The 58,451-nt window shown below is 64.0% G+C and overlaps 2 protein-coding genes across 2 annotated transcripts; one reads left to right on the top strand and one right to left on the bottom strand.

Annotated features, from left to right (window-relative positions):
• Nucleotides 1-17,786: 17,786 nt before the first annotated feature.
• TTYH3 (tweety family member 3) lies at nucleotides 17,787-42,457 on the top strand. Its single transcript, XM_068967960.1, has 14 exons — nucleotides 17,787-17,909; nucleotides 31,592-31,761; nucleotides 31,911-32,022; nucleotides 32,168-32,388; nucleotides 32,671-32,766; nucleotides 32,930-33,002; nucleotides 33,287-33,362; nucleotides 34,340-34,395; nucleotides 35,037-35,129; nucleotides 35,702-35,794; nucleotides 36,336-36,472; nucleotides 36,873-37,046; nucleotides 37,451-37,526; nucleotides 39,694-42,457. Exons 1-14 carry the CDS (start codon nucleotides 17,787-17,789, stop codon nucleotides 39,766-39,768), a joined length of 1,575 nt encoding a protein of 524 aa, XP_068824061.1. The 3' UTR covers nucleotides 39,769-42,457.
• Nucleotides 42,458-48,610: 6,153 nt separating this feature from the next.
• LFNG (LFNG O-fucosylpeptide 3-beta-N-acetylglucosaminyltransferase) lies at nucleotides 48,611-56,707 on the bottom strand. The gene is made up of 8 exons (XM_068968602.1): nucleotides 56,273-56,707; nucleotides 51,856-51,904; nucleotides 51,257-51,356; nucleotides 50,998-51,151; nucleotides 50,808-50,893; nucleotides 50,255-50,420; nucleotides 49,588-49,673; nucleotides 48,611-49,451 (listed from the first exon to the last, which is right to left on the bottom strand). Exons 1-8 carry the CDS (start codon nucleotides 56,705-56,707, stop codon nucleotides 49,385-49,387), a joined length of 1,143 nt encoding a protein of 380 aa, XP_068824703.1. The 3' UTR covers nucleotides 48,611-49,384.
• Between the last annotated feature and the right edge of the window lie 1,744 nt (nucleotides 56,708-58,451).

Genomic DNA, 58,451 nt, shown 5'->3' with positions numbered 1-58,451 from the left:
TCACTGGGTGGATTAAGCATTAAGAAAAGTCCCAATTACAGTCACAGAAGCAGCGTCGAGGCCGCTTCTGCAGCACACGGCTGGCGCAGGGGGGCTGCTGTTCCCACGCGCGGCGGCAGGTGCTGCGGACTCCATGGGACCGCCCCGCGCCCCCACCGCATGCAGACCCCAGCTCCGAGGGGCCACAGCCCGGGCCGGGAGCGGACATAAGGGCCTTTCAGGAGCTCGGGTCTGCTTCCTGTCTGGGAGATCACCCCTGGCTGACGGGGGGAGCCTGAGGCGTCCGGGCCCCCCACTCAGGGCTGCTGCCCAGCCATCCCCGCACGTCCACGCCACCTCTCCTGGGGCGGGCCGCGCAGCTCAGGGAGGGCTGACGGCAAAAAGCCGGCTCTCAGCTGAGCCCAGGGGCCTGCCCACGCCCTGGGGGTCTTGTCCCCGCCAACCCCCAGCCTGGCCCCCAGCCCCCCCACCAACAGCTCCTGGTGTTGAACCTCAGGGGCTCCAGCTCAGATGTGTCCTCCTCTCAGGAATCTCCTGGGCCCTCCTCACAGTGGTCAGAAGCGTCTGGCTCCAGCACTGACGAGGTGTGTGGCCCAAGGAACTCTGTGTGGTTCTGGCTCATGTGCGGGGCAACCTCCAAACCCAGCCCCTTCCACCCCAAGTCACTCGGGGGACCCCCGGCCCCTTTTACCACTTAGGTGCTATTCATACAGTAGCTTGAAAAAATGCCAGCTGGGGACCAGGCTTGAGTTATTTTTTTCTTTATTTGGCCTGGAGCTGCCAAATCCACTGTTTTCCGCCTGTTTCTCTCACTGGACTGATGGCTCACGCGGCTGGATCCCGGCTGACCTCTGCCCGGTTTCGTCCCCTGGGTCTGCTCCTCCTCTGGGTGCCAGCTCAGCTGAGGCCCGTAGGAGGCACCCAGAGGTGGTGGGAGCAGTGCCCGTGGGCCTGCACGTTCCCAGGGGTCCTGCTCCCCAGTGCCCACTCAAAACCGGGCGTTTCAGCTTCAATCCTTACTCTCAGGAGCCCAAGGCTCTGGGCCCTGCAGCAGAGAGACCACCTTCAGGACACCACCCGTCCCCCAGCCAGGGCTTGGAGACCAGGCCGTGTGCAGTGGGCTAGCCATCAGCAGAGCTGGGCGAAGTCAGCCCCCGAACCTGAGTTTCCCGAGAAAATGCCCCTGAGGACTATAAACGTAGATCTGTCTGCCTGTGCTCCTTGAGTCCAGCAACGTTGATGTAGGAAAAGTAGCCACCTCAGTGAATGGCTGACCACAAGGCTGTGACCCTCTGACACCGCACGGCTCCGTCCCCTGGGGACTGCCAGGTGCCCGGCGGGCTTGTAGGGCCCGGGGCTCGGGCTGGGGTTCTAGGGCCTGAGGAGAGCAGCACGGGAGCAGGGCCTGGGCTAGAGGGCCGCCTCCTGCGGTGCCCGCCTCCTGCGGTGCCCCACCAGGGCGCCCCGCAGACAGACCAGAGCGCTGGTCCCAGCAGAAGGACCAAGTGCCCTGGGAAAGGGACCGCCACCAGCCAGGCGGACCAGGGCCAGCGCTGCAGAGCTCCGCTTCATTCTTGAGAAGCAAATACCCTCTGGGAAAGCCACATTCACCTCAAGGTCTGAATATTTAAATTGCGCGAGAACCCACCTAAGCCAGTTCAATCCCGGCTGTGGTTTGGGAAGCAGTGTTCACTCTCAGAAGTTCTGAGGACTGGAGGGTGGGCGTACACACCCACCTGGGTCGGCTGGCTGCTGCCCCAGGACTCGGGCGGGGTGGGGGCCGGGCGGGGGGCCTTCCCGAGCTCCCTGGGGTCTGTCAGCAGCTAATAGAGCCAGGCAAGCCTCCTTCAGGGCCAGAGGTCTCACTCGTCAGGGAGTCTCAGGGAGACGCCAGCAGGCAGCCTCCGTGGGAGGGGTGCCTCTCTTGTCCCTGATGACGGCCGCGTGTGGGAGTTTCCCGACCTTACGTGTAACTTACCGTGAGCCCTTTGGAAGGGATCGGGTTTCCCTCTGGTTTTGTAAATAAACGTTGCTTGGCGGGTCTCTGTCTGGACTGCCCCGCAGACCTGTGGCTTTTCATGCACGACCCTCGGGGGTGCAGTCGCCGAGGCTCCTGGGCTTCTGGGCACACCGCAGGCTTGGGGCTGGGGGCCCCGCAGTCAGTTTCCTGCCGTGCAGGCTCTTCTCTCGGGCACCCGTCCTCAGATTTCTCATCCTCGTTCGTGAGCGAGGGCATGAGCATGACAACGTGAAAATGAGGGGGTTTTCTCCCCCTCAGTCTGTTTAATTTTGTTTTAGGAGCAGAGGAGGAATAACTTAGGAATCACACAGATGCCAAGGACCCCTCAAAAAGTTGACTTCTAGAAATGTAACTGGTTTCCAACATTTCGCGGGGGCTCGCAGCACGACGTGCACCTGTGTGTCTCGGCTTGCTCGCGGGGGCTGGCCGGGCCCTTGAACTTCTCTGAAGCCCTTCCAGGGCTGGCTGCATGGCTCCAGCGCCAGCCCAAGCCAGTCGCCCTGTGCCCTGTGCCCTGTGGGCAAGCGGTTCATTTGGGAGACTTGGCGCCGTCAGAGGAGCGGGCTGGGCCTCAGGAGGCTTCAGCAGAGGAGAGAAGGGCTCGCCAGACCTCAGCCCGGCCACGAGCCTGCTGCACCCACTCTTGTGTGAGGCTAGGGTCCAGCAGCAGAGAGGCAGCCTCGAGGGGAGCTGGTGGGAGGGGAATGGAGTATGCACCCCCCCAATAGGAAGAAAGGTGGCACGCGGGCATGAACCCGTGGACACGCACGTGTGCACACACACACAGGACCCTCTCCTGACGCCTGCCAGCTCTTCCCTTTCAAGGTGGTCCCAGCCTGGTCTGCCAAGGAGCACCTGAGCCTCACTGGAGGCTGTGGGCTGACTGTAACCTGCCAGCCCTGCCAGGATGATTTTAAATACGAGGTTCCTCAGAACAGAGAGGGGAAATGCCGGAACGCAAACCCCTGGTTCCTTTCAGCTGCCGTTGGGTCCAGAATGTGAGCACTGGGGTGAGGAACGGGCCCTTGTTCTCTGCTCGGTCGCCAGCTCGTGGCCTCTGGCCAGTGCCGCCCATCCTGCCAGGAGCCCCATTAGACGGTCCTGCCTGGGGCCCTGGAGGACGTTTCCATGGTGCCATGTCCTGTCTGAATAGGGAAACGGGGTGCCCCTGAGCTATTCGTTAATGAAGCCCAGAACAGCCCGGGTTCAAAGCAGCGGGGCCAGCATGTGCCAGGCTGCCACGCAGGCCGCCTCCCGGCCCCCCCTTCCAGCCGGGCTTGCAGGGGTGAGAGCTGGCTGCCTGGGGATGGGGGGCCGTGGGCGCAGCGCCTGGAAATGGCAGGAGGCTGCTGTCCCTGCTCACAGCAGCCTCGTCCGCTGTCGTCCGCTGCCCAGCATGGGGACGGCCCCTCTCTCTGCAGCTGGGGACCCAGGGGCCCCTCCCCAGGCACCCTGGCCTGTACCGACCCTTCCTCCACTTGTCGGTCAGACATGGGTGTCCCCGGGACTCTGACCCCAACACCCAGGACCCTCAGTGTGGACGTGCATGGTTGCACACAAGCCTCTAACTTGGCTTAGCCCAGCGCTGACTTACCTTTGCCCCTAACCTGCCCCCCGCCAGCGGCCCCACCTCAGGGAATCACCGCTGCTCGGTTCTTGGCGCCAGAACCAGGCGTCCCCGCCGCGTCCCCCAGCCTCCTCACGCTCCGCAGTCGCCAGACCCCAGCGGCAGCTCCTCTGGGGCCCCAGCACCTGCTGTGCAGCCTGGGGAGCCCCCAGCGGCCCCTCGGACGCCAGGGCACCGCCCAGCCCCTGACGATGCCGTGCCCCCCCACACCACCACAACCACACAGGCAGTGTGAACACACACACTCGAAACTGAAGCCTCTGGGAGCGATACGTGTGAAGCGCCGCCATTTCTCCTGAGGCGCCCACGAAACAAACAACCCGAAAGTTGGGATGCTTTCTATGGAGGTGAATTACACTGGGAAAAGCCAGCCTGCCCCTGATTCGTTAATCTGGCAACACATATTTGAAATCATATAAAACAACACAAACTTTGGTTTCGTGAACGCAGGGTGACGCCACCCCCAGCCTCGGTCATTCCTTCCACGCGGACGGCCACAGGTGTCTCCCTCGGCCGGGCCGTCCTCCCCACGCCTCGCTTTCCAGCCGCCGCCTTAGCGTCTCTCTTCCGACGTCTGGACGTCTTCTCCGAAAGGACACTGACAGGCCTCACACCCATTAGCATGGCTACTATCAAATCAAAAATAAAACTCACAGGTGTTGGTGAGGAGATGGGGAGATGGGAATGCTGTGCCCCGACGGTGAGAATATATGACAGCAACCGTTGAGGACAGTTGTATGGTGATTCCTCAAAAAATCGAATACAGCCTCCATGCCTGCACGCTCAGTGGCTTCAGTCGTGTCCGAGTCTTTGTGACCCCAGGGACTGTAGCCCGCCAGGCTCCTCTGTCCGTGGGATTCTCGAGGCAGGGATACTGGAGTGGGCTGCCACACCCTCCTCCAAGGGATCTACCTGACCCAGGGATAGCCCCTGCACTGGCTGAGTTTCCTGCATTGGCAGGCAGATTCTTCACAAGGAAAGTCCATCAGTTCAGTTCAGTTGCTTAGTCATGTCTGACTCTTTGTGACCCCGTGAATCGCGGGCCTCCTTGTCCATCACCATCTCCCAGAGTTCACTCAGACTCACATCCATCGAGTCCGTGATGCCATCCAGCCATCTCATCCTCTGTCGTCCCCTTCTCCTCCTGCCCCCAATCCCTCCCAGCATCAGAGTCTTTTCCAATGAGTCAACTCTTCGCATCAGGTGTCCAAAGTACTGGAGCTTCAGCTTTAGCATCATTCCTTCCAAAGAAATCCCAGGGTTGATCTCCATCAGAATGGACTGGTTGGATCTCCTTGCAGTCCAAGGGACTCTCAAGAGTCTTCTCCAACACCACAGTTCAAAAGCATCAATTCTTCGGCACTCAGCCTTCTTCACAGTCCAACTCTCACATCCATACATGACCACTGGAAAAAACATAGCCTTGAGTAGACGGACATTAGTCAGCAAAGTAATGTCTCTGCTTTTGAATATACTATCTAGGTTGGTCATAACTTTTCTTCCAAGGATTAAGCGTCTTATAATTTCATGGCTGCAGTCACCATCTGCAGTGATTTTGGAGCCCCCAATAATAAAGTCTGACACTGTTTCCACTGTTTCCCCATCTATTTCCCATGAAGTGATGGGACCAGATGCCATGATCTTCGTTTTCTGAATGTTGAGCTTTAAGCCAACCTTTTCACTCTCCTCTTTCACTTTCATCAAGAGGCTTTTTAGCTCCTCTTCACTTTCTGCCATAAGGGTGGTGTCATCTGCATATCTGAGGTTATTGATATTTCTCCTGGCAATCTTGATTCCAGCTTGTGTTTCTTCCAGTCCAGTGTTTCTCATGATGTCCTCTGCATATAAGTTAAATAAGCAGGGTGACAATATACAGCCTTGATGTACTCCTTCTCCTATTTGGAACCAGTCTGTTGTTCAATATCCAGTTCTAACTGTTGCTTCCTGACCTGCATACAGATTTCTCCAGAGGCAGGTCAGGTGGTCTGGTATTCCCATCTGTTGAAGAATTTTCCACAGTTTATTGTGATCCACACAGTCAAAGGCTTTGGCATAGTCAATAAAGCAGAAATACATGGTTTTCTGGAACTCTCTTGCTTTTTCCATGATCCAGTGGATGTTGGCAATTTGATCTCTGGTTCCTCTGCCTTTTCTAAAACCAGCTTGAACATCAGGGAGTCCACGGTTCACGTATTGCTGAAGTCTGGCTTGGAGAATTTTGAGCATTACTTTACTAGCATGTGAGATGAGTGCAACTGTGCGGTAGTTTGAGCATTCTTTGGCATTGCCTTTCTTTGGGATTGGAATGAAAACTGACCTTTTCCAGTCCTGTGGCCACTGCTGAGTTTTCCAAACTTGCTGGCATATTGAGTGCAGCACTTTCACAGCATCATCTTTCAGGATTTGAAACAGCTCAACTGGAATTCCATCACCTCCACTAGCTTTGTTTGTAGTGATGCTTTCTAAGGCCCACTTGACTTCACTTTCCAAGATGTCTGGCTCTAGATGAGTGATCACATCATCATGATTATCTGGGTCGTGAAGATCTTTTTTGTACAGTTCTTCCGTGTATTCTTGCCACCTCTTCTTAATGTCTTCTGCTTCTGTTAGGTCCAGACCATTTCTGTCCTTTATCGAGCCCATCTTTGCATGAAATGTTCCCTTGGTATCTCTAATTTTCTTGAAGAGATCTCTAGTCTTTCCCATTCTGTTGTTTTCCTCTATTTCTTTGCATTGATCTCTGAAGAAGGCTTTCTTATCTCTTCTTGCTATTCTTTGGAACTCTGCATTCAGATGCTTATATCTTTCCTTTTCTCCTTTGCATTTCGCTTCCCTTCTTTTCACAGCTATTTGTAAGGCCTCCCCAGACAGCCATTTTGCTTTTTTGCATTTCTTTTCCATGGGGATGGTCTTGATCCCTGTCTCCTGTACAATGTCACGAACCTCATTCCATAGTTCATCAGGCACTCTATCTATCAGATCCAGGCCCTTAAATCTATTTCTCACTTTCACTGTATAATCATAAGGGATTTGATTTACGTCATACCTGAATGGTCTAGCGGTTTTCCCTACTTTCTTCAATTTAAGTCTGAATTTGGTAATAAGGAGTTCATGATCTGAGCCACAGTCAGCTCCTGGTCTTGTTTTTGCTGACTGTATAGAGCTTCTCCATCTTTGGCTGCAAAGAATATAATCAATCTGATTTTGGTGTTGACCATCTGGTGATGTCCATGTGTAGAGTCTTGTGTTGTTGGAAGAGGGTGTTTGCTATGACCAGTGCATTTTCTTGGCAAAACTCTATTAGCCTTTGCCCTGCTTCATTCCACATTCCAAGGCCAAATTTGCCTGTTACTCCAGGTGTTTCTTGACTTCCTACTTTTGCATTGCAGTCCCCTATAATGAAAAGGACATCGTTTTTGGGTGTTAGCTCTAAAAGATCTTGTAGGTCTTCATAAAACCGTTCAACTTCAGCTTCTTCAGCATTACTGGTCAGGGCATAGACTTGGATTACTGTGATATTGAATGGTTTGCCTTGGAGACGAACAGAGATCATTCTGTTGTTTTTGAGATTGCATCCAAGTACTGAATTTCGGACTCTTTTGTTGACCATGATGGCTACTCCGTTTCTTCTGAGGGATTCCTGCCCACAGTAGTAGATGCAATGGTCACCTGAGTGAGAGTCACCCGAAGCCCACTGACTCACCATAAAGCTAAAAGTTAGTTTCTCAGTTGTGTCTGACCCTTTGCGACCCCACAGACTGTAGCCCGCCAGGCTCCTCTGTCCATGGGATTCTCCGGGCAGGAATACTGGAGTGGGCTGCCATGCCCTCCTCCAGGGGATCTTCCCGGCCCAGGGACAGAACCTGATTCTGTCTCCTGCACTGGCAGGCGGGTTCTCACGGGGGAATTCCGTAGACTCACCATGTGGTCCAGCAATCCCACTTCTCCACCTACACCCCAAAGAGTTGACAGCATGGACTCAAACAGATATTTGCACACCGGTATTTACAACATTATTCACTAAAGCCCAAAGGTGGAAGCAAGCCAGGTCTGTCGATGAGTGAACAGTCTTAACAGGGTTCATCCATTCAGTGGAATATGTTTCCGCCTTTAAAATGAAGGAAGGTCCTTCCCTGGTGGTCCAGCGGCTAAGACTCCATGCTCCCAATGCCGGGGGCCCAGGTTCGATCCCTGTCAGGGAACTAGATCCCACGTGCCTCAACTAAGGGGTCACAGGCCGAAATGAAGACCCAGCACAGCCAAATAAATAGATAAATATAAATTGGTTATACCCCAAAACAAAAAGTTTAAAGTTTGGGGAAAAAATAAAGTAAAAATGCTTTGCCAAAATCCTCTGAGGAGCTGGAGGCTTCCCAGAGAATGAGCTACCTTGTCTGCCAGCGTGGGCTTGCAATAAACCTTTCTTCAGTAAAGAGATATTTTTATTTTCTCAGCATTTGTTTATTTGACTGCACCGTGTCTTACTTTTGGCACATGGGATCTTTAGTTGAGGCATGAAAACTCTTAATCGTAGCAAGTGGGATCTACTTCCCTGTCCAGGGATCAAGCCCAGGCTCCCTGCACTGAGAGCGCAGTCTCAGCCACTGGACCACCAGGCAAGTCCCTAAATAAGGATTTTTTAAAAAAGGAAAGAAATCCTGATACTTGGTACAATATTGGATGGACCTGAAGGACACGATGCTCGGCGGAATAAGCCGGACACCATGCTTGGCGGAATAAGCCGGTCAGAAAAGGACAAATACTGTGTGATTCCACTTCTCTTATGTTGCCTCCCCCTTCTGAATTCAAAGCTTCACAGCGCACAGTGGCCGCTTGAGCTCCAGCCACAACAGATGCGTTTCAGCCAGCAGGAAGGTAAAAGGGGGCGTCCTCTCGCTTGAGCACACCTCCACTTACATCCCGTTGGCCAGAACAGTTGCACATCCAGCTACAAGGGAGCCTGGAAATACTGTCCTTGGTTCTAGGTGCCAATACACTGAACACAAGCGAGAGTGTTACTAAGGAGAAGGCTGGGCGCAGCGGGGTGGCCAGCCCTCCCCTCCCTGTTCCTCCAGCACCAGGCCCTTTGGCCCTCCTCCCCACACTGCCTCTGTGGTCCTCGGTGTAAAACCCAGTGTAAACACACGCCTTCTCCCCCACCTCAACAGACTCAAGTTGCATGTTCCACGTGGCACCCCGGATCCCCTCCACGCCCCAGCTCAGCCCACCACTCCCCGCCCTTTCCAGAAACATGAGGCCCATCCCCGCCTCCAGCTGGCCCCTCACATGGGCTGTTTCCCAGCCAGGAATGTCCTCTCCACCAAGCCAGCCCGCACTGCTGAGAAGCTCTCAGGAATCAGCCCCTCCCTCCTTTGTGCTCTCACAAAACGAGTTCATTCCCTTCATTCCCGTGAGTTAAGATTTCCTGCACGTCTACGGCGTGCCGGGCGCTGGGGGAGGAAGGTGCTTTGTGCTCGGCATCAAGGTGGATTTCATCTGCAGGCGAGTCTGCCTCTCACCCGGGCTGAGCTCTGGGGGGGTTGGGATACCCCCCTTCCCCGCCCAATGCCCACCTGCCCAGGTGCCAGGCTCCAGGTCGGCAGGACTCTGGCTGTGCACTACTCAGCAGGGCGGCGGGGGCCCTGGCAGGAGAGACCTGGGGGCACAGCGTGGAAGGGGCAGTGGCCAGGGGGTCAGTAACATGCTGTACACCCCCCAACACACAACACACACCCGGAAGAGGAAGCGAGGGGCTGAGGCTGAGCAGGTGGGGAGGGCGTCTTCCTGCTGAGGGAACAATCAGCCCGCGCCCACCCCCCACCCCGGAGACAGAACTGGCAGGGGGCAGCCGGAGCAGCGGGGGCCACGCAGAGGCCGAGATGGCGGGGTGGAGGGGGGCGGCTGGCACACTTGCTGGAGTTCAGCCTTCTCCCTGGGAGCTGGGAGCCGTGGGAACGGGGAAGGGCTGTTGGCAGAACAACGGGGCTGGCTTTGCATTTCAGAAGGTGGAAGGAAGGCTGGCTGCTGGGAGGGCACACGATGGCCCCGAGGGCTGGTGAGGAACCTGTGAATGCTGCCCGCTCCCAGCCGTGGCCACCGCGCCCAGCGAAGCTGTCCCCTCCACTGCTCCCGCAGGGAGGAGAGTGCTCAGGGCACCCCAGGGCCCCAGGGCAGGGGATGGCCTCGGATGGGGCCCTTGGGGAGCAGGAGGGTGGGGGCGTCTGCGAGCGGAGTGAGCCCAGAGGGCAGGGGGAGGCCCTGGGCAGCAGGCAGCCAGCCTGCTGGGACCCCCGGCTCTGCCCGTCCCCCGTCCACACCGCAGAACCAGCTGGGGTGTCTGGGGAGAAAGAGGCCGCTGAGCCCACAGGCAGAAGGCCCCCAGCCGAGGGTCCTGGCCATCCTGCCCAGTGACCTAGCGGGGCCCAGCTACCCCATCCGTAAGAAGGGGTTCTCCTGGGGTTCTCAAGGCAAGAATACCAGAGTGCTTTGCCATTCCCTGCTCCAGTGGACTGCGTTTTGTCAGGCCCCGACTAGCAAGGGCATGTCCTCCGGCTGCCCCACGTGGCATGCCTGGCGCCCTGGGCATCCTGGTGCTGGTCCTCATTGAGTCAGGGAAACTTCACCAGCCGCCCCAGAGGTCGGGGCATAGGCGCTGCTGGGGTCGCTGTGCCTCTGGGTGGCCGTCAGCCTGGCCTGCACGGGCCTGTGCCAGCCAGCGTTGCTCTCTGAGGCCGTGATGGTGTCGATTCTGGACACACGCATGGAGCACCTATCCCAGACACGTCGCCATCCCACTGTGTGTGGCTGTCCTGTGATAGGGCGTCATCGTGGAAGCTGTGGCCTTGCTCCTTGCCTGGCGCCGCCCACCAGGCCCTCCAGGAGGGATGGGGCAGGCGGGGCAGGCGGGGCAGGTGTGGGTGACTTTGGTTCTGAGGCTCCAGGAGCCAGGGAGGGCCCACGAGAGGCAGGCACGGCCCCGCCCTCCACAGGGACCCGGCGGCGGGGGACGCTCCCGGCACATGGATGAGCACCCCTCCTGTCCGAGCTCTTGGTGGCTGGAAAGGTGGGGGGGCCCTCCTCCCCTGAGCCCAGGCTGGAGTTACATGTCCCTGGGGAGCGGGCGGCCTCCAGGGCTCCCCAGGAGAGGCACTCGTCCTGGGGACGTGGGATCACCGTGAGTCCCCAGGCCCCACCCTGGCAGAGAAACAGGCCTCCCCATGTGTGTGGCAAAAAGCTCTGTCCAGCCCAGCTTTGAATCTGGGGACCCCGGTCCCCCCCCCCCCCCGGCCCCGCGCCACATGGAAGCCAGTGGCCTCCGTCTACCAGGCAAGGCAGAGACCTCCCAGCCGTGGGGCAGCCCTCCCTCCACCAGTGACTTGAGCTGGTCCCTGGAGGCGTTGGCGGGGGGGACCCAGGTTACAGGGAGGGGAGGAGACTGGGCCAAGCTCTGAACAGCCCCTTCCAGCAGGCCCCTGGGACCCCCGGAGAGGGACAGCCTTCTGCAGCCTCGGGCAGGCGCAGTCCGTTTCCCGTTGGATCCCAGCCCATGAGGTGGGGGTGGGGTGGCAGAGAGCCCCCCTGCTCCTGGAGAGGGAGGGAAGTGTGGGAGGCTGCCAGGAGCAGCCCATGTGCACCGCAGCCTCCAGACCCCCCTCTCCCAGCCGCTCCCCGAGGCCCCCAGCGGGGAGAGGAACATACCAGCTGACCGAGGACCATCCCGCTGAGCAGCGGGACTTGGCAAAGTCCTTCCCCATTTTGGAAAGTCCACCGAATCCAGACCGTCCTATCTGTGGCCCTGCACCCACACCCCGATCTGTCCTGATCATCCTGTCCTACCCGCCCCTCGGCACTGGGACTGGCTTTGGGCAACGGAGCATCATGAGGGCGGACACAAGCAGACCAGGCCTTGGGCCTCTGGCTTGCACCCTCTGGCCTCCCTGAGACTCCAGGTGAGGGTGCCCGAGGTCGCCAGCCGGAGCTGCGGGAACCGCTGAGTCAGCACCACCTCCCGCCCCTCCGGCTGAGCACGCAGCCCAGGAGCACCTGGGGCGCTGGGGGACGCAGCCTCCCAGCCGGGGCCAAGCTGCCGCCCCGGCACTGAGAACAAATGCAGGGCTGGTTGTCTGAGCAGCAGGTGACCCACATGTGTGCGTGCTCGGCTGCTCAGGCGTGTCCGACTCTGCGACCCCGTGGACTGTAGCCCGCCAGGCTCCTCTGTCCATGGGATTCTCCAGGCAAGAGTACTGGCGTGGGCTGCCATTTCCTCCTCCAGGGGAGCTTCCTGACCCAGGGATCGAACCCACCTCTCTTGCATTGGCAGGCAGATGCTTTACCACTGAGCCACCTGGGAAGCCCCCTAAGGTAACCAGTACCTCTGCCTTTTAGAGATACATCTCTCAGTGGGTTGCACTGGAGAGAATTAAACCAGAAATAAGCAAGGACAGAGGGTTCCATCTTGTCTCTGCACCACGTCTCTATTTCCCTCTCTTTAAACAGAGAGGGTGGCCATCTGCCTCCTGCAAGGATTCAGTGAGACTCTGAAGGTGTTTGTACAAATGCGTGTGTGCGCGCACAGTCAGCCTCTCCTTCAAGTAAGGAGGCCTCCTGAACACAGCTCCTGCATTCTTCCTGGGTCAAGGTTGTGGCTTGGAGCCTGAGCCTCGCAGCGGCAAGAAGGGGAAGCTGGGCTTGCTGAGCTCTGAGCCCCTGAAGGCGACAGGGCTTCCCCAAGGCCTCAGAGTGGGTGGGCAGAGCCTGGAACGAGCCCAGACCCGTGACTCTGCGGGGCGGGAGGGTGGGGATGAGAGGCCCACTCTGGGGAGGGGCCTCTGCGCGTCCTTTTCACCCAGCGCCAGTCTCTTCATGTGGCTCCGGGGCTACCTCTCCCCCAGGAGTGGCTTCCGGTCTGCCTTGGGCTTGGGCCGCAGAGACCAGCCTTGTGAGTACTGTGTGTGAAGTGAGAGCAAATAGGCGCTGAGCAAGAGACCGTGGTGGGGCCGTGCCGGGCCTTGCACAGCATCCCTGGCCCCTCTGAGGCCACCCCTGCTGATTTCCTGGCTCCCAGAGGCCCTCTGGATAAGCAAGGCGGCTGGCTGGGGGTGCTGGGCAAATCTGAGGTGTGCACCTGTCGTTCTGGCTGGGCCTGGCTGGCGGGCTGGCTCCGTGGCATCCTTCCCAGCCTCCAGAGCCACAGGGCACCTCCGCCGCAGCCAGCTTGACAGCAGCACTCCTGCGGCTCTGCAGCGGACTGTGGGGACCAGGCGCTGGGCTGGCCGAGCGTCCGGGGGCTGGGGAAACCCGGCCTTGCACTCTCTCCTCTCCCCGCCTGCTCGCATGGAAAATATGGACTGTGCTGGACGGGCTCCAAACGCGGGGGATTCCATTGTTCTGGCTTCCGCCCCTGTGTCTGGGGACCCAGCCCCTGCCTGGCCTTTCTCCCGGCGCCTCCAGGTCTTGGGACAAACCGTTCAAGAGCCTCAACCCTGCCACCTTCCTGGCCTGGGATACAGACCCTGGGGAGCTTCTGGCCGGGACAGCCTCCTCCTCAGCTCCAGATGCTCCTTCCGAGCAGCTCAGCCCTCAGGGTGCTCTCTGCAGACTTTCTCCTCACCGGCTTCCCGCACAAGCTCTACTTCCCAGGGAGGGAGGGGGAGGGAGGGAGGGAGGGGGAGGGGAGGGAGGGAGGGGAGGGGAGGGAGGGAGGGGGAGGGGAGGGAGGGAGGGAGGGGGAGGGGAGGGAGGGAGGGGGAGGGGAGGGAGGGAGGGGGAGGGGAGGGAGGGAGGGGGAGGGGAGGGGAGGGAGGGAGGGAGGGGGAGGGAGGGAGGGAGGGAGGGAGGGGAGGGGAGGGGAGGGAGGGAGGGGGAGGGGAGGGGAGGGGAGGGGGGCCGAGGAAAGGAGAGACCTGGTCAGGGGCCACTGAGTGAGGCCCCTTCTCATGTAACCGTCTGTGCTGTGGCAGAGTACACAGAACCATTCCAACCGTATTTTAGTGTCAATTCAGTATCACTGAGTTTGTGCCATGTTATGCAACCATCACTATGTATTTCCAAAACTTTCTGTCACCCCGAAAAGAAACCCCTGGCCTTCCCCACTCCTTCCCCGCCAGCCCCCGGCAACAGCTCCTCCTCCTCCCGTCTCTATGACCCGCCTCTCCTGGATCTCGCGATTGAGTGGAATCCTGCAGCTCCAGGATTCCCACGTTTTGGTCTGGTTTCTCTCACTGGCCATGCTGTTTGCAGTGTGGTACCAGCTACCAGTGCTTCGAGCCTGCCTCTGGTGCGTCACATTCCACCCCGTGGCGGTGCTTTCTGCTGATCCCTTCACCAGCTGCCGGCATCTGGGTTGCTCTCGTCTTTCAGCTGTGGCGAATAGGGCTGGGCTGCGGTGTCACGTCAACGCTGCATATATGCCTCACGTCGCCGTGAGCTAAGCAGGACTCTCTACCCACTTCAGCCATGAAAAGGCTGGGGCTCAGAGGACCTCAGGGCTTCCCTAGTAGCTCAGTTGGTGAAGAATCTGCCTGCAACGCAGGAGACCCTGGATCCGGAAGATCCACTGGAGAAGGGAAGAGCTATCCACTCCAGTATTCAGACTGAGTGGCTTTCACTTTCAGAGGACCTGTGACTTAGAATAGGAGGTAGTTAATTTTAAAAGAAAAGAAAGGAGACGACTTGGACTTTGGAGCCGAGAAGACCTGACTGAGAGCAAGAACAGAGCAGCATCCGAAGATGGAGCCTCCGGGGAGCTGGGCGCGCAGCCTGGACGGCACGGCCTCCCCAGGAAGCAGGACTACTTTTAGGCTTATTTCAAATAAAGGAAACTGAGGCCCATCTGTCTGCCACTTGAATGTGTCCACTCGGGGCAAGTGTCTTCATTTCTGAGCCTTGAAAACCCCCTCACCACCTGCTCCGTGATGTGAGAACCTGGCTGGGGGCCAGAGGAGGTCGTGGGTGCAGGCGCTCAGCGTGGCTCAGCTGGTCCTTCCTGCTGGAGCAGGCCTGGCCCTGCTGAGTTCTCCGGGCTCCCCAGCTCCGGGTCCCCATGGTGGAGTGGCTTGGAGACCGTGGCTCCTTATTGCAGCCTGGACTGCTTCCGTAGCCAGGGAAAGACCAGTGGTTTCCCCATCAGCTGCCTCCTCCTGAGTCACACTGCAAGGTCACTGAAGGCCAGCACTGCACACCAGGTCCTCTCTGACTTCTCAGGCCACTGGAGCCCTATTTCAGGTCATCTAGTCTGTGGCCGACAGCATGAGGCTGAACCCTGGTTCCTTGACTGGGTGGTGATTCTTGTACTTTTTTCCGAGCAACGGTGGGGCCCGGGTCTCAGTTGCCCCATCTGTAGAGTGGGGTTAAAGTCAGTCTCCAGTTGCAGGGGTCCCAGGACAGGCAGAAAAACCACAGCAGCTCCAGCCAGTGAGCACCAGGCAAAGGGAGGGTGGGGAGTCTCCCCTGTGGCCTCCCCCTGCCCCCTGGCATTCTCTAGCCCTCGCCCTGCTGGGTGCCTGTTTTGCAGATTAAGGATGGGAGTAAAGATGCTGGGATCCCATAGCTGCAAGCGCCAGACCCCAGAGCCCCTGGAGCCTGCGTAGCCCCCAGGAAAGCACAGGTTCAGCGCCACGGGGACTTTCTCGGCAACATCGGGCCTCCTGTTGTGAGGAGGTCTGAACCTGAGCCCCAGGTTCAGGCTCCACTAGGAGAGGCCTTGGCAGCGCTTTCCCAGAACTGTTGTGGGTCCCTCCTCCTCTCTACTCTGGACCTCCTTTATCACTCCTCCTCCATGGATCCCCTTGGGGAAAGGGTTCATGCACCAAGTCCATTGCCAGTATTAATCAGTGACAAGCCCCTCTGCCATTCTGTGCAACCAGAGACCTGGAGTGCCTGCCCACCTGAAGCTCTGAACAGCCTGGTGTATGCGTTTGCTGTAGCTGCTGTAACAGGACCACACGCCGGGCGGCTTAATCCACAGAAAGGTCTTGTCTCTCAGTTCTGGAGGCTGAAGTCTGAGCTCACAGTGTCACAGTTCTTTGTGACACTGAAGGCTTGGTTCCTTCTGAGGCTGTGAGAGCGATCTGCCCCACCCTCTCTCCCAGCTTCCGGTGGCACCAGCAGTCCTTGGGGTCCCTTGGCTTGTGAACTCATCACCCCGTCTCTGCCTCCATCTTCACACGGTGCTCTCTCTGCATCTCTGTGTCTCTGAAGTGTGTTCAGTTTCCCTCCAATAAGGACACTGTCACTGGAGGAGGGCCCTCCATAATCTCATCCAACTTCATCTTATCTCAACCACACCTGCTATGACCCCACTTCCAGCTAAGATCGAAGTCACAGACACCAAGAGTTGGGACTTAGAGGTATCTTTTGTGGGGACAGAATTCAACCCCACACACCCAAGTTATCATTTATACAATGTTTGGGTCTGGTTTTCTGACCCTACCAGAGAAAAATGCATAATTTTGTGATGTTTCTTAGAAGGCAGAAAAGAACTCAGTGTGTGTGTGATGGGGTACTTCCTCGTGGTCCAGTGGCTAAGACTCCATGCTCCCAATGAAGGGGCCTGGGTTCCACTCCTGGTCAGAGAACTAGATCCCACGCATGCAACTAAAACCTGGTGCAACCAAATAAATAAAGATATATTTTAAAAAATAAAGGAACTCAGGGACCCATGCCTTCACATGGGGACCCTGGTAGGCCTGCTAGGCTGGTCTGGGGGCTTGGGAATCACAGTGGAGGCAGGGTTCTGTGACCATGTGACCAGCTGCTAATAACGGGAACTAGAATCAGACCTTTTAAGGATGGAGAATGTGACCTTCTTTCTGACCAGCTGTTATTCCCCAATTGGGTGGCGTCCGTGAATTACCCAGGCGAGGTCAAGCCATACCATTGCGGGAGGCCCACAGGGGCTCCCCAGACTTATCACAGGAAAGTGGGCAAGTCAGGGCGGTCAGGTGAGCAGACAGACAGGCCCCTTGGGAAGCCACCGCCCAGAACTGTCCTTGCCTGCAACAACCCAGCCCAGCTGCAGAGTCGGCTGAGCCCAAGCAGGGCAGATAGCAGAGTCCCGGGTGTGGAAACCTGTTTCTCAGAACGCAGCAGGCCCAGAAGTGGTGCCCCAAGGTGGTGACAAGCCAGAGCCAAGAGGAAGCACCTGTTGCCCCCGGGGTACACAGAGAGGGGTGTGCAGGGCCTGGGACTGCCACTTCCAGCCCCCCTGTCTGTTAGGAGGTCCCTGTCTCAGTAACAGGCATGACGGCGTCCTCTGGGAAGTGTGGCCGTGTGTGTGGCTTCAAAGTCCATGCTCAGCCCTCCCTGGCAGCTGTCTGAATATCCAGCCTCAAGGATACCAGGATAGGGCGGTGTATTTCTTCTAACTCTTGACAAAAGACCCAACTGTCCCCAAAGGCAGGCCCAGTAGGGACTGAATTTACCCGCTCACCTCACGCGGCCACTTACTCTGACTGGATCACATTCTGATGCTCTGAGCCTTCTACAGTTATCGGATTCCCTATTTACAGACACTGTTGGACAAAGAGGTTAAGTGACTTGCCCAAGATCACACGGCTGCAGGTCACCAAACCACGCAGACAGGCCCCCGGGCCCCCTGCCCGGCGTCGCAGCCGGCGTATGAACGTGCACTGGTCCCACCAACGGGCGCGCGCCCGGGCGAGGTGCCGCTCCACGTGCGACAGACGGAGGGACCGCGGGCGGGATTGCTTGTCCAGACCGCCTTCCCCGTCCGGGGCCCCGCGGCGGGTGGGGAGGGAGTACCGAGTGGGCGGGGCCTCGCCCAAACGGCCAATGGCAGCCCGGGGGCGGGGCGCGCAGCGGGGCTAGCGGGAGGCGTGGCCGGCGGGCGACGGGCCAATGGCGGTGCGGGGGCGGGCCCGGGCGGGCGGTGGGCGGGGGCGCGCGGAGGCGGCGGCGGCGGCGGCCGCGGCGGCGAACAAAGAGGCGGCGGGCGCGGGCGGCCGAGCGGAGCCGAGCGCAGCCGAGCCGGGCCGAGCCGGGCCGAGCCGGGCCGGGCCGGGCCCAGGAGCGCGCGGGCGATGCGGGCGGCCAGGCCGGGGTCGGCGGGCCCCTGATCGCCGTTCCCCACGCCAGCCAGGAAGCCCCGCGACGGCCGCGCGCCCCCGCGGCCGGCCCGCCATGGCCGGGGTCAGCTACGCGGCGCCCTGGTGGGTGAGCCTCCTGCACCGGCTGCCCCACTTCGACCTGCACTGGGAGGCCACCAGCAGCCAGTTCCGGCCCGAGGACACCGACTACCAGCAGGTGACGCGGGCTCCCTGGGTCGCGGGGTCCGGTCCCGGGTCACGGCCCCTCAATTCCGAGGGTCCCGGCCCCCCTCCCCGCGGGTCACGATCCCCCTTCCCAGGGTCTCGGCCCTCGCCTTCTGCAAGGTCTAAAGGCTTCCTGTCACCTACCGGCGGTCACGGCCCCTTCCTCCTCCGCGGACCCTGGGCCCCCTTCCCCCTCGAGGGTCATGGTCCCCACCTCCTTTAGGGTCTAAAGGCTCCCCCCGACCCTGCATCCAGGATTATGGCCCACACCTCCTTGTGGGGCACAGCACCCCGTTCTTCTAGAGAGTCTCCTCCTGGTCACGGAGTTCCCCTGCTGGAGAATCTAAGGGGACCACCCACCAGCCCACATGGAGGGTCCACAGCCCTCCTGCCGATTCTAGCCTTCTCGTTTGGAGTCGCTAAGACCCTCCCTCCTTGCTGGGGTAGGAGGAGCTGACTCCCTCCCCTCCATGGAGATCCCTCTGCCTGCTGTCAGTGTGTGCCCAGGCCCCTGAGCAGGGGCAGTTGGTGGGTGTTGCCCGCAGAGCCCCCGACCCAGAGGACCCAGGGCTCCGAGGCCACATCCATGCCCGAGAGCAGTGGTGCAGCCGGGAGGGGAGTCCGGCCCCCTCAGCCCCAGCCGGGAAAGGCCACTCACTGCCAAGATTTCGGTGGGTGAGTGGTCTGCGTGGATGCCAGTCCTCCCTGGCTGGTAACGACCCCCTGCCTGGACCAAGCTATGGAGTGTACACACAGTGCCATCCCGGAGATCCGACTGCCTGTAGCCCTGAGGGAGGGATGGGGGGAGGCCTGGCCACAGGGACAAAAGATGGGCCTCAGTGTGGGAGGCTGGAAAGGGGCTGAGTCTGGGCAGACCTTGTGGGGTGGGGGTGGGCACGGACCCTTTTCAGCCCTCTCCCTGAGGAACCAGGCTCTACCAGTGGAGCCCTAAGTCTGGGGTCGTGCCAAGCCCCACTGCCACCCCCACCACTATGCCACTGCCATTGAGTGCGGGCCAGGGCACCAGGCTGTGGACACTTCCTTCCTGCCTGGGGATCCGGATTCCACAGGCCCAGTGACTGGGTGCCTGGTCGCCCAGAGCATGTCTGAGTTCCTCTTTGGTGATGAATGCAGAGCCCTAGGGTGAGTGGGGGGGGAGCGGCTTTGCTCGCAAGACAGCCCGGGCGTCCAGCTCTGTCCTCACAGCCTCCCTTGCCCTGAGGAGGAGAATCAGAAGCACCCCAGCTCTGCAGGGGGCCTGCCGCCCCACACGCAGCGCTTACCTGGGGCTTGGCTCCCCAGCCCTGCCGATCTGTTTCTAAGCAGATTAGAAAGGGGGCGAGGGATTGGCCTAGGCATGTCCAAGGCAGCAGGATTCTTACAAAACTGGACGCCCATGTTGTAGAAGGCCAGCCCGGGGGGGCTGACCAGGGTGGGGGTGACGCCACTCCTGCACACCCCCGGAGCTTCCCCTGGAGTGACTGCCACACCTGTCCCTGAGGCTCTGCTGCCGCCAAGCAGGACAGCGTACCTTACTTTAGGAAGTTCTCGGCCGTTTGCCAGTCCTGAAGCTCCAGGGGCACCTGGGGTGTCTGTGACCCACACAGCTTTCCCGCTGGCCCGTGGGCTGCTGCCTGCACATGCTGCCAACCCTGGCTGACCTGGCTGCCATCCCTCCTAGGAGTGCCCCCTGAGTTGCCTGGACCTGCAATGGGAAGTGAGCGAGAGGCCGATGCCTCTGGCCAGTGGAGGCGTCCACTTGGTGGCCGGGCCCCCCCGACCCCCACTGAGCCTGACCTCCTGCAGGACCCTTTGCCCCTGAGAGGATCACGGCTGGTGCCCCGGCCTCCTCAGAAAGCGCTGTTCCTGCCCCGCTGTGGGAGGGCTCTGACTCACTCTCTCTCCCGCCTCCTCTGCGAGGAGCAGAATTAACCACTGAATAATTCACGGTGTGGAAACCAGCCTGTCTCCATCCCCCGCCACCTCCACCACCGGCTCGGGGCTGTGGAGTGAGCTGGGCCTGGGCGTGCGGCCTGCCCCTGCCCTCCCATGCCATCCTGAGATCCGGGCGGGGGCGCCTCCTTTGCAGGGTTGGGAGGGATGCGAGGGCCCCACGCTCCCGCTCTGTGCCAGCTGTGCCACCCACGGAGCTCCCCTCCTGGGCAGGCGGGTGATGGTCTGGCGAGGGCCACCGCCTGGGGCCTCCCCGGCCTCCCCTGGTGGAGCACCCCTAGCTGTGTGGGGACAGCTGCCCTCGTCCCACTGGTGGACGGGGCACCCTCATCCTCCTGACTTGGGGCACCCCACTCAGCCTGGGGGCCCGTCTGTGCCTGGCGCCCACCTGGGCTGCAGGGGCCTGGCGTCCTCTTCCCGCTGTGCAGAGAGGGGGCCTCTGCTGCTGAGGCCATCCAGGGGAAGGTGGGGCCTGAGGCAGGAGCAGGGGTGGGGAGGCCTGGGGAGGCCAGCCTTTGTGCTCTGCTGTTTCCTCTGACAGCCATCCACTGCTCGGAGCCCGGTGAAATCCGCTGGAAACCCCAGGGGCCAAACCCTGTGTGGCGGTGCTCACTGGGCTATCACTGGCCTTTTCTCATACAAGCCTGGAAGGTGAGCATAACTGTTCCACTGTGAGGATTAACAAACTGAGGCTTAAAGAGGAGATTGGCCCGGAATCACACAGTGAGCAGGTTGTTGTCCAGTTGCTCAGTCGTGTCTGACTCTTTGTGACCCCATGGACTGCAGCACGCCAGGCTTCCCCGTCCTTCCCATCTCCTGGAGTTTGCTCACACTCACGTCCAGTGAGTCAGTGATGCCATCCAACTATCTCGTCCTCTGTCGCCCTCTTCTCCCCCTGCCCTCAGCCTTTCCCAGCATCAGGGTCTTTTCTGATGAGTCAGCTCTTGTGAGTGGTGAGTGGGCGGTAGACCAGAATCCTTCCTCGGGCCTCTTGTTCCTGCCCCTCGAGGAGCCAGAATCAGCCTTGTGGGGCGGGGGCTTCCTGAGTCCCCCACGGCTGGCCCTGCGGCGGATGTGACTGAGGGATGAAAAGCTGATGAGAGCTGTTGTGGGCGCTCTCAGAGCCCCGATTGGCCTTATGCTGGGGGCTTGGACCCTCTGTAACACCATGGATCGGATTTTGCACCCTAAAATCTTGCAGTTACTTTGGGGACTGAGGGTCTTGGGCTCCTGTGTTCCCAAGGCCTCCATCCCAGAGAGGAGGGACTCCCTGGCCCGTCCATCTGCCTCTTGGGGGCTCATGATGTTTGCCGAGTGGACAGACTGCAGGAGGGTGGGTTCTCTGGGGACTGTTGGGACAGGTGGGCTGGCAGGCGCTGGGAGTGGGCGGGAGGGACTCCGGGGTCTGCTCTGTGCTGCTCCACCCCACACGCCCTGCCTGCCTGGCTGCTGTTCTGACTCCCTGGGGGCTGGGCTATTGCCAGGGTGCCATAACCCCCCAAACCCCGGGGCAGCTGGGGTGCAGGGGGAGGACTCCACCCTGAGGAGGGAGGAAGCCTCCTGGGAGTTGCACAGCCTGTGACCTAGAGTGGCCTGAGGCCAATCTGGAGTCCACAGTGAAGGCCAGGGCTGCAGGCGGGGGCGGGGGTGGTGATCTCAAGAGCCTGCCTTCTCTGCAGACTAGAGTCGGGGTGCCTGGCTGAGGGCGCCAGGCCTGGGCTGCAGCTCTGTAGCTTCCCACCTGTGTGAAGGTGGACCCACTTGGGTGGGTTTAACCACTTCTCTGGGCTCCCCTTGGTGGCTCAGACGGTAAAGCGTCTGCCTACAATCCGGGAGACCTGTTCAGTCCCTGGGTTGGGAAGATCCCCTGGAGAAGGAAATGGCAACCCACTCCAGTACTCTTCCCTAGAGAATCCCATGGATGGAGGAGCCTGGTAGGCTACAGTCCATGGGGTCGCAGAGTCGGACACGACTGAGCGACTTAACTTTCTTCTTTCTTTCTTTCTGGGTTCCACTTGGGGGAACTGCCCCCTTAACTCCTACCAGCCCTTCCCAACCCCTCCCTCCCAAGCCTCCCATACCCGCTGTGTCCTGAGGTCGAGTTCAAGCCCACTCTCTGCCCTCTGTCCCTCTCATTCTTGCTCACTGCCTCTGCTAGTTCAGGAGAGGCTCGAACCTGTGAGCTGGAGAACCGTGCAGCCTGGTGTGGTGGCACTGTGATCAGGTCGACTAGGCCCGCAGAAGCCCGGCAGTCAGGGAAGGCTTCCTGAAGGAGGCGCTCCCTCTCCTGGAATGCCCAGAGGGTGAGGACTCACCTGGAGTGTGGTATGCAGTGGGCACACCAGCTCACCTACCAGGGCAGCCCGGTGTGTGGGGCCCGTTTACCTATTAAAGCCCTGAGTGCCTGGATGTTCCTATTGAGACCCTGAAGATAAGCCTGAGGTGGCTGAGACCTTGGGGAGGAGTGTCCTAGGCACACGCAAAGGCCCCGAAGCAGAGAGAAGCCTGGGCCTCAGCCCAGAACAAGGGAGTCCCACCGGTCTGAAGGTGCTGCCCCGGAGCTGGGAGTTCTCTGTGCCCGGGGTGGTGGTGGGACGGTGAGCCCAGCCTGAGGACCACTTGGGGGCCACACTGGGGCTGGCGATCTCCTCTCGCAGACCGCAGCCCCTTGGCCTCGTTCCTGACTCAGGCGGGGTCTGCGTGTGCCCACAGGTGCGCTGGCCCTCTGCATCGTCCCCACGCTCAGAAGGGGATTCGCTTTGGTTAGAGCCTGCGTCTCTCGCCTCTCTTCTAGTGTAGGAAAGCGAGACACCTTCGTGGAATATTTGGAGACTAGGAAAGAGTGTGGAGACAGGGAAGAAGTCCCTGCCTCTGGAGTCTGTCCCTGCCGTAAACCCGGGGCGGGTGCCGCCTGAGACTAGAAGTCGTCACCTGCTTTTAAACATCGAGCCTGGGGACCACATCCTTGGTCCTGGGTTCTTAGCTTGCCCGGCATGCCATGCACCTCTCAGGTCAGGGTTCTGAGGCTGCAAGTGCCAGAAACATCCCCAAAGGAACAGCGCCGAGGGGCGGTGTGGAAGCTGAGTGCCCCCTGTGTGGACAGCGTCTGTGCGCTGGGCTTTGGGCGTGCAGGGCCCATGCATTGTGGGGGAGCCGAGAAAGCCCTGCTGGGTGAAACCGACTCTGGCTGGGTGCCTCTTGGCCAGGGTCACGGTGCTGGGAGGGCGGCTGCCTCTGCCCAGATCTGCGCCTGCTGAGGGGCCTGGTGTTGTGTGGGTCAGGGTTAGGGTCTGCACCGCCGGGCCCCATCTTTGGGCCTTTCGGGGCTCCTGGTTCTGTCCCCAGCACTGTGCTGCTCGGCCTCAGGGACGTGGAGGGAGGGCGGGCAGCCGTCTTGGCTCTGACCAGGGGCGCTGGGTCAGGCTCTGGCCAGGTGTCCGGAGGCTCAGGCTGTCTGTTGTAAGCATGTTTCTGGGAAGCCACAAGTCCTCCCTGGGGGTGGACCCCATTCCCCCTGAAGAAGTGAAACTGAGGCTGCTGGCCAGCCGGCATCAGAAGCAGGGAACCACAGGCAGCCTCCGGCTCCAGCCCAGCACTCCAGCCCCACAGTCCCCCATGCCTGTGGACACAGCCCCGTGTGTGAGTCCGAGGCTGGTCGGGCGGCTCCCTGGGTCCCTCCACTGATGCCAGTTCAGGAGGACTCAGGCGGATGGGACCAGACCCCCACAGGCCACAGGAGCTCTGCCGAGCCCATGGCTGGGGAAGAGGAGCCGAAGCTGTAGCCCAGGGCCTGGGTGACAGATGTGGAAAGCACCCCGTGTGGCCCCCGAGGAATGGGGGCACGTGACCGAGGGCAGGGGTGGGAACAGCAGGACCCTGGGAGAGCCCAGCTGCGCCCGTGCCGTCTCCCGGGTTTGCGGGGAGCCTGCCCCAGCCCTGTGCTGCGCGGGGACGCACCCATGGCCCTCGGGGGCTTCCCCGGGTGCTGGGGGGTGGGGACAGACACACAGTAGGGCTCCTGCCCAGCGCGGCGAGGCTCGGATGACGCACCCCAGGCACTGGTGCCCAGCGCGGGGAGCCCCTCACTGCTGGAGGACACCCCTGAACCGAGGGCCCTGGCCTGCCCCGGGGTCCCTGCTGCAGATGGGAACGGCAAACGCCCCCCAGATCTGCGTCTGCGGCCTGCCCAGCAGGACTCCCGAGGGCCCAGGCACAGTGGACCTCTGCCAAGGCAGCGGGTGTCCCTCGTGCTGTGGACACAGCTGCGAAGGCTGCAGCGGGCCTCCCGGCCTCCAGCCCAGAGTCCGAGGCAGGACCAGGCCTGTGTCTGGTGCCAGCTGCCCATGAGGCCGCTCTAGTCCTTGCCCAGAGCCGGGCAAGCGGCCGGGGTGAGGTGTGCCCTCAGGGAACAGGGCGAGGGGAGGGCGGAGTGACCCCCTGGGCCAGGCCTGGGGGAACGGATGGGCTGGGTGGGGCCCCTGGCCCCGTTGCACCCACCCTACTCGAGGCCTGGGCTCTGCGTGCCCGCCCATGTGCCCCAGCCCTTCCTGGGTCCCCTTGCTGGGGCCGGTGGGCTCCGGAGGGCAGATGCCTCACGGGGCTTGGTTTTGTCCGCGGGCCCCCTCGTGGCTAGGCATGTCCCCTGTCTGCTGAGGGTGCGGGGTGAGGCCAGGCTGCCCAAAGCCCACGTGACCCCTTCTGTCTGCCTCTGAGTGCCAGCCGCGGGGCCACCCTCAGGCTCCCCTGCTCTTTCTGCGCTCCCCCTGACCTGGGTCCTGACCACCGCGGGCGCCCCTGGGGGCTGACGGGCCCGGGGTGGGGCGGGGCGCCCAGGGCCGCGTCTCCCTGGCAGGGCCGCCCGCCCGTCCGGAAGCTCCTGGCCGCGTCTGAGGCCAGCGCCCACAGGCCGGCTGGCGCAGAGCGCGGAGTCTCTGGGTGTCACGCTGGGAGATGCGTTAGGGCACCCGGACCGAAATAGACTGGCTCATGGCTCCGAGGCCCCGAGGGCAGCAGCGCCGCCAGCCAGGTTCTTCGGTGTCTCCTCCGAGAGCAGGCAGGGCGAGGGCGGGGCCTCGGCCTCCCTGCACGTGGCCCCAGGCCTGGGGGGCGCAGGCGGGGTCCTGGGCTGGGCGTCTTTCCGCGGCTTCAGCCCAAGCCGGACCTCCTCCTGCCGGTAACCAGGCGCAGGCCGTGCGGTGAGGAGGGGAGGTGCCGCTGGCAGCCTGGACTTCGGACCGGGTCTCAGGGCTTGGGCCGAAAGCTGGGCCCCTCCCGCGCTCCCGGCACGGCCACGAGCTCACCATCCTGGAATTTGTGAAACCCAAGCCTGGTCTGGTGGAAAATCTGTTTTTAATTTCTGGCCAGCGTGTGGGAGCCTCAGCGAGCGTGCTGGGGGTGGGGTTGCCGCACAGGCAGCTCAGCTCCCACCCAGCCCGGCCCAGGAGGTGAGGGGGGCCTTTTCCAGAACTTTCCCCAGGAGGCCTGGGCTGGCTCTGGCCCTGCCTCCGTTATGTCAGTGCGGGGGGCCCTGGGGGTCCTACTGGCCCCAGGCCCCTGGCCTGGAGGATGGGCCACCTCTGCCCCAGGTGGTCTGGGGACCCACAAGGCCATGGATACTGCTGGGCTGCCAGGGCGCTCAGGCCCAGACCCTGGGGGAGCGGGCAGTGCCAGGTGGCGTGCGGCCTTCCCAGCGGGAGACCCCCTCCGTCCTCCCCAGGCCAGGGCTCTAGCCAGGACTTGGATGGGTTCCCAGATGGCGCCCGGGTGTGGGGTCCGGCCGGCCTCCTGGACGCCCCTGCCTGGCCTCTTCCGCTGGAGAAGGGCCTTTGGCAGCCGCGGGGCCGGGGAGGACAACCCTGGAGGCGCTGGAGAGGCCCGTGGCTCCCCCCACTCCACCCGCATGCCCCGACCTCGTCCTGCAGAGCCCTCGCTCCGCTGTCAGGGATCGGGCTCAGCCTGACCCCCTACCTGGTCCCAGCTGCCAGGGGCCTCCTGGATGCAGGTTTGCAGCTTGGACCTTGGTCAGCCCTCACTCACTGTCCTTCCCTGGGAGTGCTCAGGCCTCAGTGTGCTCTGCTGGCACCCGCCGCCCCCACGATGGCGGCTGAGGGGACACCCCCTGAAGCCTCTGTGCCCCTCCCCTGCTCTGTCTGGCTCCCACAGCCTCTGCCCTTCCTGCACCGCGGGGGTCCAGGCAGACGCCTGCCCAGCCCAGCAGAAGCTGTGTCTGGGGGTCCCACGCCCCCAGTGCCCAGGGCCAGGCCCGGTGCTGAGTGTGGATACTGTGTGCTAGTGTCTGGGAGCCGGCTCTGGGCCGAGGGCCCCGTGTGTGCTGAGTCCAGCCTCCCTGCCCCAGGGAGGCAGGTGTGGCCAGCGCGTGGACCCGTGAGCTCGCAGTGTGGAATTTGGACTCGCCGCCTCTTGGGAGCCTTGCCCATTACCAGCTGGCCAGGTTGCCTTCCAGAGAGTGTTGGCATGAGGTGGGGCAGGGTTCATGCGGCAGGAGGCAGGCCGGTTGGCTGTGGCCTTCTCGGGGACTCTGGCCATGGGAGAGCCCCTGACCCAGCAGCGGTGAGGCCTCAGGCTGCAGTCATACCCCCTGCCCCGCCCACTAGCCCCATGACCTGGAGGACCTCCAGAGCCCGCCCGGCCTCCCCTGGACTGCTGGCCGCAACTCTCCCTTGCCGTGCCTGGGAGGGTCTCCCAGCCATGGCGGGCTGCAGAGGGGCTGAGTGGGCCGGCCAGCCCTCAGGGTCAGCTGCCGGGTGGCACAGCGGCTGTGTGGTGGGAGGACCGGGTGTTTCGCAGGCAGTTTGTCCGCGGTTCCGCCGAGCTCACCACGTGGGGCACACCCCCTCGCAGGCCTCCAGGCCACGTGCTGCCAGGACGCCCAGCTGGATCCGCCTTGTGTGGCGGCACACGGAAGGGCTGCCCCAGGGTCGCACGCTGGCCCTCCCAGCCTGCTGGCCTGGGGCGCCTCAGTGCAGCTGGGCTGGCGCTGGGAGTGGCACAGGCTGGCCGCCTGTGCCCAGGCTGTGCCGAAGGAGCAGGCCAGCAGCGGGTGGTGGCCGCCTGTGCCCAGGCTGTGCCGAAGAAGCAGGCCAGCAGCAGGTGGTGGCCGCCTGTGCCCAGGCTGTGCCGAAGGAGCAGGCCAGCAGCGGGTGGTGGCCGCCTGTGCCCAGGCTGTGCCGAAGGAGCAGGCCAGCAGCGGGTGGTGGCCGCCTGTGCCCAGGCTGTGCCGAAGGAGCAGGCCAGCAGCGGGTGGTGGCCGCCTGTGCCCAGGCTGTGCCGAAGGAGCAGGCCAGCAGCAGGTGGTGGCCGGGACAGGCTCGCAGCCTCGTGCTCTCCCATCTGCAGTGGAGCTGAGCACCATGCCGGGGGCTTCTTTTACTAACATCTGGTGGCACAGCGTGGCCCTCCCCTCAGAGGCCTGGCTGGGGTCCCCCGCTTGCAGCCAGCCGGCCTGAGGCTGAGCTGGGGCTCCCCGCACCCTGCTGGGACCACCCACCTGCACACGGAGCCCACCGCTCCCTGGGGCCCCTGGCCCTGCTCCCCTTGCTGCCTGGGAGGACTTGTTGGAGGTGGAGGCTTCATTGGTTCGCCCAATAGGCCTCAGACATGGGCCTGGGCCCGCCCTGGATGGAGTGAGTTCAGACCCCAAGCGCCAATTCGTCGAGCGTCTCCAGAGCGGGTGGGGGCTTGGGGGCCCCCAGCCCGCGGAATGTGTGGGCACAGGGCCTGGCCTGGGCCTCCTTGGTGGACACGCCCCATGGCAGGGGCTGCAGGGCCTTGGGAGGGGCCAGGTGGTCCAGGGTTGAGAAACGGCAGCTTCAGGGCCTGGAGGGGTGGGTGCACGTGTGTCCAGGCGAGGCCTCGCAGCGAGCCTGCGACGCCCCAGGCGCTGACCCCAGCCCTGTGGCCCGCGGTCAGGACAGGAGCCGCAGTGCCTGGCCGTGTGCTGACGTCACTTCCATCGCAGACGGAAAATTCCATTTGGTCAGAGCCCAGATGCTGACCAGACATTTCCCATTCAGCAGGGACCCCGAGCGGTTTGGAGGGGAGGGGCACCCGCAGGGGTCCAGTGGAAGACCGCTCTCTGGGAATCCGGCCTCAGGACGAGGGCAGAGGGCAAGCCGGGTCCCTGGGCCGGGGGAGGCTGCTGCCCGGGGCCAAGCGCCCCTGCCTTGCCCTGGCCCTCGCACTCACGTGGGCTTGGCTTATTTGCGTCAGGGGGCTGGGACCCTGAGCCCTGAGGGCCAGCCCCACCCCGTGTCAACTGGAGGATGCCGTCACCTCCTTGTGGGGACTGAGGGGGGCTGTCCTGACCTCGGCCCCTGCAGCCTACCTCCTGGGGCCGTGCGGGGGGCCCCACCAGCAGCCCGGCGGGGGTCATGGTTTAAGGCGAGCCGCATCCAAGGGGAAACTGTCCTGTCCAAGCTTGAGGTGGGGGGCAGGGGCCTCATGTTTCTAAGTGTTCACTGTAGGCCAGGCCTCAGGCCCCGAGGGGGCAACGCCCCAGCCAGGTTGATGAGCTTAGCGAGGCTTTTCCAGCACCCATGGTGGGGGCAGGGGGCTGTGGGCAGACAGGCCCAGCGCAGAAGTGGCAGAGCGCCCTCACCCAGGAAGGGCCTTCTGGAGCTGGGCAGACAGATAGGAGGGCAGGGGTCAGCTTCCTTGTGCTGGGCTAAGGGGGAGACTGTGGCCCCTGGGGTCTCTGCTGTCCCCAGGGAAGTCTCTGGAGGTCAAGGCGCTGGAGGTGGGCTCCGCCCCGTGAGGTGGGGCTGGTGGGGGCGGGAAGCGACTGCTCCCCCAGGGCTGTGGCTTGCAGGGCCCACGGCAGGACTGGGCCTGTGATAGGTGTCCGGGCCCGTCCACGCTCACAGAGCTTCCAGCGTGGGCTGCTGCGCCTGCTGCTGCTGGGGCTCAGGACGACGCCTTCACATGCATGCGCCTGGGTGAGTGTGCGTGTGTGGGCATGAGGGAACGCGTGCACCTGTGTGGCCATGTACGGGCGTAAACGTGCGTGTGTGGGCATGAGGAGGCACGCACTCACCTTGTCCACGAGTGGCCTGGACTCCTCTCTGGCAGCGGGGATCCAGCCCCCTGGGCGGAGTTGGCATGGGCGTGGCACCCTGGGGGGCTCCCCGGTGGAGGCGCTGCTCTCAGCCTTTACACCTGTGAGCTCACGACCTCCTCGGTGCGGTCCTGCCTCTGTTTTACTCACGGGGAAACTGAGGCATGGGGGCATTGACTAGGTCAGCTCCTGGCACCAGGTGGAGCAGCATTTGACCCCAACACTCGGGGCCCCTCCAGCTTGCCCGCCCGCTGGGCTGGGCAGGAGCCCTCCACCCCGTCCAGCAGCAGGCAGTCCTCGGCCTCCTGGTGCTGACACCCAGGGCGTCCCTCCCCTCAGCCTCTGCTCTGGGGCACTGCAGCTCCGCCGCACACCGCGCCCCTCCCGCGGTCACGTGGCGGCCAGGGAGGGCGCGGGCACCTCGGTCCCCAGGAGGGGAAGCGGGCCTGCAGGAGGGAGGCGCACTGGGGCTCACGCGGCAGAGCTGGGTGCGGGCCAGGCGCCTCCCACGCCTGGCTGAAAAGAGCTACTAACACGTTTCTGGGTTTGTGTTGTAATTATAAAGGTAGTACGGTTCGTGGTTTAAAAAGGAAAATCAAAAAAGGAAAGAAAGAAAACCAGTAACCAAAAAAAATCAAAGCCACAGGAGATCCCGGAGCGCCTGCCGAGCACCGGGCCTGGCATGGTGCCCTCTGGGCGGTCAGCTGCGGCGGCCTCTGCCCGGAGCGCGCTTCCCTGACCTGCTGGACTGGGCTGCACCCGCCCAGACCTGCACTCCTGCTCCCGCTGGGCCTGCTTCCTGGGGTTTCCACAGCCCCTGGCTCACACCCTGCAGGCCTCAGCGCCTGCTTCCTCCAGACAGGGGCTGTGTCTGCTGGGGGCCTGCCAGGCCCTGGCACCTACCACGTTTCCCACAGGAGTGGGCCCCCCCCCCCCGACCCTAGCCCCGCCCCAGCCTCGCCCCAGGTGCCGAGGTCTTGCCTGGCCAGTCACGCTTATCACAGGACGGACGGGAGTGGGTGGCCCTTGCTCCGTCTGAGCTGTGGTCAAGGCCTTGATGAGTCCTGACGAGCCTGTAGGCCCAGGCCTCGCTCGCTGCCAGGCTGGGTGGTCTCAGGGCCCCAGCTTGGGCGCCCCTTGCCCTGCACCCCAATCCCTGGCTTCCTCGCCCCCGGAAGGATTTCCTCCAGAGGACGTGTGTAGGTGCACTTATTGGGGGTGAGGGTGGGGTCAGGCAGGAGAGGAGGGGCTGTGAGGTCGGTGGAGCGGAAAGCTGGCCAGGGGACTGCTGGGGACCAGAGGGTAGCCTCCTGCTGGGGGAGGAGGGGGTGGTGGCTGCTGCCAACGCAGGGCTGAACATCGGGGCCTGCAGAATCCTGGGAGTGGGGGCAGGCAGGGCGTGGGGTTGGGAGCTCACTGCCAGTGGGTTCTGGTTGAGGGTTTAGGGGAGGAGCCTGCAGGCAGTATGGGGGCAGTGATCCCTCTGACCCGTGAGGAAGGGGCCTGCAGGATCCGTGGCCCCTGTGCCTGGTGCCCAGCTTGTGCGTGCGTGGGCAGAGCCCACCCGCGAAACTGCTTTTCCAAGCACCCTTTTGTTTGCTGTGGGCAGCGTTGGGCGGGGTGGGGGTTGCAGCTGATGCTAGGCACCTTAAGATGAGCACTCACCCCCATGATTGGCACCTGTCTCTCTGGCAGGCCCTTGATGGCCACCAGAGGCTCCCTGCTGTGGCCTGGCTGGTGTCCCCGTGTGACCTTGAACACCCCTGCCCGCCTGGCCTCAGAGTCCCTCTAACGTGAGCCCCTGGGACCATGATGAGTGATGGCCCCTCTGGAGCCAGCACACGGGCTGCTCCCTGCGCCGCCCACCCCGTGAGCAGGGTGGTCAGGTCCTGTCAGGCCCACCCACGCTGCAGCCTCACCGATGCCCTGGCCTCTCCCAAGAAGGTGCCCATCCTGTACTTCTTAGAGAGGACAGAGGCCCCCAAACAGCAGAGCAGCTCCCAGGGACTATGGCCGGGGGTGCAGGGGAGAGCCCTCCCTGGGGTGTGAGGGTCAGCCGGGGTGCTGGGCCGGGCAGGAGGCCTCTGGGGCCAGCTGGCTCCTGGAAGGGTAGGGAGTGCCATCCTCCATCTGCTGCCTGGCAACCGTCTCCCGGGAGACAGTCGCTGGGTGCCAGGGCTGTGATCCAGCAGTCCCAGGGCCTCTGGCTGAGCTTCTGGTCCCAAGGGGGCCTTGCAGGGGTGGGTAGGCCTGGGGCATTCCACCCCACAATGGCTGCCCCGGCTTACGGCCACACCGCTGAGTTAAGATGTGAGGAAGGTGTTTCCAGGCCCCCCTGAGGGCTGGTTGTCTCTGCAGCAAGGGCGGCCAAGGGGTGTCCAGAGAAGGCCTGGGAGGGGTTAGGAGAGGTGACCCCATGGTCTTGGCCACCTGGCCCCTGCAAGTGGGGCTTGGACAGTGCCCAGATGTCTAGGAACGAAGACGTTGAGTCTGGGGTCCCAGCTCTGGGTGTGCACAGGCACGTCACTCAGGTGCTGGGGACCCGTGGCCCCTGGGCCGGGGGCACCGGTGGGATTGGCCGCTCCTGGGGTTGGTGCAGAGTCAGCCTGGGACCCCCTGCTCCAACACTGCTTCCCCACCGCCCCCAGGCGCTGCTGCTGCTGGGGGCCGCCGCGCTGGCCTGCCTCGCCCTGGACCTCCTCTTCCTGCTCTTGTACTCCTTCTGGCTGTGCTGCCGGCGGCGCAAGAGCGGGGAGCACCTGGACGCAGACTGCTGCCGCACCGCTTGGTGCGCCATCATCGCCGCGCTGGTCTGCAGGTGAGCGCGCGGGGCGGGGCGGGGCCCCGGGGCGTGGGCCGATTGGGAGGGGCGGGGCAGGGCGGGGCCAGGTTGGGAGGGGCCGGGCAGGCCGAGTCCCGTGGGGGGCCTCCAGGCCTGCGACCTCACGCGGCCGCGTCCTGTCGCAGCGCCGGTATCGCCGTGGGGTTCTATGGCAATGGGGAGACCAGTGACGGCATCCATCGGGCCACCTACTCTCTCCGCCACGCCAACCGTACTGTGGCAGGGGTCCAGGACCGCGTGAGTGGCCGCATGGATGGGTGGGGGGGGGGGGGGTCTCTTCCTGCTCCTACACCCGTGTGTGTGCATGTGTGTGAGAGTGAGACGTGGGCGTGTGCGGGCGGCTTCTGTGCCCTGGCTCATTGCCTCCTCCAACCTGGAGCAGGTGTGGGACACGGCAGCCGCCCTGAACCGCACGGCGGAGCCCAGCCTGCAGAGCCTGGAGCGGCAGCTGGCCGCGAGGCCGGAGCCCCTGCGGGCGGTCCAGCGGCTACAGGGCCTGCTGCAGACACTGTTGGGCTACACGGCGGCCATCCCTTTCTGGAGGAACCCAGCCGTGTCGCTGGAGGCGCTGGCCGAGCAGGTGGATCTCTACGACTGGTACAGGTGCGTCCCCCTCTCCTGCCTGCCCCCGCTGGTCCCTGCTCCTCTCTCTGGGTCAGTCCGCTTCCAGCTCCCAGTGCCTGAGGTCTTGTTGGGGGAGGGGCTGGGGTCACTGGTGGTCACCAGCAGGAGTCCCCCATGGGGACGTCTGTTACAAGGTCAGAGGCCAATCTCTGTACCCAGAATGCCTGTGGACGCTCCTCTGGGCCCAGCTCTGCCCAGCACCCCCTGCTCCTACCCTGGGACTGGCCCCGTGCCCAGCCCAGGCGTGCCGTGTCCCTGCAGGTGGCTGGGCTACCTGGGCCTGCTGCTGCTCGACGTGGCCATCTGCCTCCTGGTGCTGGTCGGCCTCATCCGCAGCTCCAAGGGGATCCTGGTAGGGTGAGTCTGAGGGCCCTTGGGGCGGGGGAGGGCTGAGGCACCTGCAGCACCCATCTCCCGAGTCAGCCCTGACCTGCCCTCCCCCATCTTCGGGTCTAGCCTGGCGTGGGGCGCAGCCCTCACCCCAGCCTGGAGAGTGCCAACTGACTCTCTCTGCCCCAAGGGTCTGCCTGCTGGGGGTGCTGGCCCTGATCATCAGCTGGGGCGCCCTGGGCCTGGAACTGGCCGTGTCTGTGGTAGGTGACGGAGGGCCGGGGGTGCCCGTCTGCTGGCGGGGCATGGGGACGGGGTGGGGATGCCACATTCACCTCCCTGCCCTCCTCCGCGGGACACCGAGGACCTGAGAGGCAGGGGACCTGTCACACGCACACAGCGAGTCAGTCCCCACCCCCGGTCCCAGAGAGCCGCACCACCTTCCTGAGCCACACGCAGATGCTGGGGGGCCAGGCTCCACCCCTGAGAACTGAGGGCTCGGGGCCCCCGCTTGGTAGCCCATCCTCCTTGCCTGCCCCCACCCCAGGGCTCCAGTGACTTCTGCGTGGACCCCGACACCTACGTGACCCGGATGGTGGAGGAGCACTCTGTGCTGAGCGGGGGTGAGTCTGTGGTCGAGTCCCAGCCACTCGCGAGTGCCCGCTCCTGTCCGCGAGCCACAGGCCATCTGGTCAGGCCGCGTGCTGGCTCCCTGGACAGGTGGCTCACGCCAAGTGGGCGCTTTATCCTGTTTTCCAACATAAGCTCCGTAGGAGCCCAGACCTCAGTGCCGAGTACAGATGCGCTGTGAAGAGGCTGCCCTGGGCTCTGCTAGGCTTTGCTCCCAGCCCCCACCCTGCACTGGACCCCAGAAAGCCCTCCAAACGGGCTAGAGGGCACAGGGTGGGGCAGTGCCAGGGTTAGGCAGTTGGGGTACAGATTTTCTCCTTCAGCTCTGGCTGGGCTCAGCACCCCTAGGTTTGCAAAATCAGAATTGTGCGTGAACCCCCATCTTTGAGTGTTGGACACGATGGATGCCTGTTTTAATGGGGACGAGCAGGCAGGCCACCTGCACCCACTTTGGGGCGACATTCTGGCCTAAGAACTGTTCTGCCCAGCTGGTCTGTGAGCAGATGCCTGCCCAGCTGGCCTCTGACTCCGTGCCCCCCGCCTCCCACCGTGACCTGTCTGCTGCTCACCAGGACGGGAGGGATGAGGCAGCCCTCCAAGAGAACTGTGCCCGTTGCAGGAATACGGCTCAGGGCAGAAGGGTTTGGGCCCTGTCCCCAGGATCCCTGGAGACCACTTCCCCCTCACACCTGCACGCTCACACACAGACACAGACACATGCACAAGTACCTCCAGTACACGTATACAGTCGTGCACACGTAGACATCCGTGTGTACAGACACAAGCATCTGAGTGTAGGTACACCTCTACTCAGACGTGCACACAGGCACGTGCATGCATACACACGCGTGCATGTAAAGATACATACAAGCAAACACACGTACATTCAGCATACACGCAGATGTGTGACGCGCGTGTGGCACAGCGCATGCGGACAGCCGGGGTCACTGAGCTGCACCTCTCTCCGCAGACATCCTGGAGTACTACCTGGCCTGCTCACCTCACGCCGCCAACCCCTTCCAGCAGGTGAGAGTTAAGCCCTGCCCCTGCAGAGCGTCTGGTGCCCTGGCCCCCACCCCCAGATGCCCGCTGACTGCGAGGCCCCCCCCACCTCGTCAGGCCCCTGGGGTCCCCACCCTGGTGCCCTCAGAACAAGCCTTTCAGGGTGGCCTGCTCAATGCCCCCAAGTCCCTGGGCGCCTGGCATCTCCTGGGCTGCCCTTTACAACAGACCCGGATGCCTCCCTGACAAAGCAGGAGCCTGGGGGTGTCCCATGGCAGAGGGGTCCTGTGTCCACTGTGTGGAGTAACTGGGCCGATGTGGAATTTGAAGGGAAACCACATGGCCCACTGCCCGTCACCCCACGTCCCCACGCAGCCCTCTGGGTCCTCCAGACTGCGTATCTCCTTTAAAGATGCTGTATTTTCCGTGGTCTGTATTGCCTCTGTGTGCTCATCCTGGGGGCCAAGAAAAGGTGTCGCACAGAGCAGCCTGCTGGGCACAGCCGTCCCACCCCAGGAGCTCGGGGCCCCACGGGCTGGACGGCCCTGGGGCTGGCAGGAGCTGCTGGCACTGGAGCCAGCCCGCCCCGTGGGGGCTTGGGGACCTCGGGGAGGGAGACGGGCCGCCCCACCCGCCCGGGACTCAGCAGCCTCTCTGTGGAGCAGAAGCTGTCAGGCAGCCACAAGGCGCTGGTGGAGATGCAGGACGTGGTGGCTGAGCTCCTGAAGACTGTCTCGTGGGAGTACCCTGCCACCAAGGTGAGGGGCTGGGGGCCAGCTCTGGAGCCCACAAGCTCCCTCTTGTCACCTTGAGAGGGAGGCGGGCGCAGCCACTGCTCAGGCTGCTTCCTGGGGGACTCTGCGGGGGGTCTGGCCCTCCCCTCCTTCCATCCTTGCCTTCATGCCCCCAAGGACTTGGGTAGGTTTAGTGATGCTCACACACACACACTATAGCACCAGGGTCATGCTGCTCAGAGTCTTCTGGATAACGTTTTGTCCTTTAAGATACTGTGAAAATCTCCCTTGAAACAGTAGCAAGGGCCGTGTCGGGAGCTGTACACGTGTTTGCTCCCGTTACAGTGCAGGCCTGCGGCGGCAGTGTGGCCCCATGCGCCCCGCTGTCCTCACACCTTCATCTGCCCCCCAAGGTCAGGGCACAGATTTGGGGGTCACCTTTGCTCAAAGCCCAGGGTCCTCAGGGCCTGTGCCAAGACTGGGGGTCCAGTCAAGGAGGGATTCCTGCTGGCAGGTGAGGGATGGAGGGAGGCCTTGACTGGCTCGCCACCCTTTCCTGAGCACTGTGCTGACCTCGCGTGGTGCCCACCCCCCAGGACCCCCTGCTCCGTGTCCAGGAGGTGCTGAACGGCACAGAGGTGAACCTGCAGCACCTCACTGCCCTGGTGGACTGCCGCAGCCTGCACCTGGTGAGAGCCTCCCGGAGCCGTCGGCCCGTGTGGGGAGCAGCTGGGGGAGGGGTGGGGAGGAGGGGAAGCGGCTGGGGAGGAGGCGGGGCAGGAGGAGGGGAGCAGCTAGGGGAAGGGTCGGGGGAGGGGGAGCGGCTGGGGGAAGGGCGGGAGGAGGGGAGCGGCTGGGGAGGAGGGGGGGCAGGAGGAGGGGAGCAGCTAGGGGAAGGGCGGGAGGAGGGGAGCGGCTGGGGAGGTGGGGAGTGGCTGGGGGAGGGGCAGGAAGAGGGGAGTGGCTTGGGAAGGGGAAGGAGGAGGGGGCAGCTGGGGGAGGAGGGGGAGTGGCTGGGGGAGGGGCAGGAAGGGGAGTGGCTTGGGAGGGGTGGGAGGAGGGGAACAGCTGGGGGAGGAGGGGGAGCGGCTGGGGGAGGGGCGGGAGGGGGGCAGCGGGGGCGGGGCGGGTCACGGGGCCTCTGCCTGCCTTGGGTCTGGCATGGTTCAGGCCCGCGCGCTCCATCTCACCCTGTGCGTCTCCCGCCCTCGCTTCCATGCCCGGCCCCAGGACTACGTGCAGGCCCTCACGGGCTTCTGCTACGACGGCGTCGAGGGCCTCATCTACCTGGCCCTCTTCTCCTTCGTCACGGCCCTCATGTTCAGCTCCATCGTCTGCAGTGTCCCGCACACCTGGCAGCAAAAGAGGTGAGGGGTCCTGGGACCCGCCTGGGGGCCGCGCGGCGCCTGGGGCCGTGCCTCCAGGATGCCCCGCGGTGTATCCCCCGCCCCTTGGAGCTCCCAGGGCTCTGCAGCCACCACGAGGCCTGTGGGTCTGAGGTGGGCGCTCCTGCTTCACGACCGGCCTAGAGGGGCCCCCAGCCTGGGAGACGGGCGAGCGAGCAGCTGGCAGGGGTGGGGTCCCCGCCTGAGCCCTGTCCTGCAGGCTGGGGCTGCCCGCAGGCAGCGTCCCTGTGTCCCCGGGAGCCTTACCCACAGCCCTGCGGACCCAGGACTGCAAGCAGGCATGTCTGCCCCAGAGCTGGCCTCTGGCCTGCGGCCCCATGCCAGCATCAGGCCTGACCCCGCGCCGGTGTCCCTCCTGCAGAGGCCCCGACGAGGACGGGGAGGAGGAGGCTGCCCCGGGGCCTCGGCAGGCGCACGACAGTCTCTACCGTGTCCACATGCCCAGTCTGTACAGCTGTGGCAGCAGCTACGGCAGCGAGGCCAGCATCCCAGCTGCGGCCCACACCGTCAGCAATGCCCCAGTCACTGAGTACATGTGAGTTGGGTGCGCACGGGGCGCCGGGCGCTGGGTAGGCTGCTCTGGGTGCAGCCGCTGCCCTGGGGTGCCTGAGCGAGGCGCGGAGCGGGGGTGGAGGGGGCCCTGCACGCGGGGCAGCTCCCGGGCTCTGAGTGCTAGCTGCTGCCACAGCCCTGGGTGGAGGCCACAGGGGACCACTGTCAGACGGAGCGTCTGGTCAGCACATGGGGTCCTGTGGCCAAGGGCCCCAGGCCTGGCCACGTGGTGGGCTGGGGCGGCAGTGTTAGCCATGGGCCTGCTCGCAGCCCCTCTCTGCTGGGCTCCTGGGACCTCAGGCACTCGCTAGCGGGCTGTCTGTGGGATGGGGTCTGCCTGGTTCCCAGGTGGGCCCACTGACCCAGGGCCCTCTCCTCTCACCTCAGGAGCCAGAATGCCAATTTCCAGAACCCTCGCTGTGAGAACACCCCCCTCATTGGGCGCGAGTCCCCGCCGCCTTCAGTAAGTCTCGGGGCAGAGGCTGGAGCGGGGGGTCTGAGGCCCGGGTGGGGGCTCCGCCCCGCCGCTTCGTGCCCGCGGTGGCTTCCCGGGCGGCACAGGCCCCACAGGCTGCCCTGAGCCTTCGGTGCGGGGCTGCAGGGGGAGCCCCAGCCAGGGCCCTCGGGCGGGCCACTGGCCTGTGCGCCTGAGCTCTCCCAGGAGGCCGGGGCGCCTCCGCCCACCTGAGCCCTGCAGCGTCTTCCTCAGCTTCCTGAACTCGACCCAGGTCTCCCCCAGGCTCTTCCGGGTGGGCCTGGCCTTGGGCTCTTCTAGCTTCACTTCTGGTCTTGGGAATGAGACATGAAAAGGGGGATAGGATGGTTTGGTGCCAAAGAAAGCAGCTTACAGAGGCCACGGGTCCTGCAGGGCTTCCTGGAGGTGGCGGGCCTCCAGGAGCAGGCCCGAGAAGCTAAGGGCCATCTGGCTTCAGAAACACGCGCCCGCCGCTGCAGCGGTCCCGCTGGGCCCTGCGGCTCAGCGCTGACCTCGGGCCCGCCCTGGCCCCAGGCTGCGCGTGCTCCCGGCGGATCCCCCAGCGGCGCTCTAGGCTAAACCGGTCCTCGCCTGGCGTTGAGGCTGCCCTCTCTCTCTCTCTTTCCTGCACTCCTCCCGCCCCGCACCCTCCTAGCGCTATCTGGCCGCCCTGGACTCTGGCGGCCACACGGGCTGGCAGTTTAAGCCCCTGAACAATGCCTGAAGGCTGTGGTGGCCGTGTCCTCAGAGTGACAGGTACTGACCCAGCTGGGCCCCCCGCCCCGTGCTGTCTGCTCGCCCACACCTCTGCATCTTGTGCCCACTCCTCACTGCCACCTGCTCCGGCAGGCCCCGGGGCCAGCGCAGGGCCAGTGCAGGTGCGTGGGCCTCAGGGACCCTGGCCCTGGGCCATCACCCTCACTCCAGAGGCAGCGAGCCCCCCACAGAGCTCCTCTTCACATCTGGTCCGGCTGCAGGTGGCCGCCGCCCATCCCATCCCCCGTGGGGAGGAGACCGTCTCCCTGGGACCAGGAGCATGTGCTCGTCGGCGCTGGGTGCCTGGGCTTGGGAGGCTGAGCGCTGGAGCCCCAGGCGGGGCAGCAGACCTGGCCCTCGAGGGGTCACCGCGCCTGTGCAGAAGCGTGCGTGCCAACGGCTGCAGCCACCCTCGCCCAGCGCTGGCGCCCGCCACGGTTCCTCCCACGCTCTGAGCCGCCCCCCGACCCATGCTGCCTGTCCCTGGAATGACGACATGGCCCCCAGTGCCTGCTGCCCCTCCCTCCTCCAGCTCGCCTCCGTGTGGGAGGGCTCCCCGGGCCCAGGGTCCGTCCTGACGCCCGCGCGGTGGGCATCCAGGGCGCATGGCCACGGGGCTGGCTCCCTCCTGCTGGCGGCCTCGGCACACACCCTGGCTTTTGTCCCTGCAATGGGCGTGTGGCCCTTTGCACATCGCCTGCCCTGAGCACACATCTCTTCCACATGTGTTCATCCTGAGCACATGTGTGCACACGTGTGTGTAGCGAGCGAGCCCTTCGCACTTCGGGCTGGACCAGAGTGGCCGAGACGGGCGGGCTGTCCCCGCGCCCAGCGGCCTCCGTCCGTGCCTGTGACCCGCCAGGGGCCCACAGTCTGGTTCCCACCTGAGCGGGTGGCAGTGTCACCTGGGCCCCAGGGGGCCTTTATGGCTTTCCGGGTCCTTCCCTGGGGGCCAGGGCAGAGCGGCTTCGGGGCCGCCTCATTCCTGCGACACTGACGCTGGCAGTCTGGGTCCTTGGGGACTGTCCCACCCTCCCTTGGACACAGCCTGGCCCCACCTTTGCTGACACACTCCTCCCGGCCGCCCAGCTGTGCTGTGGGGCCTTCAGGTCCTGGGCGTGCAGGATGCAGGGGGCACTTCCGTGCTCTGGCTCCATGCCTGAGACGGGGGTCGGGGGCTGATGGGTTCCCCTCGCTGGGAGAGGGGCTGGTCCTCCTCCTGGGCCTGGGGAACAGGGCTCCAGATGCCTGCCGTGCCTGGACCAGCGGGCTCCCCAGAGCTGCGTCCCGTGGGGCTGTCTGCTCTGCTTCTTTGCCAGCCGGCCGGCCCAGCCCACAAGGCCCTGCCCAGCCGCACCCAGCGCCCGCTGACCAGCGGCCTCCCCTTCTCTCCCTCCAGTACACTTCCAGCATGAGAGCCAAGTACCTCGCCACGAGCCAGCCTCGCCCCGAGTCCAGCAGCAGCGGGCACTAGACGCCCGGCCGCCACCCGCCCCACGTGCCAATCGCCCCACTCCTTCCCGTGCCAGCCTCCCTGCTTGCACCCGTGGCCACCTGCCGGACCCTCCCCGCGTACGCCGGGCCTGCCGTGGGTGCCTCTGCGGCCACTCGGCCCTGCCCTCCCTTCCTGCAGGGGTGCGGAGACAGACACCTGGCCTGCCTCCCGGGGCAACACAGGGGCTCTGGGCCAACACCCTCTCCTCGGTCACAAGCCTGGACCCCTGGGGTGCTGCTCACGCTGCCTGGGCCCCCCAGCCCCGACACGCCTCTGCCCCACTGGGGCCAGATGTGCTGACGCCCCCCGCCCCCACAGCTGGGCTGCGTCTGCCCCCTCTCCTTCCACAGGCTGCTGGGCATGGTGCCCCCCTCGGTGCCCCCGTTGGTGCCGGGCGTCTCGAGCGATGGCGTGTGTGCCCGCCTGCTTGTCTCCTGCGTGCAGAGACCCCCGCGGCGCCCTTGCACACCTGCAGCATCTGTCGTCCTTCCTTCTCTCGCCCCCCACCCCAGGCTCCTCCGCCTCAGTTGCCAGAAGCCTCCTGGGGGGGTCCCCCCTTCTCTGCTTCTCTCCCCGCAGCAGCCCCCATCTGTGGCATCCGGCCGTCCGTGGTGGCAGGAGACAGGTGCCTGCCGGGCCCAGGCTGCTCATCCAGTACTGGCCGCCCTCCTGGTGCCAAACCCCCTCCCGCCCACCCCCGGAGACTCGGCGGCTCCACCCGGTTTGCTCTTTGCACTAATCACACCTGTCATCTCTAGGGCGGGCGGGCTGCAGGCCGGCTGGCACCCCCTTTCCGGTTCCCTTTGCATCCAGGACAGGCCAGCCTGGGAGCTGCACCCGAGCCGGCTGAGACGGTGCCCTTGGCCCCCGCCGCCCCACTTTGGACTAACCACTAACCTCACTCCAGCCTCCGAGAGAGAGATCGCCCTGGGCACCCCACGGTCCACGAGAGTGAGGCCAAGTCCAGGCCGGAGATGAAGCCCCAGAGAGCCGGCTGGGTTTTGGGGTGGAGAAGGCATTTCTTCTCGGGGCGCTGCTGGGGGGGGGGTCAAGACCAAGAGGCAGCCCGAGGGCCTGGAGACCCCTCCCTGGGCAGGTGTTGCCCCCAGGGGACCGTGTCCTCAGGAATGAATGTCCCTTCGGCTGGAGAACTGAGGCCCCTGTGGCCTCCGCCTCCTACCTGTGAAGCGGGAACGAGGCTTCCCTAAGGTGCTTTCGGCTTCGTGTACAGTGTTCGCTGCGCTTTCCTACCGCAGAGGGCGGGGCCGTCCCCAAGTCAAGGTGGGGAGATGCCTGCGCGGCCCAGCCAGCTGGCCACCGAGAGGCCAGATGCGGCTCTGGCCTGTGTCCCCCCAGAGGCAGCAGAGAGCCACGGGGCCGCCCCTCTGGGGCACAGGCCAGGGCCCACGAGGCCGGGCAGTTTACAGACATTGTAGGGGGCTCCTCCCGGAGCAGCAGGGCAGCGCCCCTTCCCCAAGGTGGCCCACAGAGAAGCTGCCTCCGCTTCCTCCAGGGTCTCTTCAGTGTGCTGGTGTCTGGGACCAAAAGGATGGGTGGGCCCAGAGCTAGACCACAGTGGCCTGCGGGCCCCCAGCCGCGCATCTGAGCCCTGGCGTATGGCCAGACCTCACCGAGGGCCTCCCAGTGCCCTGTCCTGGGCCCCCCACAGGCCAGAGGCACAGCCCAACTGCCCGGTTTTCCTCTGGGCGCCCCTGCCCAGGCGGAGCCTCCCTGCCTCTGCCTCAGCCCGAGGGAGCGCCAGCTGTGCTGCCCCGGGCGCGGCTCAGAAGCACAAAGGCCGCGAGGCCGCCGAAATGTGAATGTAGACGCTTGAGGGCCGGGGGCGGACGTGCGGGAGCAGCTCTGCGAGTGCGCGTGCCTGTCCGCCCGCGTCCCCGCCCAGCTCCTCCCAGTCACCGAGGGTGCAGAAAGGAAGACGCGGACGTCGAAAGGGCCGCAAGACCAAGCCTCGGTCCTGAGCGGGTGGGGGCCCTCCCGCCCTTGGTTTTCCTCCTGCTCAGTTTTCAGGCCCTTCTAACCAGTCCAGGCCCAGGGCCTCCACATCCCGCACCTGCGGTCCTCGCCCGGCCGCAGGCCCTGCAGCTTCTCGGGCGGTGGTTCCCGACCGCGTGGATGAGAAGGCGAGGGCTCCGCGGGTAGAAGGGCTTCCAGGCCCGTCCCTCCCTGATGGGGCTCCGCGGGCAGGCGCACGTTCCCAGTCCCAAGGTCCCCTGGCCTGATCGGATGTCCCCTCCACGTCCACCCCATCTCACTATGCAATCCCACTCCAAGCGCCAATCTCTCCCCGTCCCAGGACCCCTGCCCAGCGGGGTGCGGGTGGGTGGGTGGTGGTCCCAAAGACGAGCAGGGACTGGGGCCTCTTGTGCGGGATTTTTTTTTTTTTTAACCATAATGGTTGTGTGCCACACCACGTTATATTTGTTACATATATCTCTCCCAAGTTATTTTGTTAAGACTCCCCCTCCAAGGTCCCCGCCCCCACCACCCAAGATTGATTTAGCATCCTGAGCGGGGATCGAGGCCTGGACCGCTTGGCATTCTCCAAACTTCCATAGGGCCATGGCTGTATGTGATGTCGCTGTGTTTCTGGGTGTGTGTGGGGTTTTTTTTTTAGCTTTTTTTTTTTGTGTAAAACTGGGTTTGGGATTTGATTTTTATTTCGCTGGGGGTTTTATTTTTCTTGGCAAATACTAAAACTCTCGTCAATGTAATTTCTGTGGTTTCTATTCAGCTTGGGTTTCATGTTTTAAAATAAACAAATTTTAAAAAACAGGCCTTCCCAGGTCTGTGGGCCGGGTGGCCACTTGCGGGAGCCGCTAGGGCCTGGGGGACCCTGGTGGGCGGGGCCTCGCGGAGAGGCGTGCCTGGCGGGCGGTGAGGAGGGCTGGACAGGGTGGAGCCTGGTGGGCGGGGCCTCGTGAGAAGGGTGGAGCCGGTGTTGGTGGGCGGGGCCTCGCGGAGAGGCGTGTCTGGTGGGCGGGGAGAAGGGTCTGATGGGGCGGGGCCCCTTGGGAGGGGGGCCTGTTGGGCGGGGCGTGACACGGGTGGGCGGAGCTGCTGGCGCAGGGAGCGGTGGTTTCTAGATGAAAGACCTATTTGTACATCTTGCGCTGGAGAGGACTTGAGGAGACTAGGATTGCTGTGCGGAGGGCCCCCGTCTCTGGTCACCAGGAGAGGTGACAGACCTGGCTCTGGGCAGGGTTGGAGGAGGGCAGAGGCCAAATGGTGTGTCCGCAGGAGCATCTCCTGAGTCCCCTGGTGTAACCCGAGGCGGGGTTCCGGTTCCTGAGGCGCCTCCCCAGAGTCCTTATCAGCGGCCTGAGCAGGGACCCAACCCCCGCCCTCCGAGGTAGGAAGGATCATTCTTGTTCTCATCTGCGAAGCTGGCCCGGGAAGGCGCGGTGCTGTCCAAGGGCACATGACCCAGGGTGGCAAGACACACTCCCACCTCACAGGAAGACCCTCAGGGCCTGTGGAATTGGGGGAGGCACATTTGCCCAGGAGAGAGTCTTGTCTCCCATGCCGGGTGCACCGGTGGGCAAAGGGAGCCCCGAGGCTCCATGGAAGACACCTAGGTTCTGGCTCTCACCCCCGTGGGTGCCTGGACTGGCAGGGCCACTGGGCGGAGCCTCTGTCTCCACCACACATCAGCAGCCTAGTCCGGCGGTTTTCCGGTTTGCCTGATTCCTGGGGAAAGAGGCCCAGGTTACATAAGCTCTTAAAGGTGAGGGAACACATCTCAGGCTCTGCGCTTCTGCAGTGCCACGTGGGGACAACGGGAATTGATTCTCCTCTTGAGTTTAGCTGCAAGGCAGAAAAATCCTGCTATAGCTAGAGGGGGCATGGCCCAGAGAAGTGTGTGTGTGTGTGTGTGTGTGTGTGTGTGTGTGTGTGCGCGCGCGCGCGCGTGCATGCGTGTTTGAAGATGGGGAAATGCTCTGATGGTGATGATCTCGTAGGCAGAGGAGATGGCTGCACCTGGGAAAAGGAAAAAGTTCTTTGGAGGAGTGATGTTCCTGAGTTACCAAGAGGGGCTGGGACCTCGGTCTCAGTGAGGGCCTGGCTGGAGATGGGAGTGTGGTCCCTCCTGCGGGGCCAAGAGCATGTGGGTGGCTTCGGGCTGGGGTGCAGAACGTCTGAAGAGGTGGAGGAGGCTGGAGAGGAAGTGGGAGTGCGGTGTGAGGGGCAGCGAGCCTCCCAAAGGCCCCTGAGGCGCTTGGTCTGGAACTCAGGTGAGACTCACCAGGCTGGAAGGCAGCCCCTCCAGATACCCAGGTGTGGGTAGTGAGCGGGCAGCAGGCCGGAGGCAACAGGTCAGAGGCTGCAGATGTGGCCAAGAGAAGATGTGGAAGCAAGAGAGGCCAAGGGAGGTGAAGGTGACTTCAAGGGCGTGGCTGAACCTGGAGATTTCAGCCAGGAGAAGACAAACCCTCCAGGGGTGAGGAACCTGGGGTCCCCTGGGGTCAGGAAATGGGAGCTGGACAGACAACAGGTGGAGGCAACGTAGGATGCTGCGGCCACGGGGTAGGTAAGGTCTGGGTGGAGTGGCAGCCAAGACGGGGTGGGGGTGTGGCTGCCTGCTGGTCGTTGGGGGAGGAGATGCCAAGGATACGGGAAGGGTCACTGACACCAAGTCCGCAGGAGCAGTGCGGGAGAGTGTGGCCATGAAATAGGAGTCCAGATCGCCCCAGGATGAGGGGGTCTGTGGATACCCACATCGGGGAGGGGGCAGCAGAGGTTGTGACCCTGTTTGGAGCAGGGGCATGGGCTAGTGGCTACAAGAGCATCGTCAGGAGTGAGGTGTGAGGACAGCAGATGTCCAGCAGGGGGCGCCGAGTACTCGGAGGATGAAGGACAAGGGCGGGACAGACTGTTGGAGGAGCCCGCGCGGGGAATCTGCATTCCCACCAAGTTCCCAGTGACTGGGGCTCAGCTGTGACCACCACATTCAAAAAGGAAATGAGGGGTCACTTGGCAAGGATCTGGGGATTCCACCAGGATGGGCCATAAGGAGATGCAGCAACCAGCCATGCACCAGAGCCAGGGGGCAGGGCAGTGGCCTGGGTGGCCTGCAGCAGAAGGCTCCAGCTTGCCTCTTGACAGCACATGTACTTCAGAAAGCAGATACTGGTGATAACTAGTAGATTCCAAATACTGGTAATATACCAAATATTGATAATAACCAAAGATTCATGATGTGAACTTTTAAGAGCAAGCAAGGGGATGCAGAGATGGTCTTCCCTCCCACTCAGGCTGCACCTCTCGATCAGGTTCCGTTCAGTTCAGTCTCTCAGTCATGCCCGACTCTTTGCGACCCCATGGACAGCAGCATGCCAGGCCTCCCTGTCCTTCACCAACTCCCGGAGCTTGCTGAAACTCATGTCCATTGAGTCGGTGATGCCATCCAACCATCTCATCCTCTGTCGTCCCCTTCTCCTCCTGCCTTCAGTCTTTCCCAGCATCAGGGTCTTTTCCAATGAGTCAGTTTTTCGCACCAGGTGGCCAAAGTATTGGAGTTTCAGCTTCACCATCAGTCCTTCCAATGAATATTCAGAACTGATCTCCTTTAGGATGGGCTGATTGGAGCTCCTTGCAGTCCAAGGGACTCTCAAGAGTCTCCTCCCACACCACACACAGTTCAGAAACGTCAGTTTGTCTGCGCTCAGCTTTCTTTATAGCCAACTCTCACATCCATACATGACTACTGGAAAAACCATAGCTTTGACTAGACAGACTTTTGTTAGTAAAGTGATGTCTCTGATTTTTAATATGCCGTCTAGGTTGGTCATGGCTTTTCTTCCAAGGAGCAAGCGTCTTATAATTTCATGGCTGCAGTCACCATCTGCAGTGATTTTGGAGCCCAAAAAGAGGGTCCTGGGGAAGGTGGATTCGGGTTGGGAGAGAAACCACCAACTATGGCCAGCAGGGGGCGCCCAAGGACCGCAGCGGGCTATGCAAGGGGCTGCCCGCTGCCCGGGCAGGGGGAGTAGGGGTGTGCGGCGGGGGAAGCAGCCACAGCTCTGAGCCCCCAAACTCAGCATGGCGACATGATCTGGGCAACCGCCAGGGGCCAAGATGAGAAGCCCTCCGGGCCCCTTGGTCCCCTCCTAGTGATGATGGACCACGTGCCCTCGGGCTGGACTTGGGGCAGAGGTCACCTTCAGGAGCATCTGGTGAGGTCAGGGCTGGGGCGGCGCCATGACTGGACTTTGGTCTGACAGAAAACACGGAGCCGGCTCTGGTCCCCGCCGGGACCCCAGGCCCAGAGAGGGCAGGGCTGGCTGAAGCTGCAGCAGGGTCTGGTCTCCAGAAGCGTGGATGGAGACTCGTGGGCAGCCATGCGCCAGGTGGCGAGGGCCGTGGAGACCACCCTGTCTCCAGACATCCTCACGAGCCCCACCTCCGCCCCTTGTCCAGGCTGTGTCGAGGCCTGGAGTGTCTTCCTCTGCCACTGCCCTCGGCAGAGCCTTCCTGCTCCAGCCCAGCTGGGCCTCTTCAGGGCAGCTAACCGTGATGGCCCAGCGGAAGGAGCTCGTTTCAACGGAACAGAGCAGGGCCCCGCCCTGGCACCCTGGCACCCGTCTCAGCCCCTCCAAAACGTGGCTCAGCCTCTGCTTGTGGGCAGCTGGGGAGCCAGGGGCAGGGCGGGGTTGGGGCGCCCAGCGGCCCCCGGGGCTGTGCTTTTCGTTTCTGAAAGCCCACAGTGACCCGCCGTTTAGGAGGGCCAGGCTGGGGGACACGGAGCCCCTTCAGCCTGCCAGGACCCTCTCCAACCATCCCTCAGACCAGTGCGCAGGGAGGCGCACCGATGCCACCAGGGGTGGGGCGTGGTGCCCCCAGTCGTGCCCACAGGAGGAGGGCGGGCACCTCTCTACTCTGTGACTCACTGGGGGAGGGCCGCCTCCTGCACCCCCAGGCGGCGGATGCCCGTTCCTGTAAGGCCTCCTGGACCGCTTCCCCTTCTGAGGACGGAGCCCAGCTTCGTGTTGAGGAGGAATGGGCCGGGGTGCTCCAGGTATGCCCCTCCGCAACCCCACCTGGAGGCCAGGCACTCAGCCGCCTCACATTGACCCCCGTTTCCCTCATGGAGGTGGAGGCTCCCCCCACCCCCACCCTGGGCTCCCTGCTCTGCCGCCGGGACAGCCCGGACCAGCTGTGATCCTTGATGCCCACCCCTGGGCCCCAGGGCCCCACCACTCTGTGGGGAGGCGATGCCACCCACCAGGGCTGGGGCGCCAGGCCACAGTTCCGCTCCGGGCAGAGGCTCCTCTGACTCACGCTGGCCGGAAAGAGACCCGCAGCCTCTGCCCACAGCAGCAAGTTCCGCTGTGACTGCCCCACCCCCGCCCAGCCTGGCACAGCGTGCTCTGGGGGCGTCCCCCAGACAGGGTCAGGCCGTGTGACAGCAAGGGGCTGTCTCTCCCTGCACTGTCCCTGCCGCACCCCCAGGGCAGCTGCTGGGCAAACCACACGCTGACTCAGGGCTGCGGAAGGCCCAGGTGGGGTCAGGCGCCAGCCGGCTGCTCCCTGGGCCAGAGTGGGCACCGGCAGGGCGTGCAGAAGTGGTGCCCTCCCCAGCCCGGTGGGGGCGCTGAGCAGAGGAGTCTGCCGGGTTGGGGGAGCTTCTGCCCCCACATCAGGGGTGGGAGGAGAGTCGCTCTTCCACCCTCAGCCTGGTTTCTGATGAGCTGACAGGGTGCACGGCGGGCAGCAGGGAGCAGAGGCGGCGGTGGGGGCCCCAGATCCCAGCGAGGGCCCGCGGGGCAGGGCTGGGGGCTGGGGGCTGCGGTCAGGCCGGGAGCAGCCTGTCTGGGCTGTTTGAGGAAGAGGAAGTGAGGGCCCCGGGGAGAGTCAGGGGAGGGGACTCCCCCAGAGGCCAAAGCAGGCCCTCCCCACCCCACATTACATAGGCTGATTTGAGGAAGGGCCTGAGGATCTGCCTTCGGTAGAAAACATCGCCACAGCAGGGATGGGCGGGCCGAGGGGGTGAGGCCAGGATCCAGGCCAGCCCGACCTTGGACCTGGAGCTCTTCTCCACCAGCCCAGCTGCCTGGCCTTGGATGTCACCTGCTCTGAGCCTCAGTCTTCCCATCTGCACAATGGGGGCAAGAAGGTGGCCTGGATGGTTTGTGACAGGGACGAAGCTGGGTAAGGCGGTCCCAGGCCAAACCACGGCGAGCACCTGTCACTCTCAAGGGAGGACTGGCCTCCATGGCAGCTGGCCCGGGCCCGGGTCTGCACAGCCCAGGGCTGCGGAGTGTGAGAGCAGCGTGTCTGATCACATGAGATCTCCCCCTACACCTGAGGGTGCCCTGGGCTGGCCACTCGAGTTCCTGGGCTTCTCAGGAACATGCAAGTTGCTGTTCTGAGCCCAAGTTCCCATGCTACGATAGTTGGCTTGGGGGGATCTCTCATACCTTCCCCACTTGAGTGCCAACGAGCCCCCAGCGCCAGCTTCCATGAACCTGCATCTCGGGTGCAACGTCCAGCCAAGACCAGGACCCCCAGGTTGCCCCAAAGAGCATCTTTATTCACAGCAAAGGACATCACCATAGCAACACACCTCAATTCCCTGAGAACTTTTCTCTTACCGTTCACTTTCCTAGCTATGTCTTGCAGAAAGAAAAACAGAAAGCAAAACGCACCTCACTGGCCAGGTGCGCTGAGCTGGGCTGGGAGACAGGCTCTGTGAAGGAGGCAGGCAGGGAGAGGCCAGACACCATGACACATAAATAGAGTGTTAGACATTTCCATCAGCTTTAACAACAGAGATTATCCCAAGTTTGGCTTCTGCTTTTTCTGATCCACAGAAAAGATAACACCTTCCCCAAGCCCCTGAAAACACAGACAAAAACACCCTACTTTTTACCCACCCTCTTTCAACAAAACAGTCACAGTAAAAAACACTGTCACAGTATTTACAGACACACCCACTATGGGCGACTTTCTCTCTACTTTGGAGAGGAGTTAAAAGCTCAGCTGGCTCCCCGTCACAAAGGGAAGCTGGCTGAGAGAGCAGGGGAGACCCCTGCCCGGGACGCTTCACCCGGCGGCAAGGTCGCTGGGGCTGCTGTCACTCGGAGCTGTCGTACCCAGGCCAGAGCTCAGCGCGAGGGGGCGAGGGGCACTCCCCCAAACCCAGCTTCCTCACGCGGAACACAGGGAGCTGTCCTGGGGGCTCTGAGTGGGGAGCCAGAGTCCCGGGGGGGCAGGTGCCCACAGAGACGGGCCTGTGCTCAGCAGGACGGAGCGGCGCCCACACGTCCCTGAAGAGCAGCCCCTGGGCCCCACGCTGCCCAGAGACCCCGAAAGGGTAACAGAACTGTCCTCAGAGTGACCTCCCACACAAATCCTTCCGGGGCGGAACACGGACAGACAGACAGGCAGGCGGGACTTTGCCTGCCCCTTGGCAGAGCAGAGCTGCCCAGCAGTCTGCTACAGGGATGGACACACCGCACACACACAGGCGCAGCCCCGGGGTGGCCTCGAAGGCCCAGACCGGGGTGGCACGACAGGGGTCCTCAGGCCCTTTGGATACCAGGGGCGCCCGAGGACGGGGTTTCAGCCACGGCCACTAGAAGATGGCAGTGCGGGGGCACCAGGGTGTGTCCGGGTACAGATGGCAGTGGACGGAGCGGAACCTGTGGGGACAGAGTGGGCGCTTGTCCGTGCGGGCTGGGGGCCCGCCTCCACCCGAGCAGACTCCTGGGGGCCGTTGAGCTGCAGCAGACCCTAAGGGACCTCAGTGAGCCCGCCCTCTCTAGTCCCTTTCCTCACCTCGACGGGTCAGCCTCCACTGAGAAGGGCCCCTTAATGTGGACGGCGTTCCGCTTGTTTTCAAACATGCCGTAGCTCAGGGTCACCTGCAGGGAGACAGAAAGGGTGGTCGTGGGGGGCCGTGGTGCCAAGGCCAGCCTACCCTGGCTCTGCCCAAGGCGGGCATGGGTGCGACTCTGCCCGAAGGGACAGCCTGGCCTTCTGCCCACCTCGGGGCTGAGAAGCCAGGTCCACGCTGCACCCCCAGGAGTAAAGCCCAAGGGGGCTTTAGCTGGGACGGCGGCCTCGCCAGCCACGGCGAGGAATGTTTACAGGTACAGGGAAGACCCGAAAGGCTCAGAGTAGGTGTCCCGCTGAAGACAAGAGGCAAGATGGACGAACCACGGGAGTGCTGCTGGGCAGATCTGGGTGCCTGGGTGGCAATGCACAGCCGGGCCTCTGGTGACCTATTCAAAGCCGTGGCCCCTCTGCAGCCCCCTCCCCACTTCCTCCCTCCCTCCTGTCTGCCCCTCCCCTGCTCTCCCGGACGCTCTCCTCCGGCCTGCGGCCCTTGCGCGCGCACCCGCTCGGGGAGTCCCGCGGCCCTGGCGCGCGCACCTGCTCGGGGAGCCCCGCGGCCCTGGCGCGCGCACCTGCTCAGGGAAACCCACGGCCCTGGTGCACGCACCTGCTCGTGGAGCTCGGAGGCAGGCACTTGCTGCAGATTCTCCAGGTGGGAGTGGAAGAGCCCACAGCGCACGAGGGGCACGCCCAGCAGCGCCTCCACGATGTAGCCGATGGTGCAGTCGTCAGGCAGCCGGATCCGCTCGGCCGTGCTCATGAAGTGGCCTCCGCTGCGGGAGGGAAGGGCCGAGGGCCGCAGTGAGCCGAGGGGGCAGCGTGCCGCTCAGCCGGCCGGGCTCAGGCAAGAGGTGGACGCGCCCGGTGGGCATCCCTGACGGGGCTCCCACGCAAGCGGCTCCCAGCCTCCCTTTCCTCCGGGAAAGCCCCCTCCTCCATACAAGCCTGAGGACTCCGTGTGTGTGGAGTGGGGGGTTACCAGATGCAGGAAGGGGTCCTCACCCCCCTGGTGGCTGGCAGGCGGAGGTGGGGACGACTCACCCTGCCGGTGGACGTGAGGTTTGGGGACACTTGGGCTGGGAAGACGAGCCGTGCCAGGCCGGCCATGGGGGGACCCTGGGAGATCAGAGGCAGCCTCACCTGCACCCCAGGGCACTCACCTGGCCCAGGGGCTCATCTTCAGGGCCAGCCCTCGGCTGATGCAGAAGCCAGCCCCGCCAGTGGCGAACCAGAAGTGGACAGGACGCTGCGGGCACGGAGGGCCGTGGTGAGACTCCCAGAGCCCCGCTGCCGGGCACCCCAGCCCCCTCCCCGTGCGGCGGTGCAGGCTGGTGTGGGGGGGGCACTCACCACCGTGTTTTCGCTGACCCGCTCTGTGGCCTGGATGGGCCTGTCCAGGCTGGGCTTGCCCAGGTAGACGTCCTGCGTGTGCGGGTAACTGCCCAGCAGCCTCAGCAGGGCACGCACGTTCACGTAGTTATCGTCATCCACGTGGCAGAACCACCTGGCGGGGGCAGGGCCATCAGGGGGGCATCACGCGGGTGGAACTGCCAGGGCCAGAGCCCCACCAGGGCACGCTCCCAGGGCCCTGCCAGAGGCCGGCACTCACTTCCTCCCTGACTCGATGAAGCGGTCATACTCCACGGCCATCTTGCAGGACAGCGCCTGGCGGCTGTGGGCGGCCGAGCAGTTCGTGTTGACCACGTGGCCTGCGGACAAGGGGAGGGGCTGTGAGTGGGTCCAAAGCCAGTCAGAGAGGGCAGCCTGACCTGGGGTCACACAGCAGGCCCGGGGCAAGCAGAGCAGGAAGGGGTGTGGGGGTGGTAATCTGTCCCGGGGCGCCCCGGGTCCAAGCAGTGCCTGCACCAGCCACCCTACTCAAGCCCTCCCCTGAGCCGGACACCGGCCTGCAGACCCCACCCCCCAGCACCACCTCGTTGGGCGCCCCGCCCCACCCCGCCCCTGCCCATTCAGGCGGCTTTTTCCCAGCACCAGCCACCTGTTGCCGCCACATCAGCTCAAAGGGCCCAGGAGCTGAAAGGGCCTCATTTGCATGAGAATTGGGGGGGTGGGTGAGTGGTGGGGCGGGGCGCTGAGCAAACCCGTTGAGTAAACTGCCCTCCCAGGTCCTCGGCCCGGCAACCTCTCCCAAGGGGACAGTTTCCTCCAGGCAGGACCCCCCCTCGCCTTCCCACGTCCAGGGCTCACCCATGCGCCTGGCCAGCGCCTCGTCTTCCCCATCCGTGAAAATGAACGTCTGCAGGGAGAAATGCGGCCTTGAACGGGCAGCTCGGGGTGGGGGGCCCCCCCGGCCACCGCAGGGCCCAGGGCTGGGACCCCTCGTGCCCATGCCGCATCTTTGAGCCTCCATTTCCCCCCCCCGTGCAGAGCGGGGCTCCGGAGCCTACCATGAGAGCAAGGGGACGGTGGGGGCTCGGGAAGGACCCCCACCCCACCCCCGACCACCGTGACAGCTGCGCCCAAGGTCACCGGGAGGCAGCTGCCGGCACGAGCCAGGTGCGGTGCCCCGCCCACCCGCCAGGTAACCGCTCTCGGCCCGCCCTGCGCACCTGGCGGGCACACACCCTTATTGACACAGTGCCCGGCCTGCGGGAGGGGCAGGGCACAGGCGGAGGAGGTCGGCTTCGGGAAGCCAAATCTCCATCAGTCGGGGACAAAGGCCTCTGCTGGGCGGCTGCCAGGCGCTGGCGGACAAAGGGCCCGCAGGGAGGGTGAGTCACCAGGCATTGTCCGCCAGCTTTGTCCCGGGCCGCGCTGCGAGGGGAACTCGGCCGCGTTAAGCGGGAGTGGCCACACGGCCCATTACCATACAGCTGGCCTGGTTAACTGGGCCGGGCTGGGCACAAGGTCCGGCGGGCAGGGGTGTGGCCACAGCCCCGCGGTCCCCCAGGCTGGGCCCTCAGGACAGGGCCCTTCGCACCACTGGCCGTGTGGTCAGCCCGCCAAGCCAGTCGCCTTCCCTGAGCCAAAGCAGCCTCCAGGGTTCTCCGGAGACGCTGACAAGTCTGCGGGGCTGGGCCGGGAAACCGCACAGGCCCCGCACAGGAATCAGCGCTCCCTGCGCCCACGCGGCCCAGCACCCCCGGCCACGGCTTCGGCTCACAGACGGGCCTTGCCCGAGGCCGCATCAAAGCTCTGGCTATGCCAACCTGGCTCCTCCACCCCTGCCAGGATCGCTCTACGGAAGAAGGGGGGGCCCGACGGGGAGGGGCCAGGCGCTGCCGGCGCCCGCCTGGGCCCGTCGGCACACGGGGAGGAATGTTCCTTCCTCTGCCGCCCGCCCAGCGCGTGCCGCCCAGCGCACCCAGGCGTGCCGAGTGCAGAGCCCAGCCCGGCGGAGGGTGCTATGAGCCCGGGCAGCAGGAGACAGCCCCCCCACCTCCGTGGCCACCAGGCCCTGGTTTCATCCTGGGTACAAATGAGCACAAGGGAGGGGCCAGAGTGTGCAGGCCTGATGCGATGTGTACTCAGGGGCTGGGGGTCCCACCTGGGGTGCCCACCCTCTCCTGGTAGCCCGGGCTCCCGGTCCAGTCTGAGCCTGAACCCGGGCCACAGGCTCAGGTGAGGCCACCAGCTGGGTGGGCCTAGAAGGGACTGGGGGAGGGGGGTAGGGTGGGCCCCTCCTGCCCGCTGCAGGCACGCACCCCTCCTCCCGAGCAGACACCCCAGGGGCCCGCACGCACGGACTCGCATCCCGCCCCCTGCCTGCTCGCCGGCATCTCGGCCCAGGAATGCCGTGGGAGGCCGAGGCCGCCCGTGCAGACGCGCCGTTGCTGCCACTGGATTAAAAGGAAAATGCTTTCTTAATGAGATCAAGCGAGGTCTGTTCTCCCGCGCTTTGGTGATGCCCTAAAAACCCAGCCCAAGGCTACAGAGATTAAAGTCACCTTTGTTCAGAGAGGAGCGCTTGGAGGCGTGGGGCTGTGGGGGTGTGAGGGTGCCGGGCCTCCAGTCTCGCCTCATCAGAGCAGTCAGGAGCGGAGGGGATGGGCCTCACCCGTGGCTCCGAGCCTCAGTTTCCACCCTCTGTGTAATGGGCGTAACCAGAGCTCACGCGCCCAAAGCAGAGCGCCCAGCTCCTTCTCTTCTTCCAGCTCCCTCACGGCCCAGGGAGGAGGGCATCATCCCTCCCCGAGTGTACAGGTGGGGAAACGGAGCCCCAGAGAGAGGCGGGCCCTGGCCTGCGGTCACGCCCCGGGACAAAGGTGGTGCTGGTCCCCACCAGCCGTGCCCCACAGACCCCTCCCCACTTCCCTGACGACGGCAGGGATGGGGGAGGAAGAGCCAGGCGGCGGGGCGGCAGGGCTGGCGGAGGGTGGGCGGGGGGGACACCCACAGGAAGCGGCATTGTTCCTGGAGCTGCGATTCAAAGAAACACAGGATGCCAAGCTCTCCCCCCCCACCGACAATTGTGGCCGCTGCGGTGGCAGCCGCGCAGCCTAGCCCACTCCTGGGAGGGAGAGGGGAGCAAAGTGCGGGCCAAGGACCCAGCCCCTCACCCTGGACCTCCAGGGCCGTCATAACGTGGCTGCTGCTGACCACCCCCGCCCGAGCCACTCCAATGGCTGGAAGTCTCTTGCACGCCCCCCAGGTTGTGTTCAAGGTGCCCAGTTGCCCTTTCAGGGCATTTCCTACTCTCCGTCTAGCTCAAATGGCACCTCCTCCAGGAAGTCCCTCCCTCCCCAACCCAGGTCAGATGCCCCCCTTTCAGCTCACACAGCCTCTTTGGGTTTCCCCCATGCAGCCCTGACTTCCTGGAGTCTCCCCCATCAGACCGGGTCTGAACCACCCTGCACAGGGTTGGGAGCCGAGGTCTCTCCGTTGAAACAGTTTCAAGGACCCCTCACCCCTAGGACACCATGAGAGGGGTTCTTGCTAGACGGGACACACGCCCTGACTGCTGGGAGCCAGATTCGGCTCCTCCCGGGTGTGCTCAGCTAGCCAGAGGGGAGCCTGAGGGAACCTTCAGTGGGGAAGGCGGCCTCTCCCTGCCTCTCCAGGTTTTGGCCGTCCGCTTTCACAACCCTCGACCAGAGGCCAGCGCTTTCCTTATTCCAGAGATGAGCAGACTGAGGGCCAGAGAGGCCCTTGGTCATGCCCAGGGTCACCTAGCTCGGCCGGGACTGCTCCCCGAGACTCCCTGACCATATCCCCTTCGCGGGAGGAAGTCCTCAGAGTCCGAGAGGAGAGGTGCTCAGAGCTGGTGGCAGCCCAGAGGGGGCTGAGCACTGCCAACGGCCACAGAGCAGGCAGGCAGGGTCCTGGGGGTGGTGCCTGGCTCGGGGACAGCGCCCCGCAAGTGCTGTCACTTGGGGAGGGGGGCCCGCAGGCCGTCATCACCAGGCAACCTGAGTGGCCAGCGCGCCGGCGGCGGTTCCCATGGAGCACATAGCCGCACACAAGAGGCCGGACGCCTTTCTCCACTGGAGAAAGGGGCTTTGTTACCTTGCCCGAGCGGCCGGCGTGAGAGCCGCCCGGCGCTGGGAATCCTAACGGCCCAGCAGCCAAACAAAACCCGCAGCCCCCGCCGCCCCCTCCTGCCGGCCTGCTGAGCCCCTGGGAAAGGGACGCCGTGTTCCCAGGAGGCTGCCGTGGGCTCCCAGGGCCCCCTCCCCACGCTGGGACCAGGAGGACCCTGCTCCCCTGACCCTCATCGTGACCTCGTCAGGGCCCTGCCCCAAAACAGGGCTCAGCCAGGCCAGAAGGCCCCCAGGCCTCGAGGGTTTCAACAGGGAGGAAGAGAGCTGGGGTCTTCTCTGAGCCCCTAGACCCGTCAAGTGTCCTTCACCCTCATCCCAAATACCCAGGCAGTCCCTTGTATCTCCTAGTTCAGGGGATTCCCCCACCCCCTCCCCAGCAGCACTCACACTCTGCCCCCATCTCGCCGCAACCCAGCCATCCAGCTGCAGCCTGGAGGGAGATTTTTCAAAGTGGGGTGTGTCTTTATTATGTGTGTGGAGGAAGTCAGTGCTCAACTAGGATGTGCTAAGCACTAGTTTCCAGGCTCCAGAGACTTCTGCACTGTGGAGAGAGGGCCCCAGAATACACCCTGAAACCCAGCCCGTGCGCTCTCGTTCTTCTTCGGAGATAGACCCCCCCCCAGGACCCCCACCAACGCCCACCCCCAGCTTCAACAGCGACTTGTCCCCCGGCCCATTGCAAAGGCTGGGATGAGGGACAGGTCTGGCCCTGTGCCCAGGGGTCCTAACCCTTCACTCCACTTCTCAGGAAAGAGTCTTCCTCCCGGGGAAGGGTATGAGGCCAGGAGGACGCCCCACGCTGAATCTGCCTTCGGAAGGCTTGGGGACAATAATTCCTAGCTGCTGAGTTCCAGTGTTTGAGGGCAAGAAGCATCACCAGGAGCCAACACCTGGCTGGTGAAGGTTCACTGCAGGCCACTGACCGGTGGTGTTTGGGGAATGAGTCCCCGCCCTGTGCTTCCACATCAGGCACACTGGGCTGGAAGGGGATGAACCGGCATCGCTACGCCCGATATTCCCGGCGGCGGTACAGACAGGCAGCCTGGCGCCCACTGGATGCTGCCACCAGCTGGACAAGAGGGCACCTCCTCCCCTGCCCACTTGCCCAGCCTGACGGGGCTCACCATCTCCTCGTGGCGCGAGATCCACGTCTCCAGAAGCAAGTCGAGACGCGCGCGGTGAAACTTTTTGGTGGTCTTCACCGCGATGAAGACGTCGCGTGGGGCCAGCGGCTCGGCCGGGGGCCGCGGACGGCCGTCAGCGGGGCGGGAGGCGCCCCCGGGCGGTGGGCCCGCGTCTCTGCGAGACCGGGTGAGCAGGCTGAAGTATTCGGACAGACTGTGCACCTCGCGGACGGGCGCCCCGGGCGCCACCGCCGCCGCCGCCTCCAGTCCAGGCGCCGTGGCCGCCCCCGAGGGGCCCGCCAGGCTGCGCAGCGCGCGCCGACCGCGTTCAGCGGGCACCGGGGGCGGCGGCGGGTCGGCCGTGAGCACCAGCAGGCAGGCAAGCAGCGCGCCCGCCAGCGCCAGCAGCAGGCGGCGGCCGCAGCGCTTGAGCATGGTGGGGTGGCGGCAGCGCGGAGCGCCCGGCCCCTCTCAGCCGCGCCGAGGCTCCGGGGTCCCGCCGCACGTCCAGCGGCGCCCCGCCCGCGGCCCGAGCTCTTAAACCGCCCCGACCTGGCCCCGCCCCTAGGGCGAGGCCTCGCGCGATGCCCCGCCTTCGGCGCAAGCTCATTGGCTCCCGGGCCCCGGGGGCGGGGCCTCTCACATTGCCCCCGACGCCCGGCAGCGCCCACGTGGGGCCGCGGCGGGGGTCTGGGAACCGAGGAGCCGGTTCCCCGCGCGCCCGCCCCCGGTCCGCACGTGCACGCCCCGCCCCGTCCCGCCCGGATCGCCCCCCGCGGGCAGCCGGGGGGCGCTGGGACTTGGGCCCGCCCCGCCCCGTCCCGCCCCGCCCCGGTGGCCCTGAAGGGGAAAAACCCAGGCCAGCCCAGCGCGGGGCCGGACCTCCAAGTCTGGCCTGCGGAGGGGCGCGCCCTCAGCGCTCTGAGAGCGATTCCGGGACAGGCACTCTGGGCTCAGTCGTCCCGCGGGGAACGTCGGTCCTTCCCCGCTGGGCACTTCCCCTCCCCGAGCCGGCTTCCTCCGCTAGGGCTGGCGCAGGCTGGGTCAAAGGATTGGTGGACCTCAGCGCTCCGTCCAAAGCAGCCCTTATTAATAAAACCGAGGAAGGGCTTAGCCAGCTGAGCCACAGGTAGGGACACGAGGTTCCAACGGGAAAACACTTACCAGATTCCATCCCTAGACCCGAGCGAATTCCCTCCTCTCGGCCCAGCGTCGAGGCGGGGGAGAGGGTGGGTGCCCCGAAATCCGAGGCCGAGGCCGCCCCTCCCTGCGCGGGACGAAAGGCCGCCTTCTGTTCCATTTGGTCCCTCTGCGCTCGGGCCACATACGGGTGGCCCAGCTGTGGCCCAGCCCCGCCTCCCCAGCACACGGCGGGCCCCCACCCCCGGCCCTTCCCACGGGCCGGGCCGGGCCACCGCACGAGCAGGGGCGGCAGGAATGCGCGCTGGCAGCCCGCGTTGAGGGTGAGGGGCGAGGAAGTGGCCAAAGGCTCCCCGCGGCGAAATCAGAGTCTGAGCCCCCAGCCCATAGCATCTTCCGGAAGCGCGGCCAGGGGCGGCTCTCCGCTTGGCTGCGTCTTCTCTCCCTCCCTCCCCAGTCTCTCTCATCCCCTCCTCAGGAGGCCCTAGGGGAGCGCCTAGGCTACACTGGTCCCCGTCTTAGCGCTGGCTCTGCCCACTGGCCCGTTTTCTTCTCAACGTTTACGTCTGCTCCAAGGCACCCTTCGTGGTCCCTCTCCCTCTCCCTGAATGTCAACTGCAGAGATGAGGGCCTGGAACACAGTAAGTGACCTATAAAGATGTATCGTGTAGGGAATTCCCTGGTGGTCCACTGGCTAGGACACCTAGCTCCCAGTGCAGAGGGCCACAGGTTCCCTCCCTGGTCAGGGAACTAGATCTCACTTGCTGCAACTAAGACCCAGTGCAGCTGGAAAAAAAAAGATTTACTGTGTAGATGTCTGGCTCCGACCCGTGATTCTCACCTGGCCCATTTGTTCTTGGGGCCCTGGGGCCCTACCCCCTGCCCCTCTGTGATGGGGTGCGGTGGGGGATTGGAGTTCCCAGGCCTCTTCCTGCATCCACCCCCAAGGTAATTAGCAGGCGCCACCTCAGGCAGGCAGATGCCTGAGCAGATGGTGCTGGCTGTGCCCAAGTGACAAGACTCCCATGGAGGCGCCTCC

Source organism: Capricornis sumatraensis, chromosome 3 (genome assembly GCF_032405125.1).
Source record: "Capricornis sumatraensis isolate serow.1 chromosome 3, serow.2, whole genome shotgun sequence".
In the NCBI taxonomy this organism is placed as follows: Eukaryota; Metazoa; Chordata; class Mammalia; order Artiodactyla; family Bovidae; genus Capricornis; species Capricornis sumatraensis.
Note: the sequence above shows the minus strand (reverse complement) of the source record. Positions and strands in the feature narration are given on the sequence as shown.

Bases quoted from the DNA above. Each gene is read 5' to 3' on its own strand.
- TTYH3 (XM_068967960.1), top strand. From the start codon at position 17,787: ATGGCCGGGGTCAGCTACGCGGCGCCCTGGTGGGTGAGCCTCCTGCAC. The intron at 32,023-32,167 runs GTGAGTGGCCGC...AACCTGGAGCAG, and splicing joins TGGCAGGGGTCCAGGACCGC to GTGTGGGACACGGCAGCCGC. The intron at 36,473-36,872 runs GTGAGGGGTCCT...TCCCTCCTGCAG, and splicing joins CACACCTGGCAGCAAAAGAG to AGGCCCCGACGAGGACGGGG.
- LFNG (XM_068968602.1), bottom strand. From the start codon at position 56,707: ATGCTCAAGCGCTGCGGCCGCCGCCTGCTGCTGGCGCTGGCGGGCGCG. The intron at 51,905-56,272 runs GTGAGCCCCGTC...TTCTCCCTGCAG, and splicing joins TCTCGCGCCACGAGGAGATG to ACGTTCATTTTCACGGATGG. The intron at 51,357-51,855 runs GTGAGCCCTGGA...CCTTGTCCGCAG, and splicing joins GGCGCTGGCCAGGCGCATGG to GCCACGTGGTCAACACGAAC.